The sequence below is a fragment of the Panthera pardus genome, unplaced genomic scaffold (genome assembly GCF_024362965.1).
Source record: "Panthera pardus isolate Hobbes unplaced genomic scaffold, ASM2436296v1 HiC_scaffold_11, whole genome shotgun sequence".
Taxonomy (NCBI): Eukaryota; Metazoa; Chordata; class Mammalia; order Carnivora; family Felidae; genus Panthera; species Panthera pardus.
The window spans coordinates 51,151,646-51,212,593 of NW_026526666.1; the positions used below are offsets into that span (position 1 = coordinate 51,151,646).

Consider the following 60,948-nt stretch of genomic DNA (forward strand, 5'->3'; position numbering starts at 1 on the left):
TTTCCTTTAAGAATCTCAAGTTATTCATCTATGGAGTGAAGGAGATGAGGGCAGACTCTAGTTACTGGATAATCTGTGAAGTTCCTTGAGGCTTGAAAATATTCCAAAACATTCTAGGTTTCCTCAGCTTATTTACAGTGGTAAAAACCATAGTGCAAGCTTATCATGATACTACAGAAACATAACCCTTTATCCAAAACTCTCGGTGCCAGATGAAGTTCATAATTATTTAGTAATCTTTGCTGAATTCTTTTGTAGGATACTACTGCTCCATATCTTGCATATAACAGAACACCTCCAGGAAGATATGGGTAACACTTCTGTGGTGGTTTTAAAATAAGTCCACAAAAACTTTCACATTCTTTTCTTCATGAATAGTGTCATCGAAATCTCCTTTTATTGTGTGTGGGCTAAACTTGGTAACTCTTTTTTAAGAAACACAAAGCATGGGACACCTCGGTGGCTCAAACACAAAGCATGGGAAACCTGGGTGGCTCAGTCGGTTAAGCATCCAACTTTGGCTCAGGTCAGGATCTCACGGTTCACAAGTTCAAGCCCCACATTGGGCTCTCTGCTGTCAGCACAGAGTCTGCTTCAGATCCTCTGTCCCCTTCTCTCTCTGCCCCTCCTCAGCTTGTGTGAGCCCCGCCCCAAATAAATAAATAAACTTAATAATAATAAAAAGCATTGTACTTTACCCTGCTAACAGCCATATGAGTGAGCCATCTTGCCAGGGACTCCCCCCTACCCCCAGCCCTGGGCAAGCCTTCAGATGATTGCAGCCATAGCAACATTTTGACTGTAACTGTATGAGAAACCCTGAGTCAAAACTACCCAGTTAAGCCTCTTCTGAATTTCTGACCCACAGAAACTGTGAGAAAATAAATGTTTGTTGTTGCAAGCCATTAAGTTTTGGGGTAATTTGTTATGCAACAATAGATCATTAATACAACCCCATAATCAAGCACGCTGATAACTTTGCAGTGCAATGTTTAAGTATTCACAGCAAGTGGTTTAAATAATATCTGCTGGGGCACCTGGGTGGCTCAGTCAGTTAAGCGTCTGACTTTGGCTCAGGTCATGATCTTGCGGTTTGTGAGTTCAAGCCCCACATCGGGCTCTGTGCTGACAGCCCGGAGCCTGGAGCCTGCTTCAGATTCTGTGTCTCCCTCTCTCTCTGCCCTTCCCCCACTCATGCTCTCTGTCTCTCTCAAAAATAAATAAACACTAAAAAAAAAATTAAATAATATCTGCAAATAAACTTACTTCAGTTCAGTCACATTTGACTCCAAAATGAGTTTCCCAAACTTAAGACTTTGGGTTTTCAGAACATTTTAATTTTATCTTCACTTGGAACTGTAGATGAGAAATTATGAACTGAGATTACATAATGCAAAAACACTCTGGGGACATTTTTCAGCCCCAATGTGACTGTTGGACAGTAACCATAGCAGGCAACCAGTGCCATGAACTGAGTTAATTCTGTTACGATGAACATCAACAGCAGTAAACGGCCTTCCTCACTAAACTACATACTCAGCATGTATGGACTTTCTCATCTTCACAGACTTTGCAGCCAAAGGTAGCCTTAAAGATCATCTAGAGGCACCTGGGTGGCTCAGTTAGTGTCTGAATTTGGCTCAGGTCATGATCTTGCCATCCATGCATTCAAACCCCACAGGGGGCTCTGTGCTGACAGCTCAGAGCCTGGAGCCTGCTTCAGATTCTGCTTCAGATTCTGTGTCTCCCTCTCTCTCTGCCCCTCCCTGACTCGCATTCTGTCTCTCTCTCAAAAATAAATGAATATTGGGGCGCCTGGGCAGCTCAGTCGATTAAGCATCTGACTTCGGCTCAGGTCATGATCTCGCAGTTTGTGAGTTTGAGCCCTGCCTCGGGCTCTGTGCTGACAGCTCAGAGCCCGGAGCCTGCTTCAGATTCTGTGTCTCCCTCTCTCTCTCTCTGCCCCTCCCCCACTCATGCTCTGTCTCTGTCTCTCTCGTAAACATTTTAAAAAAAGTTTTATAAAAAAATTTTTTTAATGAACATCAAAAAAATTTTGTTTTAAAAAGATCATCTACACCATGGTTTTCCAAAGTACAGTAAAGAGGTCACCCGCATCAGAACTGGGAAGGTTGGGGTAGGTATTTGTAATGCAGATCTCAATGATTTACCCAGGCCTACTGAGTCAGATCGCAGCAGTGGACCTAGGAACCACAGTAGCAGCTTTGTGGTGTTGGGTAAGTCGGGTAACCTCTTTAAACCTGAGTTCCTGCAACTGTAAAATAAGGGTAATACCTGCTTCTTACGACTGTTGGAAGGATCAAGGAAATGATGTAGCAAAGTGTCCAGTACAGTGCCTGGTATAAAAATGATCTGTATTGAATTATAGGAGAAGGCTACATACAGCTTGATTCCCAGGAGCCCAGCCTCTGGGGAATGCATCACACACCTTCACTGCCATTCCAGGTGGCAGTGGGGTACAAGAGCTGAAGTATGATAATGATAATCACATGATTGTCGAATGTTGATAAGCCAGGTACTGACCTAAGCACTTAGCCAGCCTGAACTAATTAAATCTACTACCCATTCTATGAGACAGATACATTTTTAAGACCTAGTTTACAGATAAGGGGGCTGAGGCACAGAGCAGTTAAGTAACACGTTATACTTAAAGCTTCCAAGTGGCAGAGCCAGGATTTGAGCCCAGAGGACCTAAGTAATTTGTAACACTAAGCTTTAGTAAGGTCTGTTTATCCTAAAATAGAGAGAAGGGAGCCCATGTCCCTAAGTGTCCCCCTTTTCTTGATGAAGCTGCTCTGGCTCAGAGCTATAGCTGAAGGCTGAGACCCCAGATGAATTGTAGATCCTGCAGAGGGGGTTCTCAGGCTATCACAGGAGCATGACTGGATGGAGCAAAGGAAGCACTGAAGGCACTGGGCCTGGGGCAGGGGGAACTCCTAGAGAAAGCAGTGCAGGCTGGAAGTCTGGGGGCCCCCACCAAGAGCAGCTTAGCCATTTCAGTTTGCCTGAGCTGACCTCAGCTTCAAGACATTCGCACGCTCCGTTTCCTCTGCCTGGAATTCTCCCTTGGCTTCCTTATCCTTCATGTTCATTATCTTTCCCAAAGAAGCCTTCTCTGATTATTCCATTCAAAATAAATGGTCCTGTCCCATCCCCCCTCCCGATTATTCTCTGTAATAGCCCACTCTTCATTCCTACCATCACTTACCATAATTTGCAATTACTTTATTTAAGTGTTAGCTTCTTTCTGATCTTCCCCACTACTTCGGAAGGGCTGGAACCATATCTGTCTCATCTGCCACTGTAAATTCCAGGACCTGATTGTAAACAAGGTCTGGCACGTAGTCAATTCCATCAAGACTTGTGGAATGAGGGTGAATAGGCTGAAAACCGTGAGTGCACATACTGGCCTTTCCCTCTCCCACCTACTTTGACACCACTCCTCATCACTTCACTCTGCACACTTACCCTTGGAAGGGAATCACTGAGCTAAGGCTCTTGAGCAAGGGACATACCTGCTTTCAGCACCTGTCACTGTCCTGCATTAAGCTTTCCCCCACTTCACCACCTCCAGTCTTTACCACAAAGCCCTCACATCTTTGTGCAGGAAGGTGGAACCAGGCACAAATGAGTGATCTGAACAGAGTAGACAAATGGCTCAGAATACCTATTTATGTATTTTTAAAGGGGACCAGCTCTGGAGTTTCAGTCTTCATTCCTAGAAAGGAAAACAGAATGCAGTTAAGTGATTCATACTACACGGGGAAATGGTTTTCTTTAAGCTAGAGCCTGCACCAGTAGCCACTGCATGCAGGATCTCTGAACCAGTTCGCTGAATGACACCCAAGGTTTGAACCAATTAATCCACAACTGAGATCACAGCTGGAGATAAGTGATGGCAGAGGGAAGGAACTGGAGCCCCATCTCACATCCCAGCTGTAGGCAATCCATAGTCCTATTGACTTTAGCAAGGAAAGAACAGAGTTGGGCACTGTTGAATGTGTTCTTCCCCCACAGGGTCCTAGGAAAGTCAAACTAACAACTAGGGAGGACTTCAAAGTGGCAAATGGTGCAATTCAGTGAGGAAACCAGGCTTGCACAATCATTAAAACAGCAGAATCTCCCAGAAGGCAATTCCTAGAAATAAAATGCCAAGCATAGTGTAAGTCATCAGAAAGCCTCTGGAGCTGGAAATTCCAGCTTGACAGAAACCATCCACTTAGTGTTCTAAGAGGGAAGGACAGCATTATCCCAATTTCTCCAACTTAAGTTGTTTTTGAGATTTAGAATAGATTATTCAGCTAAATAATTGCTCCAAAATTCAGTTGACATTTTTTTTTAGCTCTGTGACCCTGGATAAGTTACTTGACCTCTCTTATTCTCTATATCCTGTACAAGGGAACATTGTAGTACTTGCTTCATGTTGTATAAAGATTAAGTAAATTGTAATGTATTTAAGTATTTAGTATGGTGTCCGACTATGGTGAAATGCTAGGGAAGGGTTGAAAAACAATTTCTTTTTGCAGATGTTTATATGGCTACAACAAATATACTCACAATGAAGTTTGCACACACCTTTACCACATCATAGCCTAATGCCAGTTTGCTTTCCCACTCCCATCCTAGAGCAACCTGAGAGCAAGAACTCAGTCTTTTTCTCTGTGAATCCCGTGTAAGCAAATTATCTGACAAATAGTAAGCATCTGATAAGTATTTGTGATGAATAAATAAGTAAAGGTATATTTCTCTGAGGTTATAAAATGAATAATGCACAATCCTTGTCCTTGAAGAGCTTATAGTCCAGTGGGGGAGAAAGACACTAAACAATTCCTCATCATGTGATTGATTAGAGTTCTAAAAGAGATATGGAAACACTGCTGTTAGAATTCATTTGGCTTGGGGGAACAAGGGAAGGAGGTGATACATAAGCCAACCTCAAAGGAGAGGGATTTCACAAGTAAAGGTTGGATTCAAGAAGGTGGCATCTAAACTGAGTTTTGAAGGATAAGTAGGAGTTAGCCAGATGAAGAAAGTACAGAGGGCTTACCAGGCAGATGAAATAACATGTGTGTACTTCAGGATCTTGTTTGGAGTGGGTGTGCATATCTGTACGTGTGTGCGAAAGACATTTCACCATCATACTGCAAGTTCCTATAGAATAGGAGTTGGCAAGTTTTTTCTATAAAGGGCTAAATAGTAAATATTTTCAGCATTGTGAGCCATCCAGTGTATCACAACTACTCACTTCGGTCACTGTAGCAAAAAACCAGCCATAGACAATATGGAGACAAGCGATGTGGGCAGATTTGGCCTTTGGATGGCTGGATTTGACCCATGGGCCCTAGTTTGCCAATCCTCTGGCTTCCCAAGGACACGGTGCATGAAGGTGCTCAACCAACAGGGCTTATGCTAGAGGGCCCTTCACATAATCAGACTTGCTCTTTGCATGGGTTATCAATTGATGTGTTATTAATTACCTTGAAATAATCAATATATATCACAGTTTCTTTCTTTTTTTTTTTTTAAGTAGGCTCCATGCTGGAGCCCAACATGGAACTTGAACTCACAACCGTGAGATCAAGACTTGACCTGAGATCAAGAGCTGGACACTTAACCAACTGAGCCACCGAGGTCCCCCTCTCACAGTTTCTATAGGTAAGGAAGAGTTCGGGCAGTCTGGCTCAGGATCTCTTATGAGGTTGCGGTCAAGATATTAACTGGGGCTGCAGTTAGCCAAGGGCTCTACTGGGACTGGAAAATATGCTTTCAAGGTGGTTCACTCACTTGGCTGACAAGTGGGTGCTGGCTTTGGCAGAAGGCCTCAGTTCCTCCCCCTATAGGCTCTTCCACATGGCTGCTTCAGCATCCTTCATAACATGGTGGCTGGCTTCTAGAGCCAAGGTGGAAGCCATGACCTGGTCTAGAAAGCCACCCACTGTCATTTTTGCCATATTTTATTGGTCATACAGACAAAAAGGGATTCGATGCAGGGAGAGACACTATGCAAGATAAAAACACTAGAAGGCAAGGATTACTGGAGGCCATTTTGAGAATGGTTACCACACCCTTTCTTCATATCCACAGTGAGATGTATTTTACTCTTGCCCCTATCTTCTCTCCCCTATTTCAGCCAAATATTCTCATGGAAACTTCAAAGAATCTAAGTGTCCCATATCCCTCACATTGACCATAAAGAACAATGAGAAGACCTGAAGAACATGGGAAACCTGAAAAACATGAGAGAAACTGGGTACAAACAGAGGAAGCTCATCTCTGAAACTTTTCTTCAAGGAAAAGGCTTATCAGAGCCATTAATTGCTCCCCATCAGTAAATTGACCCTAGCCTTCCACATCCCAGCTTTCTCTCTTGCCTAAAGATGAGCTACACTAGACAGTCAGTTCTTTCACCCTGTACCTTCCATAAATGAAGCAGAATCCAGAAACTGGTAAAAACTTTACTTAGAAACACAGCCTACTCTTTCCTAAACAAACCCAGTGGGGGCTATTTGAGGAAACAAGCTGAAGCAACTCCATTTCTAACAAACTATTTGGGACTTAGGATTCTAACATTTTTGAACTGATGAGACCTTACCATTCTTTCCAGCCTCCAGCTTCATCCAGCACACCCATTCCCCAGCACACCTGAGAATAGTCTTCCTGCTTCTGCTTTCAGATATCCCATGTCCTTTTTGACTGAGCAAGCACTGGGGAGAAACGAGGTGACATCTCTTCAGAGTTCTCTTCACCTACTGCGTGGAGGCTCTGTGTTTTGTGGCTGGGGGGAAAGAGAGTTTTCGTTATTTTGGTTGTCCAAGTGATAGGAGACAGTGGAGAAAGAAGTAAAGGAGACAGAGAGGGACATGAGTTGTAGGACCCACCTCCAATCATTGGACTGTCTCTGAAACTCTATACCCAAGGAGATGAGGACCAGTATCTGAGAGGGACATATTGTTGTGAGAGACAGAGGACTCCAGCCAAAAGTATTGTTTCTTGGGGACTCAGATGACAAACTGCAGCACAGACGTGGGACCATTCTCCATACCTCTCAGAACCTAGCAACACACAAGCCTTGAGCCCTATGGACTAGGGTGCATTGTGGGGAAGCCCCCTTGAAACAGACATTGGTGGTCTCACAGTTAGTATAGTTGGTGAGGCTGCATGAATAGTGTTGACAAGAGGGAAGCCATGGTGTATGACAGGTGCATGTACCTTATCCACTAAGTTGTTGGTATAGGTAGGCACTCTGCGGGGACTTCTGGAAACAATCTGAGCACCTCTGGATGAGAGAGACTAATCCTATATTTTGACATGTAGGAGCCTACGGTCATATCTTGGGGGTATTAATATAAATGTGACCTTAATATAGGAGTTAATGAATGGAGTACGGATGTTGGAACCATTCTACCTGAGTTTGAGTCACAGTGTGGCCCTGGGCAAGTTATTGAACCTCTTTCTGAGTCTTATTTTTCTTCACTTACAATTGGAGATAATAAAACACTTATTTTAGAAGGATGTTGTAAGTATTCCTAGAAATATATATATATATATATATATATAAAGTATTTATATATATAAAGTGCCTGCTACATAATAAGCACCACCACATAATTGTTGGAAAAACGTTTTACACTCTTAAGTTGATGGTGCCCAAAAGAAAGTTGTTGTATAGACTTCCTCCAATGAAAATCACCTCCTCAACTATGGAGCCTATTACATGTTGGAAAATTCTCATTATTAAAAACGTTCTTTCTGATATTAAGGCAATTTGCCTCATTGCAACTTCTCCACATTGGTTCCAATTTTTCTCTGAGATATTATTCCAAAATAAACCTTTAATAAGCTCATTGAGACAATTCTCAAGATCTCCCTGAGTTTTCTCTTTTCCAAGCTAAGCGGCCCCAGGTCCTTCAACCATTCCTCAGAGAACTGGTCCCCAGACCCTTCCGCAACCCAGGCGCATGCCCCTGAATGCACTGCAGATTGGCAGGGTTGGGGAGGTATATGGATTCCAAGTAGAGAGCCTGGAGACTGTCTCCAGGAGACCCTCCCCCCCTCATATGAACACATGTTCCTCAGAGGAAAAATGTCAGATTAACCCAACCGTTTCAAATTAATTTTGTTTGGGAGAGCAAGGGGAAGGGGATTTCTAAACAGGGCCAAGGACTTTGTCAAAGCTGTTCCTCCAAGATAGAGATGGACAACTGGCTGGCCTGGAGAGGGGCCAGCTGGGAAGTGTAACTCTGTCCAGGGATGTGAGCCAGGACTGGCTCCTCCTCTTGGGAGGTAAGAAGGAAAAGCTGGTTTCCTCAGTAGAGATAAGCATACAGTGTGCGCTCAAGTCAAAAATAAAATTTCTCTTTGTACCTGGCACAGGCCCTAACTCATGCCCCCAGCTGGAGCACATGCCTCCCTCATTCCACTTTCACTGTGAGAAGCCCTGGATGGTGGCTGTCCGCTCCTCACCTCCAGGGCATGAGGCTGCCAGACACAAGTGTAGCACGTTTCCGGGTTTCACTTGCTCGGGACTTTCTGAATCATTTTTCTTTTATGGGCCTGTGGGGTAGAAGAACAGGAGGGAGGAGAGAACATGGAAAATGTCACTTTTGGTCTCAGTCAGACTTTGTTTTCTATAGAATAACGGCTGAAACACTTTTCAGATGCTTTCTGTTTAGCAGAGGGTAAGGATGAACAAGGATTGTGCCCAAGGACTGCTTGGGAAAAAAGGCCTCCTTATTTTTTTTATTAACAGAAGTTTTCCCTATTATCAGGGTAAGGCCTGATGATCAAAGGGGGAAAAACATCAACCATGGTTCACCATCCAAAGACAGCCTTCATTAACATGGTAGTAGATCTCTTGTCAGAATTTAGGTCAGAGGGTTTTTGTTTGTTTGGTGTTGGTTTTTGTTTTAATTTAAATTCAAGTTAGCTAACATACAGTGCAGTATTGATTTCAGTAGAACCCAGTGATTCATCACTTACATACAATATTCAGTGCTCATCCTAACAGGTGCCCTCCTTAATGCTCATTACCATTTAGCCCATCCCCCCACCAAACATCCTCCAGCAGCCCTCGGTTTGTTCTCTGTATTTAAGAGTCTCTTACGGTTTGCCTCCCTCTCTGTTTTGATCTTACTTTTTCTTCCCTTTCCCTATGTTCACATGTTTTGTTTCTTAGATTCCACATATGAGTGAAATCATACTATATTTGTATGTCAAAGCTTTGAATCTCCTTTCCAAATAATTATAACCATAATTTACAATACATGATTCTAAATCATTCACAAATATTATGAACATTTCTTCTTTTAGTATATACTTTACACAAATGTATTTTTAATAGCTTTATAAAGATACGATTCACATACCATATAATTTGCCCATTTAAAGTGTACAATTTAATGGGTTTTGGTATACACGTGTTGTTCAACTATCACTGTAATTGCTTTGAGAACATTTTCATTGCCGCAGAAAGAAAGCTTGTGCCCATTAGTGATCACTCCCCATTCCCATCCCCGCTCTAGCCTCAGCCCAGGTAACCACTAATTTATTCTCTTGTCTCTATAGATTTACCATTTCTAGACATTTCATATAAATGACGTTATACAATACAGGTCTTTTGTGACTGCTTCTCTCATTTAGCATAATTTTTTCAAGGCTCACCCATGTTACAGCATGTATCAATACTTCATTCTTTTTTACTGCCAAATAATATTCTACTACATAGATATACCACATTTGACTTATCAGTTTATCAGTTGATGGACATTTGTGTTGGTTCTACTTTTTAACTATTATGAATAATGCCACCTTAAATATTTCTGTATAAGTATATATTTCTATTTCTGAGTGGAATTCTGAGTGGAATTGCTGGGTAACCTTTGTGTGGAACTGCTATACTGTCTTCCAAAATGGCTGCTCCATTTTACATTCCCACCAGCAGTGTATGATGGTTCTAATTTCTTTGCATTTTTTTCCAGCACTTGTTATTATGTCTTTTTTAGTACAATGGTCCTAGCAGGTATAAAATGACATCTCATCATGTTTTGATTTTCATTTCCCTAGTGGCTAATGATGTTAAGCATGTTTTCATATGCTTGTGGGCCATTCTTACACCTGCTTTGGTGAAGTGTCTATTTAGAACCTTTGCCTATGTTTTAATTAGGTTATTTGTCTTTTTTTTTCTAGTTGTGATTTTTGGATATATATTCTGGATACAAGTCCCTAATCAGATAAATGGTTTGCAAATATTTTCTCTCATTCTTTCAGGTTGTTTTTTCACTGTTTTGATAGTGTTCTTGGAAGCACAAAAGTTTTTCATTTTGATAAAGTTCAGTTTGTCTATTTTTCTTTCTTTTGATGCTTGTGTTTTTGGTGTAATATCTAAGAAGGCTTTGCCTAACCCAAGGTCTATTACTCCTATATTTTCTTCTAAGAGGTTAATAGTTTTAGCTCTTAAACATTTCAGTCTATAATCCATTTTGAGTTAATTTCTGTGTATGGTGTTAGGAAGGAGTCCAACTTCATTCTTTTTCATGGGGATATAAATGTCTTTTTTAATGGTTGCAAAATATGCCATTTATTTGAAGATATTTTAATCTTTCTAATTTGGGCCTGCTATAATAAATTCTATGAAGACTCTATATCTAAAATTAATTTTTTTCAGGGGTGCCTAGCTGGCTCAGTCAGTTGAGCGTCCAACTTCTGCTCAGGTCATAATCTTGTCGTTCGTAAATTTGAGCCCCACTTCAGGAGCTGTGCTGACAGCTCAGAGCTTGGAGCCCGCTTTGGATTCTTTGTCTCCCTCTCTCTCTGCCCCTACCCCACTCATACTCTGTCTTTCTCTCTCTCAAAAATAAATAAACATTAAAAAATACTAAAATTAATTTTTTCAAATAAATCAATAAAACCTAGAAAAATCTACAAATGGGTAATAACAATCTAGAAATAGAATTATTGAGTCAAAGAGAATAATCATTTTAAAGGCACTTGATCTATGTCATCACATTGATTTCTCAAATGGTTTTATTGATTTATATTCCTTTCAGCAACATATAATCCTTTCAGCAATAAATCCTTTCAGCAATTTTTATTGCCTTAACTGCAAGGGGATTTGTATTATTTTTTTTAATCCTTGCTAATTTGATTGGCAAACATTTTTCTCACTAATTTGTTTTCTAGTTGCATTTCTTACTCTATGAATTTTCTGATTTCTTTACCACATTTATCTGTTTTTCTTACTTTTTTTAAACTCCTTATAAGGCCTGTCTCTTTCTTTGGCTCCCCATTATCTATCACCCTGCAGCATACTGATCAAAACTTCTCACTGGATCACTTGAATCTTCTGTCTCTACAGTGAGAACTTGCAAAGACTTAAGTTAGATTTTTTAAAACATGTTTTAGTATCTTTTTACCAGCTGTTCCCACTCCTGGAAGTAAGTGTTCATCCTACAGAACTTCTCATGGTAGCACCATAACATTTTTGGCCCTCTGCTTTCCCCTAAAACCTTACCAGTGCTGTGTTCCACCCCTCAAAGCTCTTCTGATTGGCTCATTAATGAACTTAACTGTGAAAATAATATAGTTATGTCAGATAAAGCATTTTTGCATGCAGTACCTCTCTTTAGCGCACATAAACACTGAAAGATAATTATCACTATCATCCCTGAGATGGGAAACCTGAGGCACAGATAGGTTAAGTACCTTGCCCAAAGTCACACAGCTTATAAGCTGTTGAGCTGGACTTTGACCATAGGCATTCAGACTCCAGAGCCATTGGGGTGGCTAGCTAGTTCATCTGATCCATGAAATCACATTAAGGTAACAGGGGGTCAATAGGACCTAATGTTGCCACCCCAGGTTAAAATGTACACTTTAAAAGTCACCTCAGCCCAGAGTTATGAATAGTTCTGGGCATCATGACAAGACTGATACAAAAAAGCGTGCTGCTTTGCTCTATTGTACCAGAGCTAAATATGTTCAGGCCTGGCACAGAGTAAGTACCCAAGAAATGATGGTTTTCTCTCCCTATTTCCTTGGACCTCAGACAGATGCCCTATCATCATCGGTGCAGAACCTTGGTGATGGTCTATCAACTTGACTAATAGCATAATAATCAGAGCTACTTCTTGAGTGCAATCTACTGCAAACACTATGCAATTCACATACACTGCCTAATGAGCTCATGCCAATCTTAACACATGCTTGAGAAGTCAATCTTTAGACACATAGTCAAATCACATGTTAAAACATCTGGAAAGCTGGTCCTTTTCCACATGTATCAGATCATGTTTTTACTTTTCTTCTCAACCCTCCCAGCAGCTTCCCGATGCATTTAGAGTAAAATCTAAAGGCTTTACATGTTCCAGTCATCTTGACCTTCTTATTCTGCCCCAAACATTCACTGAAAGCACACTTTCCTTATGATTGTCACATCTGATGTTCTCCCCACCTGGAATCTTCTTCTCTACACTTAGTTCACATTTCAGCTCAGATGTCACCTTTTCAGAGGAGCCTTCCTTGACTACCTCTTCTAAGTAGCTTCCCTCCATTCCTAATATCTGTTACTATGCTTTGCTCATTGTACTTGCCACCAGGCATTCATATTTATTTATTATCTGTTTCACTCAACTAAATTCTTACATACATGAAAAAGGGAACTCTGTCCTTGTTCGCTGCTATATTTATTCCCAGAGGCTTGAGTCACACACTGCAGGTGCTCAAAAAAGTATTTATTGAAGGAAAGATGGAAGGAAGGGAGGGAGAGAAGGAAGGAAGGAAGGACAAAGGAAGAAAGGAAGGAAGGAAGAAAGAAAGAATCCTTAATATCCCCATTTCATAGATGGGAAGTCAGAGAGGTTAAATAACTTGCTTAAGGTTGTACAGCTAATTAAGTGACAAAACACAGATCAAAGACTTTTTAAAAAAAAATTGTAAGTTTATTTATTTATTTATTTATTTATTTAGAGACACTCGGGGAGTGGCAGAAAGAGAGGGAGAGAGAGAATCCCAAATAGGCTCCACGCTGTCATCACAGAGCACGATGCAGGGCCCGAACCCACAAACCATGAAATTATGACCTGAGCTGAAATCAAAAGTCGAACGTTTAACTGTCTGAGCAACCCAGACACTCCCAGAGACTGAAGACTTTTGCTCTTAACCACTACATGTTTCTGTCACTAAATATCACCTCACATATACTTGAGCATTGGAGGGTTTATCTGCAACATTGCATGACTTTAAAAATAAAAGAGGCCTAAGTAATTATTTATAGATTATTTGTTTTTATTTTATGTTTTAATGTTTGTTTACTTTGAAGGGGAGAGGGGCAGAGAGAGAAGGAGAGAGAGAATCCCAAGCAGGCTCCAGGCTGTCAGCACAGAGCCCAACACGGGGCTTAATCTCACGAACCTTGAGATCATGACCTGAGCCAAAATCAAGAGTCAGATGCTCAACTGACTGGGCCACCCAGGTGCTCCTAGATTACTTGTTTTTTTTAAAAAAGGAGAAAGAAACACAAAAAGAACCAAAAAATGACGCACATATTCTGGATGAAAATACAAAGTTAGGAGTACTTGAATAACCATAGTGGGTTTTGGTTTAGTACCTTATTTTAATTCCCTCTCATGTATACTCTCAAAAGGCATGGAAAAATCCTTTTGTTTGTGACACAGGGAAGTCGTTGCAAATGCCTAGGCATGGGACTTATCTAGAAGGCCACAATCTAAGCATCTTCTCAGAATGCTAACCTATTCTTTTTATTTAGTTCAAAGTAACATAATCCTTTAGACATCCAATTTGTAGATCAGTTATAGCATGGTTGGGAAACTCGAGGCTGGATATTATCCTTTTTTACTCCTTTCAGATTATAATAAACAAAAAGTGAAATACAATGTCCAAAAATACATAAACCAGAGAGCACAAGTACTAGAAAGCCCTTTAGGGAGCATCTGGTTTACTCCCTCATTTTCCAGATGAGGAATGTAGATCCCTGGGAGGTGAATTTGTACATATATAATAATTATGCTTGACATTTGCTTTCAAATTTAGCATAGCGATATGCCAAATGAACCAAAAAACTGAGAATGTGTGGCCAAAAAATTCTATGTGTTTCCTCAGGAACTCATTGAATCATGACATCAGGGTTTTTTTCTCAAGTCTCTAAAATCTCTAACTAAAAATGACCTCACATCTCATTAGGGGAATAAATCTATGGGCCTGTTAACCTCAAACCAGCCAATATTGGCACTATGTGTATCATGGGCCACATCTGATTCAACTCACCAATCTTCGTTCAACTCTGCTCAAGGGTATTGACCATGCACTACAGATATGAGGTGTGGTCTTTAGCCAGGTGAGGACTCAAGTCTAAGGATGGTCTATGTGAGATCCTCTGCACAGGGAACTTATCAGCATGGATGGTCAGAAACAAGTCTGAACAATTTTTTTCCCTTTCTTTTTCCCTGTTCTGTTGTTGTTTTATTTCCCACTATTCATCCTTTTTTCCCATCCTGATAGTAAAATAAATACATGCTTGATGCAAAAAAAAAAAATTCTCCAGGGGCACCTGGGTTTCTCGGTCGGTTAGGCGTCCGACTTCGGCTCAGATCATAATCTCATGGCTGGTGGGTTCGAGCCCCGCATCCTGCTCTGTGCTGACAGCTCAGAGCCTGGAGCCTGCTTCGGATTCTGTGTCTTCCTCTCTCTCTCTGCCCCTTCCCCACTCACACTCTGTCTCTCTGTCTCTTAAAAAATAAATAAATATTAAAAAAATTTTTTTTAATTCTCCAAAGAACAATTAAGTACCTACAACATTACATCTAAATTTACAAACATTGGTAACACTTTCATGTGTGGTGTTTAAAAATCATTAATTAAGAAAATGAGGCTGTCTGGGAGAAATTTGGTACCTTATATTTGACATCATCAGTCAGAACCTTCTCCACATCTTCCCAGGGCCCATATTGAAAAAAGATATTAGAGTGGATAGTTAGTCCATGGTGAGAAATGTTTATTATTGAGGACATGAAAGTAAATTGTACCAAATGAGCACTTTCAGATTGAAATCATGGTGAGGGACAAACAAATGTTAAGGTTGTTGTAGGCATGTCATGGCTAAGCCCCTGGATGCTTTGGAGCTTGTTAGAATCCCATTTTGGTGGGCTGGTTGCTCAACCTCTCAGAGCCTTTTCCATAAAAATGGAGATCAAGATCCCTTCTATGTAAGAAGATTATGAGGATCTTGTGAGATGGGCCTATACAGATCCTAGCGCAGAGCCAGGCACATACTATGTCCTCGCTCAGCATGAGCCACTCTTGTAAAGTGACCTTCAGTGCAGTGTCCTAGCAACCAGAACTAAAGAAAGAGTCAGAAAAGGTGAGTTTCCTGCACTGAATTCATCCACCATTTCACAGGGGCTCTGCCAGCAACCTCATGGTAGGTGATCTATGGAATCCAGGCTGGGAGCAGGCACAGCCTGCCCACTGCTGCAGGCTTGGGAAGCCAGAGCAGCAGCCTCCAGGGGTGCAAAGACAATCTGGGGGCTTCCCTCACCCGGGTCACTCCCTCCTTCATCCCAGCATGTTGTCCAAGTGAAATCTGGTATAAATGAGGAGTCTGGACCACCAAAGCAGCAGGAGGAATGGAGGGCCCAGAGGGAGGATCTGAAGCCTGAGGAGGGGCAGTGTGGAGTCAGGAAAGTGACGCCCAGCTCCACTGCCCTAGTGACAGGGGCAGGAGAGGAAAACGAAGTCAGTCAGCTGGTTCCTATGACAGGAAAGGGAACTCTGCAAGCCAGAGCCCTCGGGAAATCAGTTTAGGAAATTAAGCAGGGTTTAACATGTTAAACCATTGGAAGGATAAAGATACAGGGAAAGGGATTCTGGGTACCTCGGGAGAGGGGACAGTGGGTGGCACATCCTCTGCAGGGAGAGATTCAAACAAATACATTTCTTCTTCTGTTGTCTGCTTTTCAGTGGAATGGAAAAACACACACTCTCCTCCATAATAAGTGGTTTGGTCTGTGCCTCTCTTGACTTCCTCACAAACAACCCCAGGGAGCAGACAGACTTCTCAGATTACTCTTGACCTTGGGAGTTGACCCTTAGAAATGCATTCGACTTCAAGAACTAAGAAAACAAAACCAAACCCAAAACAACAACCTCCTGTAAAGGATGGTTTATTTCTGCTGGGGATCCTGTTTCCCTTCTCTACTTCATTGTTGCTCCACAGTTAAGATAACTTTAACACACACATACACACATACACACATACACACACACACACACACACACACACACACATATCAGATCATCCCTCTTCTAATCAAAACTCTTCACAGTTTCCCACTGTCCTTAGATTAAAATCCAAATAGCAAACTGTGGACAATAAGGTCTCATGTGATCCAGCACTTGCCCGCCTCTTGGACCTCATTCCACACCACTCTCTGGCTGTTCGTCATGACCCAGCTACCCTGGCCTTGTTCTTCTTCTTCCAGGCTTATTCCCACTTAGCGCCTTTGTGCCAGCCGTTCTCCATGTTTGAAATGCTCTCCTCCCTGGATATTGCATGCCTTTCTTGCCTTTCACATCCCACTCAAATGTCACCTTTACAGGGAGACCTTCCTGAATCACCCAGTGCAAACCCAGATCTGTACCCACACCACAACTTTCCAGCACTTAGTCACTTTCTGGCATTGTGTGTGTGTGTGTGTGTGTGTGTGTGTGTGTGTACTTACTCCTTGATTATGTTGTTTGTCGCTCCTACAGGGACATGAGCTCCATGACATAAGGCCCTAGCTGTCCTGTTCATGATTGTATCCACAGAGTCTAAGCCTTGCCTGACACACAGCACAGCTCAGCTCAGTATCTATTTGTAAATGGGAAGAATGAAGCTCCTACCTTTCTACTCTCTCCCCCACTGCCATCTTTGGTGACTTTATCATCTACTTGGATTATACCTGATTCCTTCTCATCGCCCCTCAGTACCACTCAGAAACCAGCAGAACCATATTCTGGCCTTCATCATCATGCCCAAGCATCTCCTACTTGGAACCACTCTGTACTCTTCAAAGCCTATATATACATCTTCCAAACCTCTTTTACCCACTTCCACTAAAGCAAATTCCCAAATCCCCAACCCCATGAGCTTCTCCATTTGACTCTCTGCATTTTGTGGCTAGGAAGATAGGGTTGTAGTTACACCAGTGACCTGAATTTGAGCATTTTTGTGAGGATGAAGTGAGCACAAAGCCTGGCACATTAAAAGTGCTCAATGGTAGCCTGTCTCATTTCAATCACTATTACAAAAAAAGTTTCTTCTTGGTCTCTGCCTCCCTCCCTTTCTTCTCCTCCTCCCCTTTCACTCCTATTTGGTTAGTTTTACTCTCCTTGGTTCATTTATATGAGGTGAAGTTAGGACCTTGCCAGGTCTTCTTGGTGGTGATACAGAATTCTGACTGGACAGAACCAGCCTGGTGTGGGCTGAAGAAAAGCTGAGCACTTTCCAGGCTCCAAGGGAACCTTGCACACCAACCCATGGGCTTCAGGCTGTGACTGTCTGGGGTCCACAGGTGGGCCTCTAAAGCTGTTAGAGGCAGGGGATGAGGCCCCCAGGGCAGCATGGGCTGGAGTGATGTTCACCTGTGTTTTCACTTACACGATGCTTAAGAAACCAGTTTCTATCCTTTGGGATCATCAGTTCATGGTTTACTATAACCCTTTCAATTTTTTAGCCTTTCTTGTTCAAGTTCTCAGGAATCCAGAGAGGCAATCCTTGGAAACAATCATGAGTAATTCCTGGCCTGTTTCCCTGTATGGAAGAGGAATAGAGTGAGCACAGAGGAAGTTGCCTATGTCTCCCGGCTGTGGTTCTGTGACCTAGGCAATCTGAAATCGTGAGACTCTTTCCTAGCCTCTCCGCAGATAGGTCTCAGGCCCCAGATTGGGGAATTTTTCGTTTGCAGAAGTCCAATGTATTTCAGGATGACTAATGCCAATCACATACCAGATTGTCAAATATTTGCTAGAAGAATTTATAAGTGACTAAATAAAGGAACTCAGAAATGGATATGGCTGTTGACCCTCCTGCTATGAGGGATGGGCAAGTCTGGAATAAGCGGGATGACTTTATAAAATGAACTAATTATTTCCACAAATGCTCTGGGCACATAGTATGTGCCAGATACTGTGCCAGATGCTGGGGATACAGGGTGAGAAAAAGCAGGTCCAGTCTCCACTCTCAGAGAGCTCAAAGTTGGAGTGTTCCAGTGAGAATGATACAGTGTGACAGGTGCTACTGCCAGAGGGAACGTACAGGGTGATCTATCTGGAAGCACATGGAAGACAACATGTCACTCAAAGCACCAGGCTTGGAGAGGGCTTCTTGGAGGACATCGCGATGCCCCAGGTGAGGCTTGAAGGATGAATGAGTCAGCCAGGTGGCAGGAAGGGAAGCAAGGTTGAAGGAAAGTTTCCACACAAAGCCAAGAGCACGTGCAAAGGATGAAGGATGAGCGAGGGCATGATGCTCTGCGGGAATGAGGTGCAGCCGAGTAGGGCTCCACTGCCAGAGGTTCTGACTTAATTGGTCTTGGATAGAGCCCAGCCTTGGGGATGATTTACAAGCTTGAGTATGTTTTAAAGAAGGTAGCTTTAATGTGCAGCCCGGGTTAAGAGCCACTGGAACAGAACATGGGATGAAAGGGAGGGCGTGGTAAGAGGTTAAGGCTGGAGATGTGAAGTGGGCCAGATCACACAGGGCCTGGAAGACTGTGTCAAGGAGCTTGAGTTTTCTTCTCTGAGCACTGGGAAGCTCTTTATACATTTAAGCAAGGGAACAGGTGGCATGATCAGACTTGCAGTCTTCAGAGCATCCCTGTTGTGGAATATGGATCAGAGCGGGGACAGGAATGGAAGTAAGAAAAACCAGTTGGGAGGCTCTTGCAATACATGACGCAAAAGATAATCACAGCCTGAATTAGGCGAGTGGCAGCAGGGATGAAGAGAAGGAGATGAATTCCAGAGATATTTAGGAAGTAGGACTGCTAAGGCTGATCAGAGATTGACTGTGAGAGGGAGAAGTCAGGGCCATCCTTTTGTTTGGACAGTTGGGTGGGCAAAGGGTCATTCCCTAGGATGGGGCTCATTGGAGGGGAAGCACCAGGACAGGAGAAGCTGGTTTGTGGATGCGTGGGCGAGGACATCAACCTGCAGCCTGTTGAGTGTGAGGTACAAGTGGGACATCCAAGTGACACGACCAGCCAATAGACGGTGGCTTAGTCCTCAGGTAAAATATCTCAGTTGAAGACAGAAGAAGTCATTGGAAAAGGATGAGAATTGGGTGAGATCTCCCAGGGGAGAGACTGGAGTGGGAAGAGAAAAACATGTCCACAGAACCTTGCAAGTTACTCCCTTCCTCCAGGTAGACAGCTCTAAACCCATTAAGGGTAATTAGGCTAAGTGGTGACGTGACTTGTCCTAGCTAGTCCTCCTCACATCTGTGAGCAGGCTTACCCTAGCCAATGTGAGCCCCTGCTGCTGGCCTATATTCGGCCCATCACTGTCAGTGCAATTGGATCAAGTTGATCTGCAATGAGAAGCGGCTGACAGTTGTGTCTTGCACCTATGGAGCTTAGCTGCGGGAAGCAGTTCCAAATTCCACGGCTCTGCTTAGAGCTTTCTAAACCACAGTGGTGGTTATGTGTTAGACATCAGAGACATTTTAAAGAAAGTGAGCCTGAATCATCTGAGAATGGGAACATTTGACAACTAACTCAACACAAAGGTCCTGGGAAGAATTTGCTGTGGAGAAGGGAAGGATGGGTAGGCAGCTAGTAATGCTTTATTCTAGGCTCTGTGCAATTGTGATGCTATTTTTGGTTTACAGTCTGCCTGGATCTAAGTGCCCTGTTATGCCCTCAGATTCCAGAATCAATCTCTGTTGTATTGTAAACAATAACGACAAAGTGCTTTGACGTTAAGCAGTTTCTTTTATTCCTAACAATAGGCCTGTCAATAAGGCAGTAAATACGTAATTAAGGCAAGTAAATAAGGGGTTAGCCCCATTTTAAAGATGAAGAAACTGAGACCAGAGTTAATTCACTTGCCTAAACTGCAGAAAATATAATGGGGGCTGATGAACTGATCCGGTTTCTCACTCTATATCCACTCCAACCTCCCATTCTGGCTTCTATCTCTTTAAAAAGGGCTTTTTGACCCACTCCAGAGATGAGCCGTAAGAGGGGATAGGAAGAAGACTTGAAAAGAAGCTTGGCAAGTAGTTCCTGTGATAGCTCTGTTTGCGAATTTTTCCTTTGCTCTTAATCTCACTCCGGCATAAATCACATATGCCCAATACCAAAAAGTTTGAAGACAGTTGTCTGGAGCGGGTGAAGGAGTCAGAGAACCCAATGAATTAGGTCTATAATTCAGGACTGGAAAGGATCAATGGGTCATCTACTTTAACACCTGAATGTTCAGATGGTAGAAAGTGAGGGGAAAACAACCTGTGTGTGCTCACTAGCCAACTATGGCAATCAGAAGACCCAAAGCCTAGCTTGCTGATGTGCCCCCAAAGAGCAGTGTGAAAATAACTTCAGACTTGGAGCACTGAAACAAAGAAACGGAACTAAAATCTCTGGGGGATTAGAGAGGTTACCTAAAAGAAACAGTACACACTCTGAGATGCATTCCCTTTTTCTTTTGGATATGTTTTTATAGGGCTCTGATTGAGAAAGTTAATTAGGGGAATTATTATGGTACTCTCTTTCTCTTGTCTTTGACTAAAGTCATGGGAGGAGGTAGGTAGGTGGAAATGCCTAGCAGGTAGAGTGGGTGGAATTGGGAAATTGCTCTGTAAGATTCAAGTTGGTGACAATGGGATTGTTGGTTCCACCACTTTATTATTTACTAGTCACTAGAATTAAATGTAATAATAGCTTACGTTTGTATAGTATATTTTAATTTACAAAGGGCTTTTATGACATTATCTCATTTGATCCCACTGACAACCCTGTAAGGTAGACAAGGCAGGTATAATTATCCCACTTTATGGATGACAGAACTGAGGCCCGGAGAAGTGAAATGACTTGACCCAGCACATTCAGTTATTAAACAGAGTCTGGACTAGAAACTAGGCATTCTTCCCCACAGAGCTTCAACTCTGCAAAGGTCACACAGCTAAGTAAGTGGGACTTGAATCCCAGGGAGTCCGCCTCAGAGCCTGTGCTTTTGACTACCATGTTTTTCTAGTCATTCACCAGACATTTGTTGACTGTGTCTTGTTTTCTTAGTTTCCTGCTCACTGTACCTATAATTCATGTATTCTTACTGAGACAGGTGCTCATTAGTGAAGGCATGCTTGGTAAAGGCTTCCAGAACCCTCTCCATACCTCAGCAAACACAAGCCTGTGGCCTAATTCCAGAGTCCCCATAAGAACTAATTGCAGGGAAGATGAACCAAGAGAAGACTAACACACAGGCCCCCACCCCACCCCACCCCCCCACAGCCTTTAGGCTTTGGGCTCATGAGAAGCTGATGCACTACATGTCCAGCCTGGATCCAACCAGAAGTGAGGAAGCCAGAAGACCATTTTACCCAGGAGTCTCTCGTGTTGTCTTCTCCCTTGCTATGTTAGCCTTTCTTAGTAAAAATTAGTAGCAGCTGTTGGCTAGTCTTGGAAATTGTGTACCCTCAGGAGAACGTGTCACAGAGTACACAGGGCCTGCTTGGGGCTGGACCCCTGGGACAGGCAGCTCACTCCCGGGACAGGGAGCTCTATAAATAGCACCCATGATAGTGAAAGGGGAGGTAGGTCAGAAGAGCAAGCTGGCTCTCCTCAGGAATCATAAACCAGTGAGTCTAAGCAATAATTCTCAGAAAACAAAACAAAACAAAACAAAAAACCCATTCCTATTACATGGGTCTAACACTGAGGAGTCCCTTTAAGAACTAATTTATATTATAAGCTGTTTAGGACTTTCTTTTCCTCATTCCTTCCCTCCCCTCTCTTTCTCTCAGTTCCTGACTAACATGCCTTTTCCATCTTGTCTGTCAGATGATATTGTATAAGAATCCAGACTGAGTGTTTCTTACTATTTATAGAAGATGGTTGCACTGCTTTAGCTACTACAGGAACTGGAGTTTGGTTCCGGGTTATGTTACATGAGAAAAACTTATAGAAATATGTTTGTTCTCAAATGTTCCTATCCCACTCCTGTAACATCACATCTAAGAGGCCTCTCTGAGTACCATGTCACTTCCCTACATCCTTTTTTAATGAAAAAAATAATTTTAGGATTGCAAAAGCAGTTTGTGCCAGTCAAGAGTGTCAAAAACTATATAAATGTATAACTAAGAACATAAAAGTGCCTCTTGATCTCTAGCCCAGAGATAACAACTGTTAACAGTCGATGTCTCCTTTAGTTTGGAGGCTCTTGCAAGGATTCACAGGAAAGGTAAAGCATGCTAGGAGAAGGTATGAAGAGGCAGGGACAGATACAAAATGGCTCCAAAGCAAAATCAACAGGAGGGTAGGAAAAGACGAAGCTGAGGAAAATTAGCCCCTGTCTTTGAGCCAGGGTGAATAAAGTGAAGGTGTCTCATGGAATAACAGGGGAAGAGAACTGGGGAAGATGCTTAGTCTGTCAAGCCTTGGTGGTCATCTTGTGACAGTTATTATTCTAGGAGCTGCAGTTACAAATGCTCAAAGGCCTACACTTAGTCTCGCAGATGTGCTGTTGATTATTCCAAATTCAGACTATCTCAGCATCTCAACAGGAATTAAAAGTTGGGGGTGGGGGAGAAAATTCAAATGTAGAAAACACTCGTCTATTTAAGGGACCTGAAGTTTTCAATCATCACCTCGAAGCAGCTGTTTGGAACATATTAGCTCCGGAATCCACATTTTCTATAAACTTACCCACAACCTTCTCAAGGTATAAACACTCTGCAATTAGTGCAAAATGAGCTTCGGCAAAATGTAACTTGAGCCAAATACACATCTTAAAGCTAAGGTGAGATGTAGACTGTTTCTAAGTTAGAAATGTGAACCCTGTTAGCCTACTTTGGGGATACGTTGTCTAATAATTACAGCAGACCAAGACTCAAGCTTTTGACTTCATCACTCGTGCCACTATTAATGTTGCTCATATTCATCGTTGTGTGTATAACCAGGAAAATTCCCATTTTAGGACCTTGACAAACAAGTCCCACCGGTCTTACCTTTCTTAGTTCAGTATCCTGACAGACTGCACATACTATTAAAAACCAGTCTTATGCACCTTGAATGAGGCCTTCGAGGACACAGACAGTCAGCCCTCAGCCCCGCTGGCTTTACAGTCGGAGGGTAACTGCTGCTGACTTACAGCTATACATCCTTGGAGGCTCCTAGGGATTTCCTGGGATTGCCCCTCTGGTGAGGTTTTCAATGGGGGTGATGACTGCTGTACTTCTCTTTCTTTTTAATTATCACAAGAGAAAAAAGAACATTGTTGGGGCGCCTGGGTGGCTCAGTCAGTTAGACCTCCGACTTCCGCTCAGGTCAAGATCTCACGGTTCGTGGGTTCAAGCCCCACGTTGGACTCTGGGCTAACAGCTCAGAGCCTGGAGCCTGCTTCGGATTCTGTGTCTCCCTCTCTCTCTGCCCCTCCCCCGCTCATGCTCTGTCTCTCTCTCCTTCAAAAAAAAAAAAAAAACATTAAAAAAAGAAAAAGAAAAAGAAAAAAGAACATTGTTGCTACTATCTGGTTATTTTGTCTGATTTTACTTTGCCATTTTAGGTTTTTAACATTGGCTTAACTAAACCAACTTGAAGTTTCTCATCATAGCCCCAAGGGATACAACAAAGATCAAGGAGAAGAAAAGGAAAAGAAGACTAGTTCCAGCATTTCTAAAGGCACCAAGTAAAGTCCAAGAAAGCAACACATAAATACTGAGTCCCTTCTCTCTAGCAGAAGTCAAGTATAGGCAGTGTGATCTTTTGTTAGGGCCTTGTCATCTGAAAGGAAAGGCCTGGAGTAAAGTCAGATGTGACTTGGCCAAGCAAGCTAGTTGACCACCTAGAGAGTTTACTAGAATGGTGGCATTAATTAGTTAGAGTCACTAGATTTCCAGGAAGGATTCTCCCCTTTAAAGGCTCATAAATTGAATTACAAGTTCACCATGGTAAGATCAAATGCTGAGACTAGCTTACCAAACTCACAAGAGACATATATAAAAACTAGAATGCCATTTACTCTTTCCCATTGAGAAGTGTAACTACACAGCATATAGGATATGTCAACTAATTCACATTATCAATTGTGGGGGGGGGGGTGGATAAGATTTAAACACATCTACAGAATCCTGGAAATATATCATCAAGCCTGTGTATAATTAGGGATTTTATCATACTTTTAGTTCCTTAGGAATAGAACCAGCCTCATAACATGTAAGACCATTGAGTGATTTTAGCATACTCAAACTTTTGGAACATTTTCCCATCTTTTGACTTTAACTAGTTTTCCAGAATAAGTCTGCCTTTATGTGTTTAGTAGAAACACTTGTTTTGAAAGGGGAAGGTTCACAGACTCTCTCTTAGGTCATTTCCTCAATTACTGAGTTTACGCCTTACATTTGGATTCTCACTGATGTTCTTTTCAGAGAGTTGAGTTGAGTCAATTGTGAGAAAAACTGACAGCTCACCCCTGTACTGACTACAGGATATTCAGTTATTGAAAGGAAAGCTGGACTAGATGACCTTTATGGTCCTTCTATTCACAGAGGCATGAAGGAAAAGGCGAGAAAAGTTGGATAGTTGAGGTAGAATGATAAGGAGAAGGCCAAATCTGATTTAATTAACTAAAGAAATTACTTCTACTGAGGGCAGAGATATGGAATTGGGTATGCTGAATTTTCTCTACTTTTGTTGTTCATAGGCAAATGCCACTTTTGGCAACTATAAATCCAAGGAGGCTCTCCTGGTAGACAAACTAGGCAGCTGCTCAGAACCGTGTCTGTGCAGCAGCTCCCACTGTGTAAGGCCCCACCTACCATGCATATACACTTTCTGATTGATCCCATGCAGAAATTGGTTTGGCCTCAATTCCATTCTGCTAAATAGCTTATTCTATCCAGTCATTCATTTGCTCAAGCAACTTTTACTGAGCACTAAGCCAGATTTTGGCATAAAAAATAAGATATTGTCCACTCAAATCTAAAGAAAAAGATATAGGAGGAATTTTTTTTTGTTAAGCTTATTTATTTTGAGAGAGACAGAGAGAGTGCCAGCAGGGGAGGGGCTAAGAAAGAGGGAGACTCTCAAGCAGGCTCCATGCTGTCAGCACAGAGCCCATGCAGGGCTTGAACTCATGAAACTGTAAGAAACCTGAACTGAAACCAAGAGTCAAGACACCTAACTGACTGAGCCATCCAGGCACCCCTAGAAGGAATGGTTTTAAAACAGAAAGTTTTGTGTTTTGCTAAAGGAACATTCAGAGCATTCAAAGAACTGCTTTAGCTATGTCCCACAAATTCTGATATATTGCATTTTCATTTAGTTCAGTGCAATTTTTCATTTCTCTTGAGACTTCCTTTTTAACCTAGGGATAATCTGATAGGTTTTGTTTCCCCAGTGCTTGGAGGTTTTTCTGTAGTCTTTCTGTTATTCTAAGTTGATTTCATTGTGGCTGGAGAACACACTCTGTATGATTTCAATTCTTTTAATTTTGTGGAGGTTTGTTTTATGGCAAGCATCATAGGATATAGTCTATTTTGGTAAGTGATCCACTGGCACTTAAGAAGCGTCTGTATTCTGCTGTCATGGTGTGGAATATTCTATACATGTTGATGAAATCCTATTTGCTGATGTTGCTGTGTTACTGAGTTCTTTGTCTAGGTATCCTATCAATTACCGAGAGAAGTATATTGAATCCTCCAACCTTAATTGTGAGTTTATTTCTCCTTTCAGTTTTTCAGGTTTGCTTCACATATTTTGTAGCTCTGTTGTTTGGTGCATACGTATTTAAAATTACTATGTCTTAAAAAATAAAATAAAATAAAATAGTTACATCTTTTGGCTATAGTGTTCCTTTTATCATTATATATTGTCCCTCTCTGTCTTTGCTAGTTTTCTTCTTACTGGAGTCTACTTTTTCTGATATTAATATGACCAATCATGCTTTCCTTTGATTAATGTTTATATGACATCTTTTCAACCCTTTTACTTTCAGCCTGCCTATATCATATCTGAAGTGAGTTTCTTACAGACAACATATTTGGATTACCTTTAAAAAAAATTTTTTTTTAACGTTTATTTATTTTTGAGAGACAGAGAGAGATAGAGCATGAGTGGCGGAGGGGCAGAGAGAGAGGGAGACAGAATCCAAAGTAGGCTCCAGGCCCTGAGCTGTCAGCACAGAGCCCGATGTGGGGCTCAACCTCAAGAACTGCGAGATAATGACCTGAGTGAAAGTTGTACGCCCAACCAACTGAGCCACCCAGGCGTCCCTGGATTACGTTTTTTAATCCACTCTGCCAATTTCTGTCATTTAAGTAATGTACTTAGACCATTTACATTTAATTATTGATATGAAGGCTTAAGTTTGCCATTTTATTTTTATATCCTTTTTATTCTGTCTCATTTCTGTTTTCTTTTTAATGCCTTCGTATGAGTTACCTGAATGTTTTGAAGAATTTCACTTTTATTTATCTGTAGTGTTTTTGAGTATACTTCTTTGTATATCTTTTTTGATGGTTGCATAAGAGATTACATATATATAATTTATCTGCTTATGTCATCACTTTACCAGTATGAATGATTCAGATGATTAAATTATAAGTGAAATTCTTTCCCAAGTCAATAGCATATATCTACAAGATCTTGCCTCTGGCACCTGAGAAGGTCTTGATGTCACTGAAACCAAGATTTCATTCCTTCCTCATATCTCCAGAGGTGCTTGCCTGTGAACCAGACTATCTTTGACACAGGAAAAAGAAGTGCACTGAAATGTTTAGAAAACTACCAATTGGTCTTGCTGATGAGCAAAGGAATGGACTAGATAATTAACACCCAGACAGAACTTTCAAAATTCCAAATTTAAGCTGCATATACCAACCTGCTAAACTTTTAAGAGGAATTTTTAAAAACAGCAAAATTGTACTGTTCAAATTTTACCTGCTGATTTTATTCTTTTGCTAGTATTTCATGTAAAGGGAGAAATGGGTCATAAATGACTCACACTGGATCATCAGACTGCAGGTAATTTGAGTGAGGCATTATGAATTGGCAGTCTGGCCTTATAGAAGATATCAAGACTTAGATGTCAGAGAGATGTGGGTTTGATCCCAGCTTTGTCATATATAAGCTATGTGACACTAGATAAATTATTTAACTTTTGGGATACTTTGTTTCCTAATTTGTAAATACGGTCAATTATTTTTCCTGCAAAATTTTGTTGTGAGGATTACATAACACATAACATATGTAAAAGGCCTACCCCAGAGAAGATGATCACCAAAAAATGAGAGACCTTGTTATGTTCCTGTTGACTTTCACAGAGGAAAGCCAAATGTCAGTATTTACGTATATGGGTATTTCTAAACTAGGGCTCTCTCCATCAACCAAACTTTGAGAGGTATGCTAGATAGTTAATATTTTGGTAGCACTAAAGAAGCCCCTTCTTAAAGAGTTTAAAAAAAAAAACAAAACAACATTTACTGATCACTAACTATGTGATGAGCAAAGGGTGGGCACTTTGACATCCTGACATCATGGCTTCCTTCCATTGCACCCACCTTATGGTCTCTGACATCTAGAAAGATGAAGACTCAAACAAAAAGGGACCTAACCTGAAAATTAAGTCTGGGATCTAGATCAGAGTTGTCTGGGTAATTATTTGACCTTGAAGAGGTGACTTAGCTTCTTTATAGTTCAGTTTCCTCATCTATTAAATGGGACTAGACCTGTCTTTGGGGAAGCTGTGAGGGTGAATTAGGTCACGTACATAAAACACTTGAGGTCTTTGAAAGAAGAGCTTTTACAAACCTATAAATGGCATAATTAATGTCATCATTGCCATTATTGTTGTTGATGAGGTGAAATATGTGTGCACACCTGCAAACTTCAGAGTTGGGAATATTTGTTAGAGAGAATATGAATCTGAAGACTACCCTATAGATTGTCTCTTACCCCACTCTCTTTTCTGCTAGCTTAAAATATCCCACTCCTACAGAAATACTTTTGTTCACACAATTGGCATTTTATTGCCAGCAATAAAATGTGTGTGTATGAAGTCCTCTGAGCCATCACCCCTGTCTTTCATAATGGTTAAGGGTCCCTCAGGAGTGTGTTAGGGTGAACTAGAAAGGTTTTCAGCTACCTGTAGCCTTCACTGTAATGAAATACCTTCTTTAATAACATAAGCAACTAATATTGATATAGTGCCCAGTGTATTCCAGATAATATGCTAAGTTTATCAGCATTATCTCATTAAATCTCACAATGGCCTAGAACACACTTCATTTTCTCACTTTCTTTAGATTTTATTCAAAGGGTACTTTCTTACAGAGGCTTTTCAGACCACTCTATATAAAAGGGTAACCTGCTCCCTTACCCCCAGTCCTTTTATCTGGCTTTTTTTTTTCTTCATAGCCACCATCTGACTAGTCACCATCTGACGTATTTACGTTCTTGGTATATCCTCTGTGTCTCCCCTTAGAATCCAAAGTCTGTAAGAATGGGATTGTTTTGTTAACTGTCTATCCTCAATATCTAATACAGTACCTAGCACATGATGAGTGCTCAGAAAAAAATACTTACAAGCAAATTAATGAACCTTTGAGTTAGGTAAGCTTATACCATTTTGCTGCTGATGAAATGGAGACTGAGATTTCCCCACGCCACACCAAAAAATGGCAAAGCTGAGACTGTAAAGAAGTCCATCTGATTCTAACCTGGTCACTAACCATTGACCTCATTCTCCCCACTGCTTTCAGGAAACACCACACAGATGATACTTTATTGCTATGGCATGTTTCTGTCAGAAGAGTCATGAAGAGAATAGCAATGAGACAGAGGCAAAGGATATGACTAAAGTATCAGATAAACTGGGGAAAATAATTAGATTCTAGTAAATTGTCCCTTTCTCCCCTTCCAACACGGTTCATATCTAAAAAAACATGTACCAGTCAACTTTCTCTTCAGCTCTTGCTAAGCAGACCTGAAATTCCAGGAGCCCATATCAACTTCCATCCTTTGTCTATCTTCTCTAACGTCTCCGTCAGTTTGCTGGGGCCACAAGTTCCTATAAGGAGAAAAAGGGAAATTGTATTTATTAAGCATTTAGTACACATCACCACTACATTAGGCGTGCTACATTCTTTACCTCTACCACATACCAATTTGCAGGCAGTAGGTATTTAAAGTCCACACTTTAAACAGGAAATACACTGAGGATCAAGGAGGCTAAATATCTACTCCAAGGTGTCTTAGTCTGACTTCAAAGCTCATGCTCTTTTTCCATGTAGACTAGCAAAGACAGAGACTGGAGAAACCCACAGGGATTTTCTTAGCAGAATCTCCTCTGGTCTACTAGGAGATAGATGACGAATTCTAGTTCTTGAGTATGATGAATATTCACAATTGCAGGATTACAACACCAGAGTAAAATGACAAGATGGGTATCTCTGCACTTGGTTGAGGTATGTCCTCACTGTCCTATATGCTCTTCCATGTGGGAAGGATGCTCTGCCATGTGGGAAGGACCAAGGTCCAGGAGTAGGCATTCTCTACACTTCAGACTTTCCTCTCTCCAGGTAGCATGCTTATCCCTAGGGGGAAAAATCCCATTTAAAATAAATTATCCTAGAAGTGTGGTAGAGTCAGGCTGTGAGAAAATGGAGCTGATTCTAGAAGATAAAAGGGAAGAAGTATTGAGGGAAAGGCAGAACTAAGGAAAGGAAGGTGGTTAGGCTCCAGGGCAAGGACAGGAATTGGACTTGACACCTTCCTGCATCTTTCCCCAACACATCTCCTAATCCCCTTTTCTTCCATTCCCTGACCACCAAGCTATACACTTTCTGTACAACCTCCTCCACCCACCACCCACCCTCCCTTTCCCCACCCAGCATTCTAAAAGGACCCCCTCAGACAAAAACAGACTCTGCAGGGGAAGGGGGGAGTACAAAGGTCTAACAAACATAAGAAAACTGCCAACTTGTCAGGAAACCTGAGAAATAGAAATGGAAATTTACAACAAAGCTAACAAACCTTGGAAGACTTTTTAAACAGGGGAGGGATAGGATCAAAACATTTTGTAAACATGTACCTTTGTCTGAATTGAGATTTTAATGCAGTGTATAATTCTTTAGATACATCTCAAAAAGCAAATGCTTCAATTTCAGATTTAAATATATATATACCAAGAAATTACTGATGTTTTGATATTTAAAAATAACGTGTTATCCGTATAAATGAAAAACTAGTTTTGTAATTGCCAGTTACCTTCCTTCTTCCTTTTTTGAAGGATTTCTTTTACCCTGGGACTTTGTAAGGGAAAAAAAAAAGATCAGTGATAAAAAAGCAAAGACAAGGCACATTCTACATGAACAATGTACAGTTTGGTAAATATTATTGAAACATACTTAGATATGCATAAATTCCATTTGCTATGAAGATATACCTTTAGGGTGGTACTGACTGCATAACTCAGAAATCTTTTGAAAAGTTCTAAAAGCTGAAAGTTGGTGTTTTGTTTTGTTTTGTTTTGTTTTGTTTGTTTTGTAACTCATTCCTGGCAGGACCTAACCTGACCTGAATTCATTTAGTGGCAAACCTGAACTGAGCTCACATGTTATATAGCTATTTATAGCCTTTATTTCCCACTTACTATGAATATTCATACATTTTACTGCAGAACTAATGTTTGATTATGATTACAGTTCTGCTGTATAACCCACTAGACTAACAATATACTTTCCATGCACATACTATCTTTCTTAAAACTGAAAAATTCTGAATTCTGAAAACTTCTGGCTCCAAATGTTTTGGATAGGATCACTTCTCGACTCAGATATTAATAGCTGCATTGAAATGTTAAATAAGGAAAATATATTAGAGATCATGAAGTTCAACATCTTTCTCTTTTTAAAGGGTAAAAACTAGTATTCACAGACAAAGCACCTTCAACAATACAAATGGTTACTCATAAAGCTAAGGCCAACATTGCAAGACAAATCTCTGATTCTACAGAAATTCAGCCAGGGAGTGGTGTCCATGCTATCCTGCCTGAACCATCTAGTTTCACACTCATGATTCTGAACCTGGTTTTCCTCTACCTTCTTGCAGAGACTGAAAGAAGCACAGGCCATGTATGGACTTTGAGAATCCTAGTATGTTTTTTAAAAAATGCTAAAATAAGGTTGTTAAAATTGTGATCACACTTACTTACATTACGTGGTTTTTAGTAACGCTTTTGTTAACATGATAAAAGCAATCTATTTTTGTCATGCACAAAATAATGATGAGATTGTCTTACTAAATTTATTGATATTATTAAAAGTATCAATTGACAACACATCATAGGGGGTGTGGTTTAGTAAGTTTAAAGTTGCATCATGAACATGACCTTCTTTCTATTCTGTAAGTGTATCTCCAGGACAACCAAATATATAACTGTATTTGGAGATAACATAAAAAGTCTGCACTGGAGAGCTTTGGACGTGAGGCCCAGTCCTTTTGTCAGGCCTCCTAGACTATCCCTGGATTGTTTGCTTTTCTCTTTTAATGCTGATCTGCACAGAGCCCTCACTCTGTCTCCGATACTGCTCTAAGTTGGGTCTTTCAAGCATGGTGTTTCCCTGAATTATGTATTTCTGTTGCTGATTTTATATTATCCTTATGTTTTGTTTCTGTACCTAATAGTTATAGAACAGACACACAAATACCAGGTGCCCTTCCCCCCACGTCAAAATCCCTGCAAAGGCTCTAGACTGTCAGTGACTCTTCTCAGACCTATGGTGAAGGACAGGCTGTTAGGGATCTCTGTATCTACAGTCTGTTGAAATAAAAGGGCAGTCTTCTGAGCCAAGTACTGCCCAGAAGACTTTCCTCTTACTCAAAAATCTTTTCCTCTTTGGTTGTTTCCCGCCTCACACTGTAATTGTCTCCTTGGCAGAGGAACCACCTGCCCTGGTTCTCTGGGGGTGGAACATAGCCAACTGACCCGAGTTTTCTGTTTAACTGCTTCATGCCTATCCCACATGGGTTATGACTCAGGCGAGGAGAGGGAGAATAAGAGAGGTTATGTAATTTGCCCAAGGTCTTACCACAAGCAAATGGCAGAGCAATGACATCAAAATCCATGCTTTAATTCCCCTACACTACACACGCCAGGTGGTCTATTTCTTCTGACTTTTATAAAGCATTTGTTATTGATTGTTGAGTCAGTTGTAATCTCCTAATGCCACTATCCTTTGGCCCACATTTCTCTTTTTTTCCATCAATGAATTCATGAAATGCGTTGCTACGTGTCTTGAATTCTTTACAAAATGTGTGATAACTTCATCAAAAAAGAAAGAAAATTAGTTCATAGAACAAGTATTTCTTGACTACCTACTGTGTGTCAAGCCCTGTGTCTACCATGATTTGTTCCTAATGAATTGGTATGGGATTTTAGTGATCAATTCTTCGTCTTTTAGTAATTCACAAAGTATTCCTTTAACATGTTATTCCAGAATCTAGCCCAGAATGAGGGAACTAAGCTATAGTTTGCAGAATCCAGCTTTTTAACTTTTTTAGAAAATAAAGTTAGTTATGCATCTCCAGGAAAACTTCTCATTCTCCCTGATACCTTAGAGATAACCAAAATGTTTTGGCTTCCTCGCTTTTAATTTTCTTCCATTTTTCCAATAAATCTAATAGCAGAGTATAATTTCATTCATATTTTGTGTGACTTTTATTTTTAATGGTAATGCCTCTTCTTTTAAGCTATTTGCCTGCCTTCTCCCAGGATCTGCCCAATGAGAAAAGTCTCTCTGACCCCAGAGAAGCCTTACTCCTGGATCTGAGATTTTTTTGTGTTTTAGTATGTAAAATCATCCTCCTGTATGTATTTGAGCAGAGGGTGCTTTGGTAGCCTTGCTGCCTTTAGCATTTTTTCTGGTAGGGCTACCTACAGGTGTTTTGTGGGAATGTTCTAATTTTCTTTTGCAGCATAACAAACCACCCAAGACACAGTGAATTAGAATAACAATGTCCCATTATGTTTCAAAGCTATACGGGTTGACTAAGCTCAGTTGGGAAGTTCTCACTTGGGGCCTCTTAACTGGATGCAATCAGTGTCTACTACATGGCCAGGGCAGGCTTCATACAGCACGTGACCTGTGCAGTCACACAGGGCCCCATGTTTAGAAGGGCCTCACACTTGGTTCAATGCTGTTGCTGTCTTGAATCTCTTAATATTTTTTGAACAGGAAGCTCAGGATTGTCATTTTGCACTGAGTCCTACAAATTATGGAGCTGGTTCTGGCTGAGGCTGCAGTAATCTGTAGAGTTGACTAGGTGGGATATTCAAGACGCCTGACTCACAAGGCTGACAGCTGATGCTGGCTGTTAACTGGGAGCTCTGCTGGGGCTGTCACCTGGAGTCCCCACACAGGACTTACCTATATGGCCTGGGCTTCTCAGAGAGAGTATTTCAAGGGTGAGTGGTTCAAGAGACCCAAGCCAAAGCTGAGATGCTTCTAATGACACAACCTTGGAAGACCCAATATGTCTTGTCACTTGCAACACATTTGATCAGTCAAGCAAATCATTAAGACCAGCCCAGACTCAAGGGTAAGTGTGTTGAACTCCACCTCATATTGGGGTGTTGCAAGATAACATTGCAGAAGATCACGTGGGACGAGACATTGTTGTGTTCATCTTAAAAAAAATACATTCTGCCACAGGGCTATTCTATTTGAGGCACACCATTTCTACACTTGGGTGCTCTGCCTCTCAGCCTTCCCTGCAAGCTCTGTCCTGTTGGTAGGCATTCATTACCAAATGTAGATAGACAAACAGCTTCAGGGTATTGGCCCTGTCTTTTGGTATCTTTCTAAAATGATTAAAATGGGTCTTGCTCAGAATTTCTTCTAATCAAGCATGTGTCTATAAGAAGCATACCATTAAGGAAGATTCTGATCTTGAGGTGGGTAAGGGACTGCAGAGAGGAACTACTTTTTGATTTTTTGTCACACTTCAGTTGAGTAAAAATATTGAGCTTTTCTAGAATACATTGCTAAGTCTTGAAGCTTTCAGCTCCAAGACTTTATAGCAGAGATGAAAGAGAAGGTTTGGTATTTGATAATTCTGGGATAAATCCCAATTCTTCCACTGACTAGGTAGGTAAACCTCTGAGAGCTTCTGTGTCTTTATTTATGAATTCTAGTGATTCTCCCATAGAGGCTATTGTGATGATTAGGTAAAATAATGTATTAGGTGTTCAAATAGGTCCTGTTATTAAGAAGTCTATCACTTGTCTTTGATTCAAGTTACTCCCTTTTAGGTTTCCTTTGCCCTAGAAACTCAAGGTTGAGTTATTAGAACCACTCAAATCCTCGGGGATTACTTACTGGTGCAGACATAATGAAAACAACCTAAGAGTGGCATGGTCCTAGAAGCTATAGTATGAGGTATTGGTTTCCACCTGTCAATGTTGAGGGCTAGCAAAACTAGTAGTCGTGGTAATTAACATTTGCTGAGCAGGGTACTTAAAAGTGTTAGGACTTTTAATTTAATCCTCACTACAACCCTCTGAGGTGGATCTTGTATTATTCTTAATATTAAAAATTAAGACATACTAGTTGGGTGAGAATAAGCCATTTGTGCAAAATCACCAAGGTGACAAGTGGTGGGCCAGAATCCAAACCAAGGTCTTTCTGGCACCAGGGCCTGTGCTTCCCCAATGTGTTATACGGCTTCCCAGACAGATTAAAATATTCATATATCTAAACCCTTTGCATGTAACCTGAGATCCCAGGCTCTTGTTTAGTGATTTGAGAGCTTAAGCTTAATATTTTACTATCAGGTCCAGTTGTAGGACCTTATTAGGAGAAAGTTCCCAAGGCCATCCAATTTTTAGGCTGTGGTATAAATTCCCCTGGAGGATAATCTTGTGGTGGGCCAATCCCTCGTGCTTGTGGCTGGGTCGCTTTCATCAAGGCCTCTGACATTTGGCATTTTTCCTGGCAGGCAGCCAAGGGGACTGAGTATTCCTCTGTTTTCTTCTACTTTCATTTTTAACCATTTCCTTTCAAAATAAACAAAAAAGAACTCAGGGAGCTCGCTAGTGGAAATGTATCTGAAAAAGCAGTTTGTGAGGGAAATTTGTAGCTGCAGAGGAAAGGAAGTAAAAAGGTGATTGAGGAAAAGGAGGAAACATAGCCATAAAAGGATTAACAGAATTCAGTATCCCCTTGAGCTAGAAAATTTCTGTCTAATTTTAATTTTTTTCATTAAAAATTTTTTTTTAACGTTGATTTTTTGCGAGACAGAGCACTAGCCGGGAAGGGGCGGGGGGGGGGGGAGTGGGGGGAGAGAGAGAGAGGGAGAGAGAGACGGGCGGGGGGGTGGGGGGAGTCACAGATTCCAAAGCAGGCTCCAGGTTCCAAGCTATCAGCATAGAGCCCAACATGGGGATCAAACTCATGAACTGCAAGATCATGACCTGAGCTGAAGTCAGACGCTTAACCAATTGAGCCACTCAAGAGCCCCCAAGCTCTGTCTAATTTTAAAAGCCACTTAAATTCCTCAAAAGAGAGGTATCTCTAAGTATAAAAAAAAACGGTCAGGCATTTCTTGATGAGCTATGGAGAATCCCTAAGGTGATTATTTACTTGTGTTTTGTCCCCAACCTTTCCCTTTAAGCAAAAGTTTACAGTGGCCTTCTCTTTCCTAACATTTAATTCCCAAACTTGATGTAAAGTAGCAAAGAATTGGCTTAAGTCTGGATCCTTTCTCTCCCTCTTTCACTCATTTAGAAAAGGTGCTGGCAGCTATTCACAAACCACTGACGTGACCACTTGGCGTTACTGACCCTCCGTAAGCGTAAGCGGAAACACTTTTTCCTCCTCCTTTTTCTTTCTTCAAGTACTTAATTGCATGCTCTGCTCTAAGTGATTTACATATCTTAACTCACTGAGTCCCCACAATCCTAAAAGATCCTAACCATGATCTCTCTGTTTAATAGATAAACCGAGGATAAAGAGCTTAAGAACTGAGCCACACACACGAGGCTATGAAGTGGGGTGATGGTTTGATAGGAGGGCCTTTAATCTCACAGCAGTCCACCAATGGGAGTCAACTTTACAAAGCCTTAGGCACAAGGCTCTGCCAACAACTGGCATGATGGCTCTAACTCACTGTTTCTTATACTACCTCTAACGTACCTGAAGTTCTCACAGTTATTTTGACCATTCGCAATGAAATCTATGAGAAATTAAGAACCTCTTTGTATAGGCTCCTTTATCCCTCCTTAAATAGGCTCAGGACTCTTGGGCTTTTGTTCCTGTAGAAACTGGAAAGGATTCTATTTATTCATCCCTCACTGGGCAGACACATATAGGCAACATGGCATAGCGTCAGAGTGCAGATATTGGAACCAGACTACACTTGATCCTTGAACTCAGGGGTCAGAGGGACCAACCCCCACATAGTCAAAAATCTGCATATAATTTTTGACTCCCCCCAAACTTAACTATTGGTAGCCTGCTGTTGACAGGAAGTCTTACCAATAATATAACAGTCCATTAACACATATTTTGCATACGTCTTTTATACTTCATTCTTACAATAATGTAAGCTAGAGAAAAGAAAAATGTTATTAAAATAATAAAGAAGAGAAAATACATTTATATTACTATACTGCACTTAATGAAGGGGCACCTGGGTGGCTCAGTCAGTTGAGTGTCAGACTTCGGCTCAGGTCACGATCTCACAGTTTGTGGGTTCGAGCCCCGCGTCAGACTCTGTGCTGACAGCTCAGAGCCTGGAGCCTGCTTCAGATTCTGTGTCTCCCTCTCTCCCTCTCTCCCTCTCCCCTGCTCTCTCTCTCTCTGTCTGTCTTTCAAAAATAAAATAAATGTTAAAAAAATTTTTTTAAAAAAGAAATCTTATACTGCATTTAATGAAAAAAAAAAAAAAAAGCCCACATGCAAGTAGACCTGCACAGTTCAAATCTGTGTTGTTCAAGGATCAACTGTACTCTGTTTGAATGGTGGTTTTGCCATTTACTTGCTCAAGGTCACACTGCTTGTTATTGAACTTTTCTGTGTCTCAGGTTCCTTATGTAAAATGGGTTAATGATAACATTGACTTCACACAGTTATTAAGAGTTTTAAATGAGTTAATCCACATTAAATATTATTTAGATTATGCCAGGCACATAGTAAATGCTCAATAAGCATGAAGTATCATTGAATAGATATTTAGGAACTAGAAGTATGCTAGGCACTAGAAATAAAAGTTTATAATCTAGTGGGGGGAAAACGGGGCACATTCCTTCAATAGAGAGATTTATGTGCTAAGCACAGCACTGGGGGCATAACAGCTAAACAAAACAACCCCACAGCAGATATTTACAAACTTCTGGAAGAGGTAAATTGGACAATGATAATGCAGCATGGTGAGTAGTGCAAATGGGGGTAGAAATGGCTAATATTAGAGCACATGGTAGGACAAGGGAACATGATGTTTAAGGGTCAGGAGGCTTCTCACAGGAAGTGAACTCAAGGGGAGACCTGGTAGATAAGAGGGAATTTGCCACAAGAATTCTTGGAACAGGATGTGAAAGGATATGGAGTATGTGCATGTGCATGGGGTAGAGTGAGTTAGTCTTATAGGGTTTGAGGGTTTGGGTGCATGGGATGGGAGGCTGGAAAGAAGGTAGTACCAGATTATTAAGGGCCTTCAGTGCTTTGCTGAGGGTTTTGGACTTTATCTTGTATGTAATAGGGGAAGAACTGTCAAGTCTAGGAATGATATGATCTGTAATCCAGACCAGGATGAAATATGAAGTCAGGGTCATCCATTACAGTGATACTCGTAGATAGTCTGCACTGGAGTGCTGGCCATGGAGATGGAGAAGAGGAGATGTTTGCCGGATATAGGAAGAACTGCTGAAATGTAATGACTGATAAGAGGAGAATGGAAGAATGAGGACAATTCTACATTGCCCTCAAAAATGGTATCCTTCTAGGTATTATGGGTACTTAGTTGGAAAAATTTGAGAAGTACTGGTAGCATAATGGAAAGAACACGAGTTTTTGGAGCTGAGTGGAATTGAATTCAAATCCAGTTTTATCATTTGTTGGTCTCATATTTAGTATAGATAATAATCCTACCTCAAAGTTGATTATATGATAACAAAGTACATTTAAAGCACCTAGTACAGTGCTCTGTAGAGTTTTTACGAAGTTGGCACTAGAGGAAGGAAGAAACTCCCAGTGGTGGTGGTAGGCAGTAAGGGCTCATAGCCCTCACACCTGTATCTCTGCCTAACCTGTGATCTCTGCATATGCAAAATTTGCTCCAAAGTGTCTACACATAATCTCCACCTGTGAACATTAACTGTGGAGGACAGAGGCTTCATCTCCCCATACCCTTATCACTTGTTTGCTTTGGGAGTAACAGAAACCTAAGAGACTCTGGCCAGCAATCAAGAGTAGTATCACTGAAGATCAGCCAAAGCTATTGAGATAATAGCTACCATTTATTAAGTGCTTATTATGGTTGAGCATTGTGCTTATAATTAATTATCTCTTCTGATTTTTCAGTTTTAGGGATAACACCTGGACATGTTCTGTCTCAGCCCTTCGGTAACTCCTGATAAATAATCTGATGTCACTATTGAAGAAAGCTTCTGCAACAATCTTTGGTGTCGTTTCCTCCAATCCACTTCACAGAAGCCAACAATAGTTGGAGTATGGGGAGGGGGGCTGGCTTTCTCTTAGTAAAAAAATAAAATGATGTTTGAGTTCCCACTGGATCAAGTAGGAATGCCTCCCAATGCCTCAGGTAGTGGGTCAGAATTTCAAGAATGTGTTGATCTGGCCTCTTTAGAATAAGAAATGCTAATTTTGATTACAGAATATTTTCCTCATCTAAATTTTAAATTTTATTACCATGTTAGCTGAGGATTCTTCTTTAAAAAGGAAACTGGGTGGGGGCGCGGTTGGTGCAGCTGGGTGGCTCAATCAGTTGAGCACCTGACTTCAGCTCAGGTCATGATCTCACAGTTTGTGAGTTCAAGCCCCACATCAGGCTCATTACTGTCATCCTGTCAGTGCAGAACCTGCTTCAGATCCTCTGTCCCCCTCTCTCTGCCCCTCGCCTGCCTGCACTCTCTCAAAAATAAAGAAATATTAAAATTAAAAAAAAAAGGAAACTGGAAGCATACACAGTCTTAATTATCCTTGTATTCACTTCAAGATCTGTCTTCCAGTCTGCCATCCCAATCTTGTGCTCTTTTGCCTACAGACACTCAGAGATATTTGGTTTTGCTCTTGTTTTTTTGTCTTGGAACCTACAAGCTCTTTCCTAACTCTTGGTCTCTTGCTTTCAGTCCCCTCTTCCTCCCTCCTCCCTCCTCCTCCTCCTCCTCCTCCTCCTCCTCCTCCTCCTCCTCCTCCTCCTCCTCCTTTTTTTTACTAAATCATTGCAATGCTGGTGTCTTCTCATGATTCAGACCTCAGCACAGAAGGCTTTCTGACCATACAATCCAAAAAAGTTGTCCCTCCCTCACATTACACTCTCACATTACTTATCACTTTGCAAATAACCTTAGTGATGTATCTGTTTACATGTTTTCTCTTTGCTTCTTTCCTCCAGTGTGTAAACTCCATGAAAATGAAAGCCTTGCCTATTTTGTTCACCACATAATCCTCAGGGCTCAGAACAGTGCTTGACACACTAGTGGGTGTTTAATAAATAATTGTTGAATTAAATGTTTGTTATCAGAATGAATAGGTAGTATTAAGTGTGAACTATATTTTCAATTTCCAAAGGGGTTTTCACAGATGCATTTGGAGCTTCATTGGATGTATTAAACCTAAAAACTTGCTATTTATTATAACGCCCAAAATAAAATGTTTTTTAAAAAAATAAGATGGGGTACCTGGGTGACTCAGTTGGTTAAGCATCTGACTTCGGCTCAGGTCATGATCTTGCGGTCGGTGGGTTTGACCCCTGTGTCTGGCTCTGTGCTGACAGCTCAGAGCCTACAGCCTGCTTTGGATTCTGTGTAGCCCTCTCTCCCTGCCCCTCCCCCACTCATTCTCTGTTTCTCTCTCTGTCTCTCTCAAAAGTAAATAAACATTAAAATTTTTTTAAAAAATAAGACGAATAATAACAGTATCTTTTTTTTCTCCTAAAGTTCTTCTTTTTGGTTTGACATATTCAAAATTAAATTAAAAGGAAAGGGTATATGTGAAACAAAAAATTATTTTAAAATGGATTATAGGCCTAAATGTAAAGCTAAAACTGTAAAAAATATCTAAAACTTTTAGAAGAAGGCATAGATGAGATCTTTGTGATCTTGAGTTAGACAAACCCATGTTAGATATGACAACAAAAGTATAAGTGACAAAAGAAAAACAGATACATTGAACTTCACAAAAGACCACATCAAATAAAAAGCTTTTATGCTGTAGAGGTTACCACCAGGAAAGTGAAAAGTCAGCCTACAAAATGGGGTAAAATATTTACAAATCATATAACTGATAAGGCACTCGAAATCTAGACTATATGAAGAATTCTTTCAATTCAATAATAAAAAGATAAATACACCAGTTAAGATGTAGATAGACATTCTCCAAAGAAGATACAAAAATGGCCAATCAGCATGTGAAAAGCACATCATTAGCCATTAGGGAAATATAAATCAAAGCTACAATGAGATATAGCTTCACTCTCACTCACTAGGATGGCCATTCTCAAAAAGACGAAACAAGCATTAGTGAGGATGTGGAGAAATTAGAACCTTCATAAGTGTTGGTGTGATTGTAACATGGTGTAGCCTCTTTGGAAAACAGCTTAACTCTTCAAAATATGAAACATAGAGTTACCATATAACCCAACAATTCCATTCATATAAATATATATGTATATATATATATATACACACATATATATACATATATATATATATATACATATATATATATATATGTATATATATATGGGAAATGGAAACATGTCCATACAAGCCCTGTAAACAAATATTCACAACAGCAAAACAGAGGAAAAAAACAGAAGTAGCTCAAATGTCCATCAGCTGGTAAATGGATAATTAAAATGTCATCTATCTATATAATAGAATATTATTCAGCCATAAAAGGAAATAAAATACTGACACATACTACAATATGAATGAACGTAGAAAACATTATGCTAAGTGAAAGATGCCAGTCGCAAAAGACCATCTCATTTATATGAGATATCCAGAATAGGTAAATCAATGAGACAGAAAGTAGATAAGTGGTTGCCTAGGACTGGGGGTGGAGGGAATGGGAAGTGAATGTTAATTGGTATTGGTTTCTTTTTGGAACGATAAAAATGTTCTAAAATTAGGTAGCAGCAATGGTTGCACAACTCTGTGGGGATACCAAAAAACTCTGAATAGTACCCTTTAGACAGGTGAATTATGTATGACCTGTGAATTATATCTCAATAAATCTTTTTGTTTTTAAGAGTACAATGCAGGGAAATAAAAGGAAGGGATGTTTAAAATTAAGAGGATCAAACTTCAAAGTGAGTTTGAGGTGGCAAAATAGAGAGTATAATATTTCTATTTTTAGCTTAGATATTCTAACTTTAGCAAGAGCGTAGACTTGCAATTTTATGCTTAGCATTGCATCCTCAGACACAGATTTGCCCTTTTCTTCACAAGTACCACCTTTACTGCTTTTGTTTTAAAAATGCATAATGTATTTAGAGTACACTAAAAATTAGTCTTTTATTTACATTTATGTGGTGCCTGTATCTAGTGTCCCCGAAGTGTTATAATAATAGTTTTACTATTAGATGATAGCACTATAAAGATGAAACACTTTGTTCCCTCTGCCATGGCCCTCACAAGTATAATAGTTGGGTGCCCAGGCTGTGCGATCAGACTGCCTGGACTGTTTCAGGCAATGTGAACTTGGGAGAGACACTTAACTTCAGTGTCCCTATCTGTAAAAGGGAGGCAGAGGTAGTGAAACTAATTACTACATAATGTTGTTCTGAGAATTAAAGGAAATAATGCATGTAGGGAATTTAGCACAAGATGTCAAGAGCATAGTCAATGCTCAAATTGTAGTAGTTGTTAGCAATTATTATTTTAATTTAGCAACAGTTAGCGATAGAGGATTGAGATTATTAAGAAATGAGTAACAACAAGTTGCAATGTGGTTGAGAATTGAGTATTAGAATCCTAAAAGTGAGGACTGGAAGGATGTATAATATTCTTATTCTCAGTTTCATTAACATTAGGTAACTATATTCGACATTTAATCAAGATATTTGGATAGTTTTCAGAATTTACTGCTAGAAAACTCTTTACAGAACTTGCTAAAGATAAAGCTGTGAAGTTGTATGAATATTTTTCAGAGAACAATATGTGACTCAAGCATTGCTACAGAGACCTGATATTTTAGGCTACATTTCTAATCAGTGGTATCTTACCACTTTTCACTTTACAACTTATGCCTGTAATTTGAGTAACAAATCTGCCAAGAAGTCTCCTTTCCTCCTCCTTTGCGGTTTATTTAGCCAATATTTTTTCTATGGAAAGTAGCAAGAACTTCTGACTATTTTTTAGGACTATTTTAACTTTTTAGGAGAAGGGAAACATTAGTGAAAATAACCACTTATAAAATAGTAACTGATTGTGGTAAAAGAATAGCCATTTTGAGCTTTATTTGTGTGCTTTAAAAATGGGCCTTAAAATTTTACCATATTAACCAAAATTCCAGGAAAGAAGAAAGGGAGAGAAGGAACTTAAAAGTACTTACAAGTTTCTCCCTTTTCCCCCCAAAGGTTTTTATTTTTGTTATATTAATAGGTAAAATTCTCTGAGGAGCATTAAGTGAACTTTAGAAACTCATAGCTACACAGTTCCCCTATGTGTAGCTTATCTATAAGTATTCTTAATGTAATAATAATTGGTGGTCATAAGGATCTGTTTGAGGAAACCGGGGATCTGTACATAGGAAAAAATTACTAAGGATAGGCCTGCCCCACTTCCCAGACTGTGGTAAGAGTAGGTAAGTTAGTCTCTTTGTACTTCATTTTCCTCACCTTAAAGAGGGAATACATGAACTTACTCATAGAGTTGATGTGAGGATTAAATGAAATACAACATGTAAAGTGCACCAAGCACACAGTAAAATGCCAAGTTTTCGCTCTTATTGTTGTTGTAGTGGCCAGAAAGAGGTAAAAAGGAGCTGTAGCAGATGCCTCAAAGATGCAAATATTAACAGTCCTTGGTAGAGAAAGGGTGTGTTAAAAGCATGGAGATCTTCCAAACTGCACTTGAGCTATTTTCAAAGGGGCACAAAGCGTACAGTCAAAAGCTCCTTGCCTTTTGTCTTGGTAGGAACCACAAGAGCTTGTGGAAGCGGGTGGGGTGCAAGTGGCAGGGGCTGAGACAACAGAAAAATAAGTGACTTTGAGGAGTGAGGCTGGATTTAGAAACATGAAAATCACCAGGCTTGCTGCCACATGCTTGAAATACGACTCTTGTTTTCCCTGTTAAGGAATTGATTTAAAATTTGCTCAGAAATTGATAAGATTACATTCAGCCATGTTTACATACCCTGCCTGACATGCAACAGTATTTAAATCTTATTAAAGATTGGAAATTAACTAATAATGGACTGACCTCTATCAGAAGGCAGAGTTTGGACTTAAAAGTTGATGTCAACAGTCTCAGAGTGGAGTTACAAGACTAGGTTACCTCCTGGCATTAGCACTTAAAGAGGTGTGAATTTGGTAACTCATTTCACCTCTGAAATGGTTTCATCAGCTGTGAAAAGGGGAAACTACCTAACAAGCTGTTGTTGAGATTAAGGTTATTTGTAACACCTTGAACATAAGAGACACATTTTCTATTTTGTGTAAGTGGGAAAAGGTTGAAAAGTTATGGTGATATATTTAAACACTCTTTAAGTGTTACCAAATATGCTTGAATATGCACTGACATCTATTGCCTTAATGGACCTTACTATTCTCAACTAATATCAACGCTTTTAATAACAGCAATTAATTTGCTGACACATTTCCCTCTCCTCGCTGCATTTCTCAGCACCCCACACACTCAGATGCTTTACAATATTATTTCTTGAACACATTTTACCAACCTTACCTTGCTGGACACTAATGGACAATTGGATCGAGTTCAGAAAGTGTTCCTACAAACAGTGCCTTTTTGAGGTTTGCCCCGTATCTAGCTAGTGCTGCACTGTTAAGAGTTAACAGCAATTAAAGCACCCATCGCAACATTCAGGAAAGGCGCGCAATGCTCCTGTGGGATAGTTCAAGTGGTCTTTTTCATTCTGCTAACCGAGTTCACGTCCCCGCGAGAGAAAGCGTATTCCTCCTTCATTTAAACACAAGAGTCTCGATTCATTATTGGCGGTGCAACAGGGCGACTCCAACACCTGAGCAGCTAAGAACTTGGAACAGATCGGGACATGCCTGCGCGAGGCAGCAACCTTCCAGCCCTGGAAGTTTGTGAGTCTCTAATTGTAAAATCTGGAGTCACCTTGACCCTCCCCGGGGAGGTGGGGAAAGTTAGCCCTGGGCCGGAGGCGGGTAAGTAAAACCAAAGACAGAGAACTTTCGCGAGCAAAATACGCCGTCTCGTTTTCCTGTTTTCAGAGTAGCCCGAGACCCAGAGAGTTTAAGGGTGGCAAGAGCAGGTGGCAGGACTCCGCCCACCACAACGCTTCCCCGCCCTCAGCTCGCACGCTCCACTCCCTTCGTGAGGTCCCTCCTCTTAGGCGCGCGCGAAGAGTTGCAGCGCCGTGCATTCTGGGATTTGTAGTCTTGGAGCCGAGAGCCGCCTCAGGAGAAGCGACTCTGGCCTACATACCCCGTGGTGCCGTGCGGCGCTGGCCGCTCCCGGATGTGTGCCTGGCGCCGGAAGAGAAGACGGCCCCCCTCTCTCGGCCCGGCCATCTTGTGGGAAGAGCTGAAGCAGGCGCTCTTGGCTCGGCGCGGCCCGCTGCAATCCGTGGAGGAACGCGCCGCCGAGCCACCATCATGCCTGGGCACTTACAGGAAGGCTTCGGCTGCGTGGTCACCAACCGATTCGATCAGTTATTTGACGACGAATCGGACCCCTTTGAGGTGTTGAAGGCAGCAGAGAACAAGAAAAAAGAAGCCGGCGGGGGCGGCGTTGGGGGCCCCGGGGCCAAGAGCGCAGCTCAGGCCGCAGCCCAGACCAACTCCAACGCGGCAGGCAAACAGCTGCGTAAAGAGTCCCAGAAAGACCGCAAGAACCCACTGCCCCCCAACGTCGGCGTGGTTGACAAGAAAGAGGAGACGCAGCCGCCCGTGGCGCTTAAGAAAGAAGGTAAAGCTGTGGTAGAAGGTGGGGGAGACCCGGGATGGAGGGAAGGAGCGAGGGGACTTTACGGCTACCACCTACTTCTGGAGTTCTGAGGGTCCGCGGGAGACTTTGCCGCCGATTTCCTCACGTTTCCTCCACACGACAAAAGCCAGGTCCCGCTAAGGTGCTGGGAGCGTGGTAGCCCCAAGTTCAAACCACCTGCAAGGATCCTGGAGCCATCCCCTTCCCGCTTCAGTTTCTGAGCGGAGGAGCGTGCTCTGGAGATAAGCTGCTCCTCGAGCGTGTTCGCGATCCTGGGAGGCTGTTGCCTTCCCGCCGGATTCCTTGGCGGGCGAGCGCGTGGACCGAGGTTCGGGGAAGCTAGCCACTTGCTGAAGCTTTTGTAGTTACGGGGAAGTGTGGGGTCCACAGCTTCTTGCAGCACGGAGCTCTCTCGAGGCTGCTTTGAGGTGCGGTTGGCTTCTCTCCTGCCATCTTGTCCCACGATGGCGCGGAGTACCCCACTGAAAAGCTGGGGGGGTCGGAGTTTGCACCTGAGCTAGTTCTGTGTCCTACGCTATCATACTGTGGAGCAAGCTGCTGTTCCAGGTGCCACAGGTACTTTATTGCCCCCCCCTCCCATCCCCTTAACTGTTAAAAACTATAAACTTGGAGTGAAGGAAGCTTTTGGGAAGAGACATTTTGTTACACTGTAGCAAGCAGAAGCGGGAATTCTGAACGAAGACCTGTTATTGCAGGAAATCCTGAGGCTCGTCCTCTGTCCCGTCACCCCTCCTCTCAGTATTTCAGTGGCCCCGCCTGGGCCTCGTGGTGAAACGAGTGCAGAGGCTGTCACAATGTTAGCCATGGCAGAGCTCCTTTGAGTCTGTAGCTTTTTCTCCACATGTGCATGAAGCATGGTCAGGACTCACTGGCCGGTCACAGTTGTCTTGGGGTTGATTTTTGCGTTCTCTTATTGCTGGTTTGTCTTCTGTGATGGATGAAAAAGCAAAAACGGTTGAGGATAAGAAAAAAGCGTACTCGATCGGTAGCAGGTAGGTGTAGTACTTAAGCTCTGAATCTTTGGAGTTGCCTTTTTATGTTGAAAGTTGAAATTATTCTTCACTGCCACGTGCTCGTGAAAGTAGTAGTTTCTCATTTTAGTTGAATTGCATTCAACTAATTTTACAAATCACAATTATGATTTATTATGATATTAGGCTTTGCTTTGGGATTTTTTTTTTTTAATGCAGAACTTCTGTGATGCTTGGAATGAAGAACCTATGTGATGACTAAAACAAAACAATTCTTGTATTAAAATTACAGGGTGGGGAGAAGCACAATTTGGAGTGTTGGAAAGCATGTGTGCACATTGATTAGACCAAGTATCTATTTAATCTAAGTTTTAAAGCAACCTGTAGCACAGTGGAATAATTATTTAATTTCTGTGTTGAGTAACAGAGACCTGTGTATTTACTATTTTTTGCTCAAGTTCACCCCCGTTGATCACTAATCCAAAAAAAGTGTGAAAAAATTGAGTCAAATGTATAAATCAAAGTGTACCAGGTAAATGTGTTCACCCATTTTGAATGTTCAAAGCATGAAGATTGATTTAAACCCCTCAGTTGTTTTGATCATAAAGCCCACTTTTGAGGTAAGCTCTTAACCTCAAACCTAGTATTTTAGGTTACAAAGTTATGGAATTACTTCATAAATTTATAACCAGGACTGAGTTCACACTCTGTACACTTTCCTTAGGAAAACTTCCATATTAGCTGGCAACATTTTCTTCAGATCAGCAATACATTGCACTCACTTGTTAACCTTAAATTGCATAAAACACAAGCATATAAATATAGGAAAAGTGTTGAATGAAAAAGATTTCAGATCCCTCCTACCTGTCAGTTGATGTTGTGGGCATTGGAGAAGGATAGACCTGTAAACTGTCTCCCTGCCTCTTGCAGTGGGAAGAATTGCTACCTAATCATGTGTTCTTTGCCTTTGGATGATAAGTCCTGGCAAATGCTAGAAGTATCTTAGATATGTATTTCGTATTTTATGAGTTTCATAGCTTGTCCATTTGAAGAATTTGAGAGCTGACACAGAACATCGCTAAGAGTGTAGACTAAGGTGTTTTTTAGTTTAGTTTAGTTTAGTTTTTTAATTGAAAGCCTGGAATCTACTGCAGATCAAATGAGTTTGCAAGTGCAGATAAGAGGGTAAGAAAAGTTTGAATTTTTAAAAATATGTCATTGGGTGAATTTATTTAGTAAATTTTTTAGGTTCGGTAAGCATAATAATGAATATTGGGTGGGGAAGGAAGCCATTGTTCATTTGGGTGTGTTTGGCTTGTTGAATATCATTATTAAAGGACTGGTTCCATAGCTCCACCCCAATACACTATACCTGTGACAGCATTTGTTTAAGATGCCTTACAATCTAACATTTGTGGTTTACCCTGAGAGTTTATGTGGATTGGACCTTAAAATTTTATTTAAGAGTTTGATATTTACCATTTGAATTTAGTTACAAGCAACTGAATGATTGGGTGCATTCTGGTGGTGGTCACTTTCTTAGAAAGAATCAGTGAATCAACTTAAGATCCTGTTACAAAACCAATTCCTCAGCTGCTTTTTGACTCGGGCAGAAATTATGGTTTAGGAGTTTAGGCATACCTGAAATTTTACAGTCATGAATTTAATCTACTTGAGGCCACTGATAATGCATATTGGTTGCCTTTGTGGGCCACTGACACAGGAAAAAACTAATGGGGAAATCAGTAAATGTTTTAGCCATCACCTAGTGATGGTTTTTATTTCTTAAATACTGTTTTTAAAGGGACCTATGTGTGTGTGGTTTTTAAAGATTCTTCGGAAACAAAGATACTTGTAAGGGCAAACAAAGAAAGCTCTCCATTTATAATAATGAAATGATTGGACTATTTCCTGGTGGTTGCATAGCAGTATTTTTTTTTCTCAGTGTGTGTCCCTGTGAATGGATATGGATGGATACATAATGTGAATACATACAAAAATTAATAGAGGAAAATGATACTTTTTTTTTCTGGTTAATTAGGTGTTTGAAACAATGAAGATGTAGTCCTCTGTGCCATTTGTTTTCCTATCAGTTTTGTAATTTCATAGAAATTAGTTTTATTTCCTCCAGATTATGTAAAATAAAGTAGGTGGCCTTCACTGTTTTCTGAGGGTCCTTATCTGGTGAGTGTGTTGATTTGCTTCAGTGTAACTAATGAATGGCTACTGGTGTTAATCTTTGGTATCTTGAAATCCACTATGTATCATATGCCTAAAATTTCTAAAAGTGGGAATTTTAAATTAAGGGATTGTGGCATCTTGAAAAGTGAGAGGAATAATGGCTACCCTGATGACTTAACAAGTCAGTTACAGGAATGCTTGGGGAGGGAGTGGGATATGATTTGGCAAACTAAATAGAAGTTTGAAACAAATTTATTGTCTTTAAATAGGAATTTCTCTGAAGTACTTTTATACTTTATAGAGATGCCCACTTGCCAGTTTCAGCAGCAAGTGCTGGATAGTGGATTGAAAGAATAGCAACTTTTTTTTTCTTTTTTTGTTTTTCGGTAGTCTGCCTAATTTTTTGTGTTGCAAAAACACTGTGCTTATGCAGGTTATTTATCATTTTAGGAATAAGACGTGTTGGAAGAAGACCTGATCAACAGCTGCAGGGTGAAGGGAAAATAATTGATAGGAGACCAGAAAGGCGACCACCTCGTGAACGGCGATTTGAAAAGCCACTTGAAGAAAAGGGTGAAGGAGGAGAATTTTCAGTTGATAGGCAAGATTTTTTAATTCATATTTGTCAGTTTATAGAGTCATATATTAACACAAAGCTATAAATTGGGCATAATTTGCCAGGTGGCAGTGTGGCTGGTTACACTGATCAGTTTTTTAGAGAAGTGTCTGAGTGTATGCATTGTTTTACTATGAACATTTTGGTGACAGTTTTTAGTGTTCAGTCTTGGACTTCTTGTAATGAAATACTTCTATCAAATCAGTGGATAATTTCTTTTCCTTACTGTCCCCAGATGTTGTTAGCAGGAAAGTCCTGTTGGGTAATTGTTTATAGGAAAACAGATGACTTGTGCACATTAGATGCATTTATTTTTATTTCGAAGTGTATTGGTGAGGTGTAGTGGTTTTACTGGATTATAATGCAAAATGAATAACCATGAAAAAGTATAGGCACTGGCAGTAGAGTTTTAGAGAAAGCAAAAATTTCTCGTCTGCGGGGAGCTTCCTAGTTCTGATTTCTGTGTTTGGAAGTAGATTGTTTTGAATTTTCTGAAACGTGTTTAACCACTGCATTATTAGCCAGTAAATATGTTTTTGCATTTGAGTCTTTGGATGAATTTTCCTTATTTATTTTTTTTTTTTCTGGAAACCTTGGAGGAGGTATATAATATTTTTTTATTTGTTGTAGACCGATTATTGATCGGCCTATCCGAGGCCGTGGTGGTCTTGGAAGAGGTCGAGGAGGCCGTGGACGTGGAATGGGCCGAGGAGATGGATTTGATTCTCGTGGCAAACGTGAATTTGATAGGCATAGTGGAAGTGATAGATCGTAAGTCTTATATAGGTTTTGATTATATTTTTACATGTGAATTTGCTTCCTTAATTAGACAAAATTTGAATTTCTAGAATTAAAGAGTACTATGTTAACTCAGTTTTGTTAGTTCTTTTTCACATTACAGTGGCCTGAAGCACGAAGACAAACGTGGAGGTAGCGGCTCTCACAACTGGGGAACTGTCAAAGATGAATTAACGTTGGTATTCTGAATTTTTAAAATAATGCTTAAATAAGATTCTATACTTTATTAGGGTTTTATCTATACCTATTAAGTTTTACTTGTCCTAGGACAAGAACAGATGCTCTCATCTGAGAGCTACTTCCTTATACTATCTTGTTGGATGTATTTGAATACAATATGTCAAATGACCAATTTTTCTATATTTTAATATATGTGATGTTAATTTTTCTTTTCATATGGCAGTGTAGCTTTTCAAACCCTACGTTTAAGTTATTTGGGTATGCTGATTTCCTGTATGTTTTTAATAGTTCCTTTTCTAGCTGTTGACCCGTGTGGTCATTAGAAAAGTTTGATAGGCTGTTAAAACTTTGTTTTTGAGCAAGCTACTCTGTCCTGCTACTTTTTGAATAAAGTACTTGAACTATAACTTGGAATTAGTATGCATTTTTAAGTTATTTTCTGTTAGGTCTACTGGGAAGTTTATTTAGTAAGAAAAGATTGTTAGGGAATGTGAAGACTTTAAAACATTTTTGTATAAAGAATTCTTCAGCTACATGTAAATGGACCTAGATGCTTTTCTTTTTCTTTTTTCCTTAGAGAGTCCCCAAAATACATTCAGAAACCAATATCTTATAATTGCAGTGACTTGGATCAATCAAATGTGACTGAGGAAACACCTGAAGGTGAAGAACATCCAGTTGCAGACACTGAAAATAAGTAAGTGGTTTTATGTGTACTGGTAATGCCCCAGCATTGCAATCAGTTTGGGTTTTTACCAAGAAAAGAGCATGCAGGTTTAATGCTACTATTTGATGGTTTTTAACCGGAGACTTTAGTGGTGCCCCAATCCCTCAAATAGTATCTATTTAGAGGACTGCTTTACACATTTTTATATTGGACTATAATGGTTTGAAAAATAGAAATGGATATTTCTATTTGAAATTACCATTGTTGTCTTTTAAAAGATAAGGAAAATGCATATTTTACAGTATGAACAGTAATACTTGTTCACCTTGAGAACAAAAATTAACTGTTTAACCTGAGAATGGAGAATAGGAAAAAGATGCCCTGCATTTTATTTAGCTATACTTTATGTGGTAGACAAGTTATAATAAATAATCCTAGTGATGATAGCTGTCTAGAGACATTGAATAGGTGGAAGCTAAAACTGGGGGTTTCTGAAAATTAGACCAAATGGTTGACATAAGAGAATTGTAGTATTTAGAATGCATAGGTGGTAGTACTTTGGAGTCTATATAAATTTTATTCCAAAATAGTTTAAAACTAGAAAATGTGACCATTTTAAAATTGGTTTCTCTGTCTCTGAAGGCTTCCCCCACTCCCCCCTATAGAATTTGGAACATAGCGTTATTGTCTTGTTTTTAAATGTATGAGGAGAGCAAGAGCCAGAATATGTTACTAATTTACTGGCTTTCTTAATCCTTTTCATTTTCTGAGTTTTTTAGATATAAGACTTGGTTTTGAAGTCTTCATTCAAGGGTGAAAGAATTGTAAAGGTTCAAGTTATGCTGGTGGAAATAATTTACTGCCTTCCTCTAGTTTCCATCAACCCAAGCAGAAGTCACATGCCAGTCATTTATTATATATAGTAATATGGCTTAAAGTCTGGAATTGCCAGTTATTTAGGGTTTGTGTAACTGCCAGTTATTTAGGGTTTTTGTTTATGTAGAGAGGGCTAGCCCACGAGTGGGGGAGGGGCAGAGGGTGAGGGAGAGCCAGAATCCCAAGCAGGCTCCACAGTCGGCAGAGCCTGACATGCGACCGTGAGATCATGACCTGAGCCAAAATCAAGAGTTGGATGCTTAACCCACTGAGCCACCCAGGCGCCCTGGGTTTGTGTAATCTTAATCAGAGTATATTTAAATCAGTCAGAGAGGGGATGCTTTTCTTCTTTTTCTCCAAAAGTTGCGCCTACAGTGAACCATTATTGGTAATAGTATCATATTCCATGGGTTTGTTTGAAGAAAGAATAATAATTTACTATTAGAGTAGATAAACATACATGGTATTAAGTGATCTGTTACACTTGGGGTAATATAAATTTCACTTATATGAAACTATGAAATCATAATTTTGAGTGGTAAAACTGTTTATCGGAAGAAATTAATGTATTGATAGTGTATTGCAAGCAAATCTTACGCTCAGGACCCAGGAATACAATTGAGGGTATTTGGGCTAAAGAAGATCAAGATTATGATATTAGAGCAGGGGAGAATCTGAATATAGTATTCCATCTTATATGTGGAAGTATAAATTTAGGAAGCATAGCTTTGATTAAGAGTCACAGGCTGACTTTGATTAACTCCCTTATATTTAGTTCCCAGAGCCTTTATTTTATTTCATTTGATCGTTACAACAACCCTTGAAGGTAGAGGTCATGATTTCATGACGTGGTAAAGGTATGCTGAGTTCTATTCTTGGCTGTGTCATGACTTGGGAGTAACTAGGATCTTTTTTTGATCCTTAGTTTTCTCATTTGCAAAGTGACAAGAGTTGGATTTGATATTGCTAGCCAAGGTACCATTTATTAAGTGTAAACTTGGTACAGGAAGTTTTAAGATAGGATATGTCGAACAGTGAAAAGTAGCATGGAAGGGAGATAGATATTTGAGCTCTCAGGCTAACTGAGTCACCTGCTATCTTTGGAAGGAAGCAAGGCTCCCAAAATAGCAAACAACTTGTTTGGTGACAATTACAAGTTGAGATTAGACTAAAATAATGGATTCCTAGGCCCATGCTTTGTTTTTGAAAAAAAGGGAAAGGATAGTATATAATAGTTCTAACTAATTTAGTATGAAGTTTTGAAATTGGTGTGTTTTGTGGAAGGTTCCAGTATTGGTGAAGCTGCAGTTTCCTGTCCATGTCAGGTTGATTTGAAAGTTTGGAGTATACAGGATTTTGGTTTTATAGGTGTACTTGGCTTTTAAAATTGTTTTGCTATGAGCGTTAGTTGATAAAGGATAGAGGAATAGTTCTTTTATATTCTAGAATATGAGTCCTGGTTGTTCAGTCATCCTAGATGATTGCCTTTATTTTTGTTATAAGTTCTATATTGTGGGAAATTAGGAAAATTAAAAAGTGTTTTAGGAGAAGCTAAGCCTAATATTTTAATCACATAAGGGTATGTATGGTTTTAAAGAAGTATGTTTTTAAGAAATGTGTATTTTAGGTAAAGATAATTCAAAATTGTATATTCCTCAGTTATCCATGCTTTCACTAATTCAACAAGTACTGAATTCTAGCCTCCACCAAGTTACATGTTAACCTTTGGGTTACAAAGAGGACTGGGGTCTTCTTGTCCTTGAGTAGTCTCTTAAAGATTACCAACTAGTCAAGATTAGCTGCTTCCTTATAATTGTAAATTAGGATTTTATCAGCTTTAAAAGAACTACCAGCTATAAAACAAATATGTTTTCACAGGGAGAATGAAGTTGAAGAAGTAAAGGAAGAGGGTCCAAAAGAAATGACTTTGGATGAGTGGAAAGCTATTCAAAATAAGGACCGGGCAAAAGTAGAATTTAATATCCGAAAACCAAATGAAGGTGCTGATGGGCAGTGGAAGAAGGGATTTGTTCTTCATAAGTCAAAGAGTGAAGAGGTAAAATTAAGTTTTGTGGTGTTTGGGAATGTTCAGATGTGTATTGAATTGTATTTATACTTTTTAAAAATATGACATGGGTAATCTGTTTTTAGAAAACCTTTACCTAGGATCATTTGGGGTAGATAAACTTTCAAAAAGGAAATAAATTGCATTACCATATGTTTCAAGAAAAGTAGTCCTTCAATCAGTCCACAATGTATCTAATGTGGTTTTGTTTTTTTCCTAAAAAGCAGTTAGTTGTGTATCATAAAATTAGTGTCTTAGAAATAAGGTAGGTCTTTTCAGAGTTGTGCTAATATTTAAAACGTCTTGCCTAACTGGGAATCAGATGAAAGATTTGCATATTCGTGTGGTTTAATCTAAAATAAATTAGTGGCTTCATTATTATTAAATTTTTCAAATTCTGCCTGTGCCATTTATAATGATCAAGACTCTTCAAAAAATGTTTTCCTTTACTGAGGATTGATGTCTTACAGGAACCAGCAAATTGGTTTACTAACAAAAATATTTGAGAAAGGCATGTTGGTGGTTTTTGATTTGGTAACAATCATAGGAGCGGGTTCTTAGAGGAATGGCCCATTGCCACATGATTTAGGGCTTGTACAAGTGTGAGATTTTGATTATAAAGTTAAGTTGAAATGTTTTTGTTACTAAGGCAACTTGCAATAAAAAGATTTGGTAAGATACTGCATCTTAATTTTCTAAACAAATAGCTGTGAAACAAACTTGGAAACATTTTGAAATAAAGGTTGAAGAGACTTAAATATTCTGGGTTTAGGATGATTTTTTTAGTATTGACTCCATAAAAATAAAATGGGGACTTAAGTGCCAAGTCCTGTAGGAAAAAAAAACTTTTTGCTTCATTTGAATGCCTTTGGTTATTTTTTTTGTAATTTTTGCAGATAAAGTTGTGTATTAGGGTTAAGCAAATAGGATTCCTGATTAAAAAAACCATGAAAGTTCATCTTGGAGAGGTTGTTAATTTGTACTAATTATTAAACTGCTTACGTTAAAATGGGAAAGATTTACTTAGGCAACTTGACAAAATGATTTGTAACTTTTTTGGGGTCCCGATAGAACTTTTCTCTAGAACAAGACACACATACACAAAATAATGATCTATTTTACATGATTCATGAATACCCTGAAATCTCTCATGCATTTTACAGACCTTGGGTTAGGTATGGTAGTTTTAAGTACTATTTTACATTGAACTTTTCAAAAATAATTACACAAACTGATGTATATGATTAGAAATTTTTGAAAATTAAGTTGTGAAATTTGTTATGAATAACTTTGAAACCAGGACATGTTTGTTATCAAACCACTTTTATGTGTTTGGATCCTTTTTGTTCATGTTGCTTTTGTGATGTGGGAACCTGTTTAGATCTGGCCTTATTGACATATATGGTCTTGCAGTTTATGTATAGGTCTTCAAGATTGTTGTAGTACATTTTAAGTGCTCTTTCTCTTTTACATATCCTAATCCTCACAACAAACTAGTAGTTAGGAAAAACAAGAAACTTTAGAAATGGAAAACTGAATTAGGTTGTTAATTGACAGCTGAAGTCAGAGCTCTTAGTTCCTGATTATCCTTCATGGTTCTAGAAAAAAAACTGCAGATTTGTTCTAGCTGCTTTAAAGGGATGTGCCCTGAACATCCAGACTTTGTCTTTATTAGTGTAGTACAACCTTTGAGGTGCTTCAGTAGGATATCAGTTAGGCTTTTTTGCTTCTGTGCTCTAGAAACTTATAAAACACTTCTAATTAATGAATTGATACTGTTGCTTTGCAGTAGCAAATGTTTAAAAATTAAAGCAATTCGTATATATAATTGACTTTAATTTGCCAGTTGTTTTGTGGATTTACATTTAAACATTAACTTAAATGGATATTCTAAAAAGAACCTTCTACTGCCTTTTAGATTAGGTTGGCCTAGCACTGAGGAATGACAATTTGGATATTAGACAATTAGAGGGGTGAAAACATAGATATAACTACAAAATTTACTTCTACTTTAAAGGGTAGTTAACAGTTGTAGTGTTACAACATTTAGAAAGAACAAAATGTTCATTGTTCCTTCAGAAAAGGATTGTACCTGTATTTAGAAATACTAAAACATACTTTTCAAGTAGTATAAGAAAAGTTTCCAACTAGAAGATTAAAACCCATTCATCCCGGGGCGCCTGTGTGGCTCAGTCAGTTAAGCATCCAACTTCGGCTCTGGTCATGATCCCACGGCTTGTGAGTTCAAGCCCCGCATCCGGCTCTGTGCTGACAGCTCAGAGCCTGGAACCTGCTTCGGATTCTGTGTCTCCCTCTCTATCTCCCCCTCCCCTGCTTGCGCGCTCTCTCTCGCTCTCTCTCGCTCTCTCTCAAAAGTAAACATTAAAAAAATTAAAACACATTCATCCCAAACATATAAGAAGAAATTAAGAATTAAACAGTGTAAAATTCTCTGGCTTTTGTTTTGTTTTGCAGAGTGGGTGGTATACCTTATACATAAATACAGAGGAGGATCTGGATTCCACAAACATGTTGACTTTAAGGTTACCTGGCTATATTTAAGGCTTGGATTTATTTGTGCTTAGCTTTCAAGGTTCCCTGATGTAAAGTTGTGTTTCATTTGAATCTGTAGTTCTCTAGTTTATAGGGAAGAACATATAGTTGTACATGAACAGAAAAGCATTCTGAGAAGTTTATATGTGACTTCTTTTCCCAAGTCATACTTGGAAGAGTACAGAGCCAGAGTTCTCTTCATAACTTAAAAAGGGATTCAGTTATCACCAGTAGAAACCTTACATCTATCCAGAAGTCTTCATCTGAAGGACACATATCATTTTTGATATATTCACACAAAGTGCAGATTGGATTTTGGTCTTTTTAAAAGAAAGTTAATTATTTAGAAATTAGTGGTGTTGCTTTCCTATTAATCATCCCATGGCCCACTCTTAATTTTTTAGGCTCATGCTGAAGATTCGGTTATGGACCATCATTTCCGGAAGCCAGCAAATGATATAACGTCTCAGCTGGAGATCAATTTTGGAGACCTTGGCCGCCCAGGACGTGGTGGCAGGGGAGGGCGAGGTGGCCGTGGGCGTGGTGGACGTCCAAACCGTGGCAGCAGAACTGACAAGGTAATTTTAAGACTTCTTTAAGTAATTTGAAGACCTCTCTTTGGTAAATCAGTGCCCTATGTCCATTTTGGGGATATGAATAGAAGAAGAAAAAAGAAGTAGACAGACATACTTTCAAGAAACTACATTTTAGGCTATATTTTTGTTTAAAGTATTTAAAGTGATTGAATTGTGCTGCTAGTAAAATTATCACTTTGTTCAGTACTTATTAGGTGCTGGTCATGGTGCTGTGCTAGGCATTTTAGGTACTTAATTCTTGGTACCACACTGACATCCCTGTTTTACAGAAGGAGAAATTTAGATACAGGGAACCAGGTTAACTCTTGGCCTTTGCTAAGGTCTACTTGAAATGCCAGCCTCTTCCTTTGCCTTGACTCTTTGCTGCTTTTTTTAGGTCTCAGCTAAATGTTAACATTAATAACATTTGTGTCCATAATTGTGTGACACAAGATGATATTGTCACTTTTTTTTACTATAGTGTGAAAGCTGGAATTCATTTATGTCCTAGTTTTATAATCTAATGCCTTGCACAGTGTGTGTGACATGAAACAAGTTCTTAAGAAATATTTTGATAGAAGCCCTACTAACTGATGAATTTGAACTCTGATTTGTTTGATGCCAAAGTATCATGACTAGATATTATTAAACTAAAGTATTAGAGGTAATACTTGGGTTAAGTTAGTTCTTTGTCTCTAATGGTGTGGCTAGGAAACAACAATGATGCCTTCCTGAATTCTCAACACCTGATGTGCAAATTGGGGACCCATTTACTTGATTTAGTCTGTCAGTGTTTGATTATAGTGGTAGATTAGTATAACAGATTTTATGCTTGTCCATAATGGATGATAATTTCTTGTTTCTTCCTCTGACATCAGGTTTTTTTTAAAAAGATCACTGTTGTGTATATGGGCTCTTTCAACACATTTCTGTTGTTATTTGTACTTTATAAATAGCAGTTGGGTCCCTTTCTAACACTGATGAACGTGCTGCTTAAATCATTTTATGTAACAAGTTTCTTAACCTGCTTTCAAATTGATGCCATTCATATTGAGCAAGGGAGGAAAAAATTACTAAACAGAGTAAGAATTCCACACACATATTCCATGTGAGTCTACTTGTGTGATTTATTAGAAAACTAAACCCATGGTATTATTAAGCAAGTTTTATAGGTTTTGATAAAAACTTTGGACAAGGCTCATTGTAAATATTTATAGTTTTATTCTGATCCATAACTTTGACTTTTAAGTAAAGCTTTTGCCACATTTTACTTAGTATTTTATTTAACCTCATGATTTTTTAGAGTTGTGTGTCTGAATGTAGACACTGGCAATCCAAGATTCTAGAATTGTTCATTTTGGTTTCTTTCTTTTTCAGTCAAGTGCTTCTGCTCCTGATGTAGATGACCCTGAGGCATTCCCAGCTCTGGCTTAACTGGATGCCATAAGACAACCCTGGTTCCTTTGTGGACCCTCCCATCTGAGGTTTTGCATGCTTAAGGATCCCAAACGACTTAAGAATTTAAAAAAAAAAAAAAAAAAAGACTGTCATTCATACCATTCACACCTAAAGACTGAATTTTATCTGTTTTGAAAATGAACTTCTCTCGCTACACAGAAGTAACAATATGGTAGTCAGTTTTGTATTTAGAAATGTATTGGTAGCAGGGATGTTTTCATAATTTTCAGAGATTATGCATTCTTCATGAATACTTTTGTATTGCTGCTTGCAAATATGCATTTCCAAACTTGAAATATAGGTGTGAACAGTGTGTACCAGTTTAAAGCTTTCACTTCATTTGTGTTTTTTAATTAAGGATTTAGATGTTCTCTCAATTACAAACTGGTTTTAAATATTGGACATAATATCAGTTTTAATACCTGCTTTGCATTTTCACACATGGTCAACTGGGTCATGTAAACTTTGATTTGTCAAATTTTATGCTGTGTGGAATACTAATACTACTTTATGTATTTTAACTTAGTTTTAATATTTTCATTTCTGGGGAAAATCTTTTTTCACTTCTCATGATAGCTGTTATATATGCTAAATCTTTATATACAGAACTATCAGTACTTGAACAAATTCAAAGCACATTGGTTTATTAACCCTTGCTCCTGCATGGTTCATTAGGTTCAAATTTATAATTGATTGACAATTTCACCTATATTTGCTTTTAAAATGTGTGACTGTCCCCCATTTTAAAAACCAAACTAGACACCTTGTTGGTGAAGGTTTAAGCTACTTGTTGGTACACATCCTATCAAGTGAAGTAGTTTTATGGGTGTTGGGTTTTTTCCTCTCCAAAGGGTGGGTGGAACAAGTTGATTTGGCTACTGCGTACTATTTAAACTGTTCTGTAAAATAAGTGTCTGGCCACTCAGTATGATTTGTGTGTGGAAGGTCCCAAATCAAAATTGTTCTTCCATAATCAACAGCCTTTTAACCCTTGCTTTTTTCTTAAGAAACCAAAGGGCACTGGTTTGTATGGTAAGATTGGGGGGGGCGGGGGTATGTTAATTTTTGGAATTTGGAGAGCAGACAGCTTTACTTTATAAGGTTGGAACAGCAGCACCGTCCTTGAAATATAAACCAAAAATCTTACTGTTTCTGAATTTCCTATATTGCTATTAATTTTGGTCTTAAGTTGATAGATGACTGTTCCACAGAAAGTGACAAGTAAGTATCTTTTACCTCTTCCTCAGAAAATTAGGTTAATGGGTTCCTTGAATGGGAGCATCACCACATACATGGAGAGAATTCTCAACAAACAGATCAGATATTCTAGGATTTTTTTTTTTTTTTTGGTCACATTTATTGGTAAACAGGAAAGGAACTTAATGTACAGTTTTAAAGATCTTTTGTCACTCAGTATTTTCTACCTGTGTATGGTAATGTCCAATTTTAAAAATACTGAAGATCTTAAATCAGAATGTCTGCTATTTAGCTGATTAATTCTCCCATATACTTCTAAAAGAGAAATTGTACAGTACAAGAGTTATTCATTTGGATTAGATTTATAATCTAGTTACCTGTTAGTTTGACATCTTAGGAAGGAGGTAATTGGTTTTTAATGATGCATAAACTTTTGTGCTGGTGTTTTGGATCTTATGATGCTGAGCGTGTTCTGCACTGGTGCTAATGTCTAATATAATTTTATATTTACAAACATACCTGCTACCCAGAGGCAAGTATTAATTTAGTCCATATGGACTATTGACCCCTCTTGAGATTGCAACATACACCCTCCTAAATCATTGTGGTTAGACTTCCAAGTTCCTTAAACTTGTTTCTGGACGTGTAATGTTTGTAAACCTTGATTTTTAGCAACATATAGAAAACACCTCCTATTAAAAACACTTCACAAGTTCTACTTAGTGTCAGCCATTGCTGGCATTCTGTCACTGTAGAATACAGCAATATCTGGTATGTTGCAAGCTTTCAAGATAGCCTGAACTTTAAAAAGTTGGTCCATTAGTTGTATCTGATGGATGTAAATTTGCCTCCTAGTTCACTTTGTGTCAAGAGCTAAAACTGTGAACCTAACTTTCTCTTATTGGTGGGTAATAACTGAAAATAAAGATTTTATTTTCATGCTCACTTCTTAAAAGTCATGAAAACAAATAGGAGCCCATTTATCGTTATGTGTTTTCTGACCTGTGTGTGCACCCCCAAAATAATCATTCCCCCCCCCTTATATTTAGATTTTGTTTATGTGGGGTTTTTGTTAAACCAGGCTGTTGGATCACATTTGGAAGGGATACCTATTTCAATTAGAAAGTTGAATTCTTAACTTGTAAAATGAATTTCAAGGATTAACAGGACAATTGGCATTT

The 60,948-nt window shown here is 39.7% G+C and overlaps 1 protein-coding gene and 1 long non-coding RNA gene across 5 annotated transcripts; one reads left to right on the forward strand and one right to left on the reverse strand.

Moving 5' to 3' along the window:
• Window positions 1-5,959: 5,959 nt before the first annotated feature.
• LOC109266712 (uncharacterized) lies at window positions 5,960-45,060 on the reverse strand. Its single transcript, XR_002079835.2, has 5 exons — window positions 44,380-45,060; window positions 29,180-29,298; window positions 8,485-8,574; window positions 6,614-6,796; window positions 5,960-6,248 (listed from the first exon to the last, which is right to left on the reverse strand). It is a non-coding gene; the product is annotated as an uncharacterized LOC109266712 (long non-coding RNA).
• A 103-nt stretch (window positions 45,061-45,163) lies between these two features.
• SERBP1 (SERPINE1 mRNA binding protein 1) lies at window positions 45,164-60,712 on the forward strand. Of its 4 annotated transcripts, none has more exons than XM_019448935.2 (8): window positions 45,164-45,591; window positions 49,233-49,383; window positions 50,029-50,169; window positions 50,282-50,371; window positions 50,954-51,073; window positions 53,798-53,975; window positions 56,942-57,115; window positions 58,490-60,712. In XM_019448935.2, the coding sequence occupies exons 1-8, from the start codon at window positions 45,279-45,281 to the stop codon at window positions 58,544-58,546; spliced, it is 1,224 nt and encodes a 407-aa protein (XP_019304480.1). In that variant the 5' UTR covers window positions 45,164-45,278; the 3' UTR covers window positions 58,547-60,712. The 4 variants fall into 4 exon arrangements, with proteins under 4 accessions (XP_019304480.1, XP_019304482.1, XP_019304481.1 ...); XM_019448937.2 differs by having other exon boundaries at window positions 50,999-51,073; XM_019448936.2 differs by having other exon boundaries at window positions 50,300-50,371.
• The last annotated feature ends 236 nt before the right edge of the window (window positions 60,713-60,948 follow it).

What these genes read in the sequence shown, in the direction of transcription:
- SERBP1 (XM_019448935.2), top strand. Translation starts at nt 45,279, where the DNA reads ATGCCTGGGCACTTACAGGAAGGCTTCGGCTGCGTGGTCACCAACCGA. An exon ending in ACTGTCAAAGATGAATTAAC is followed by an intron (nt 50,372 to 50,953) that starts GTTGGTATTCTG and finishes TTTTTTCCTTAG; the next exon opens with AGAGTCCCCAAAATACATTC. An exon ending in GTTGCAGACACTGAAAATAA is followed by an intron (nt 51,074 to 53,797) that starts GTAAGTGGTTTT and finishes ATGTTTTCACAG; the next exon opens with GGAGAATGAAGTTGAAGAAG.